This window comes from Sitophilus oryzae, unplaced genomic scaffold, assembly GCF_002938485.1.
Source record: "Sitophilus oryzae breed Bouriz unplaced genomic scaffold, Soryzae_2.0 scaffold_1394_pilon_pilon, whole genome shotgun sequence".
NCBI lineage: Eukaryota > Metazoa > Arthropoda > Insecta > Coleoptera > Curculionidae > Sitophilus > Sitophilus oryzae.
Genome location: NW_022146053.1, coordinates 68,984 through 141,072, shown reverse-complemented (window position 1 = coordinate 141,072; position 72,089 = coordinate 68,984). Strand labels below are relative to the sequence as shown.

Genomic DNA, 72,089 nt, shown 5'->3' with positions numbered 1-72,089 from the left:
AAAGTCCTCCGCCTGTCATTTCGAGACAAGCATCCTTTGATCCGCCACTTAAAGTTTACAAGTGGAATGTCACTTTTGATGGACGGCGTGATCCCGTGACATTTCTAGAAAGAATAGAAGAGATCTGCACGGCACAGGGAATAGCCATGGACAGATTAGTACCACATTTACCGGAACTATTGCGAGGAAACGCCGCTTTGTGGTTTCGCAATATCAGAACTCACTGTTTTAATTGGGAAGATTTTTCTACGCATTTCCGATCATTCTATTTTCCAGTCCGTTATGAAGAGGACCTAAAAGTGCAAATTGCCAGAAGACGACAACGACCGAACGAATCAGTAACTGAGTACATTACTGACCTTCAAACTTTGATCCGAAGACATGGCAATATTAGACCCACTCAAGAACTACAGTGGTTGTACAGAAATTTATTACCGGAATACAGACAGTACATACGCCACAACGATTTTTGGGACGTACTTTCATTTTCAAAAATGGCTAAAGAATATGAACTACTTGAAAAGGAGTTACGAGGATCATTGACTAGTACAGAGAGTCGATATCAGGAAGTACCGAGATATAGACAAGAACCGAGATATCAACAAAAACAGAGATATCGTCAAGAACCGATACAACATCAAGAACCGAGATATCAACAAGAACAAAGATATCATCAAGAACCGATACAATATCAAGAGCAAAGATATCGACGACCGACAGAAGTAACCTTTCCCACAACCGAAGAACTTAACCGAAGCCGACGGGAACCGATAAATCAATTTAACCGAAGCCAACCGGAACTGATAAACAAAAATCGAGAAATGGCAGATGCCAACAGAAATCGCCAAGATTTATCTGATAAATATCAAAAGAAATCGACCACTCAGAGCCGAGGAATTCAAAACAATCAAGCATCAACTTATCAAAACCGAAATAACACCCGCACAACGACCTCTCCACCGCCGATCAAACGAAATAACGACCGTCGAGACTTATCACCAGGCCAAGAACCGAGTCTTAACCGCCAACCTATAGCAAACACATCTAACCAAGAGAAAATTCAGAGGGATAGATCGGAGACCCAGTGCTGGCGGTGTGGCAAATTCGGCCACACGCGCAGCCAATGCCCCGGGCCGGCTAAATTATTCTGTTCACGATGCAGACGGCCAGGAGCGATGTCACGTGAATGCAATTGTACGAATTCGGAAAACTCCAACCGCGCTGGCCTGAACCGAGGCGCACCCAGCGCGTAATTGAAGCCTCGCACCTAGACACGAACAATAAAAATCAAGGACCGACAATAGCTGTTAGATTTCAGAACACAGATTTTATTGCCTTAAATTGATACTGAGCAAGAATTTATTTTGGAAAGAAAGTATTTTCAGTTTGTGATCAATCCAAAGGAATCCTTGTTCAACCGACCGTTAAGAGTGCTAAGTTAGCAAACGGTACTCTGGAAACGATACAGAGGGCATACCGTATCAGTCTGAGAATCGGACAGTCAAGATTAGTAGATATTTCACTACCTACCGCAGTTAGCCTATGACATGATAATAGGAATGGATATTTTGAGTCGTCATCCATTCAGACTAGATCTCCAGAGAAACGAAGTATATTTAAACGAAGAGCTTTTGGATAAGCCATCTCAAACTAAGCTGGTTAACAATCTGGATACAGTTGACCGTGAGGAGACTTTGACACTGACCGCAGAACAAGAAAATCGTCTTCAGAGATTTTTGAAAGAAGAATTATCACAGTTTGAATTAATACAGGGTACTACACCGTTAATTCAACACGAAATCAAACTGATTGATTGTGAACCGATCAAACAGAGATACCGCCCGCAGAATCCGAAAATGCAAGAAATTATCAACACCGAGCTAGAAAGAATGCTGACCGAAGACATAATAGAACCATCTGATAGTCCTTGGAGTTCACCGATAGTTATGGTAAGGAAGAAGGATGGAAAGTATCGATTCTGTGTAGACTTCCAAAAGGTCAATGCTGTGACCAAGAAGGATGCTTATCCTCTTCCTTACATCAATGCTATTTTAGGCAAACTTCGCAGAGCACGTTACATTTCTAGTATAGATCTTAGACAAGGATATTGGCAAGTACCTTTAACTCCGGAAAGCAGAGCTATCACAGCTTTCACCGTTCCATCCAAAGGATTGTTTCAGTTCAAAGTTATGCCTTTTGGACTTCATTCTGCCGCAGCTACTTTTCAACGACTTATGGATCGCATTATAGGACCAGAACTAGAACCATTTTGTTTTGCATACCTAGACGATATTATAGTCTTAGGAGATACCTTCGAACAACACTTAGATAATTTACAAGAAGTGTTCCGCCGCCTGAGACGAGCCAATCTCAAAGTTAATCCAGAAAAATGTCAATTTGGAAGAAGATCGTTACAATATCTGGGACATTTAGTAACCGCCAATGGGATACAGACCGATCCGGACAAGATATCAGCTATACAAGATCTACCCGCCCCGAATAACGTCCGGAGTTTACGACGATTTTTGGGAATATGTTCTTGGTATAGGCGTTTTGTGCCAGGATTTTCTCAGATAGCGTTACCACTGAACCGGCTTCTAAAGAAAGGCATCCGCTGGCATTGGAATGAAGAGCAACAGAAAGCTTTCAGTTGTCTTAAAGAACATCTCATTAAAGCTCCTGTTCTGACTTGCCCAAACTTTGAGAAACCGTTTACCTTACAAACAGACGCAAGTGATGCTGGACTAGGTGCCGCCCTCATTCAACACCACACCGACGGAGATCATATTATTTCGTACGCTAGCAGGACACTCTCGCCTCCAGAGAAGAATTATTCAGTCACAGAAAAGGAATGCCTTGCAATTGTCTGGGAAATCGAGAAAATGCGACCCTATCTTGAAGGTAGCCGATTCACCGTAGTCACCGATCATCAATCTCTACGATGGTTACATTCTTTGAAGAATCCAAGTGGAAGACTAGCACGGTGGAGTGTGTTTCTTCAACAATATGACGTCGAGATAAGATACCGTAAAGGAGTTTTGAATAAAGTAGCAGACGCTTTATCCAGAGATCCGATTCCGACCGAATCCACAGAATTTTCAGCCGAAACACTGTTCGCCGTAGATGAAGACAAACAATGTCCGTGGTACGCAAGATAAAATGTCCGAGTCATCAAGCACCGGCTACCAAGAGACAGTTATTTTGGAACCCTCAACGACAACCCTGGCGAGGGAATTACAAGAGGTTTTGCGGAATACGTCCCCGCTTAAAAAGAGGGTAACGTTTGAGGAGTGCCCTAACCTGCTAGAGGAGAGGTATGACTCCCCGTATGCTGCTGGACCGACGGATCCACTATATCTACCGGTAAAACTAGGCCTGTGTTGGCGCTGCGGCTATCCAGGGCACACACGATCCACGTGTATTAGAAAGTCGGTGATTTTTTGTTCCGCTTGCGGGCTAGTAGGCACCATGTCAAAAGACTGTCAGTGCGGACAGCCGACAATAACACCGCCCATCCGTCGGTCTTTCCGCCCGGCCAGAGGAGGGAGTACCTGTACAATGGATCGAAGGCCGCGAACATCTCGCTCGGCATCCAGAGTACTGGACCGGACCCAATGTTCAAGGACCTGTCCGACATGCAACCGCCCTTATTAATTTTTTTTATCAGTAAAACACTCCTAGTTTTTTGGGAATTTTTTTTTTTTTTTTTTTTTTTTTTTTAAAATAATTGATTTTGATTTTGCAAAAAATAATTAATAAAAACTTTTTTTAATTTTAGTTTACCGGTTAAGGAGAATTTTTTTTGGCATGTGTGTAACGAAGTTACTATTTTTTATATATTTAATTAACTTTTTCAATTTTCCGCCGATTACGAATTTTATTTAGTTAATTTTATCTTTCTACTCTTCCATACATTAGAAAAATTTGATTCTTTTTCGAGAAGATAGTACTTTTTATATAAAATTTTATCGGCTGAATTAACGTACGAACTGAACTCATTAATTAGCTTAAAAACGCTAATTAATAATTGAACGCATTCCATGCGCTCGATACAGCCCGCTTGGTACCGCTAGTACTAGATTGGCGTATCGACACGCGCACCCGGCTCGGCGCACGCCGCCACCACGATTTGCTTTCAACTGGAGGGAAGGACTGGGAAAAATAAGAAGCGACGCGCTAGCCAGAGAAGAGGAGTTCCTACACCACCACCACCGACAGTACTAGCACCAGCTCCAGCACCAGCAGTCACAGTCGCCGCAGTCCGCCACGCAGAAGCCAGCACCGAGAACCAGCCGCCGCCTAGCAGTGGGAAAACCTGCCGTCCTCCGTTTTTATTGAATTCACCGTCGCTCCGAAACCGCCCGCAAGGTAACCTTCAGGATTAGTTTGATTTGCTCCAACCCGGTGACGAGACTCTCCGCATCGGAGCCAATTTAAGCGCTAGGTGTCGCAACTAGCCACCTACACATCGCCTTGCCTTCCGCCCTGATTAAGAAGAAAGACATTTTTCTTTGAATCTAAAATAAACTTTTGACTTGTAAATAGTTTTGGGAAAACACGACCTGCTCTTTATTTTATAACTACAGACTATTGTTTAATTCTGCTCTTCCCCACCTCTGAGCTAAAAGAACTGCAACACTGCCATACATCTCCACTGTTTAAAAGCTACCCGAACCGGCACTAGTGGGCCTCTAACCACTTATTAACTAGAGGTGGCGCCCGAGATCTTCTAAAAGCAACAATACAAGAAACTTAAGCGTCAGCAACGCAACTCAGAAAGAGCTTCGTTGCAGTTGAGACGGGTCAACTTCATCTTCGTTTTGTGTATCCTGTGAAGAAATATTAGTACTATTAAGAGGTCTCTTAATTTGGGACTTATGAATAACTTTATTTTTGTCAGTAATTATTTTGTTGTCTAAGTTTTGTCGGACGGTATGTTTCGTATGTTTGGCTTTTGTTTTACTTCTTGCTGCCATTTTATTTTTAACATAACATTTTTTTTTTTTTTTTTTTTTTTTTTTTTTTTTTTTTTTTTTTTTTTTTTTTTTTTTTCTTTGAATTATTATTACTTTGTTCGGTAATTTTATTATAAAGAAGTTTTAATTTTTCTTTTCTATCGGAAATATATTGGTTAACAATAATATCGTCTGTAAGGTCGAAAGGGTCGATAGATTTTAATCGTCCGTATATAATATCAAACGGTTTTTGTTTAGTGACACTGTGCACAGACGAATTGTAACCTAAAATTGCATATTGCATGGTTTGTTTTTCGTCTTGAAGTTTTAATACTCTACAATTTTCTAAGAGCGATGAATGAACTGTTTGAATTTCCAGGTGTTGTAAAATGAATAGAAATCTTGTGTAATTTGCAAAAGTGTATTAATAAAGAAGTTTTGAATTCTGTTCCGTTGTCACATGTAATCAATTTTGGGATACCAAAATGTGTTATAAAATTTAAATATCCCTCGTATACTGTCGCGGCTGTACATACAGGTTCTAAAGGATATGCCTGCGTGTATCGAGAAAATACGTCTATTATTGTTAAAAATTTGGTGTTCTGAATTTGTAAAGTGTCCATGTGGATTGATTCAAGTGGTTCAGAGGGGGTGGCTGTTAAAGAGAATTTTATTTTTGGCGGATGTCTATCGTATTTTGCCTGTTGACAAATTTCACAATTATTTATGTAATTAACAATATCTTGTTTCATGTTTGGCCAAAAATATAATTCCTTTCTTTAAATCTAATTAGTACTCGTTAATCCCTGCGACGGCACGTTTCTCTCGTGGTGGTACTCACTAGTTCATTGGTCGTTCGTCTCTTTTGGTTACATCATTTAACATGCAATGTCACATAAGAGTGGTTCTTAAATGTTCGTTCTCTAATATTAATTTTGGATTTAGTAATTAAAAAAAAAAAAAAAAAATAAAAATGCAATAAGTCTTTTTAGGGTCAACGTTGTAATGAAGTTCATAAAAAATTCTATTATTACATTATATTATTATAAACAAAAAAAAATTTTTTCTTATTTTTTATTTCCCTTTTCAAAAAGGATTTGATCGAATTACGTAGTAGCGTTCTAAATCGTTTTGTATTATAATTATTTGATTATTGTAGAAATTTACCGGGTTCTCCGTTATTGGTACATTAAGAATCGGGTCTTCCGCTGAGGAATGAACAGTCTCGTTGTCACTTACTGGTCTTGCTTCGGGTAATTCTATACCTTTATCTAGTTCAAGGGTGTGTCCTAGCTCTTCTAGTGCGTCCATAGATATTTCTGCTGAACAGTCGTCTAGATATTTTAAAATATCCTCGTCGCTATCTCCCGGGTTTCCAATAATGGACTCATTTTCTACCATATTTATCTCCACTCTTAGTATTAGATTTGCCCTTCTTATATACAATTTCATATGTATATTCTTCTAATTTCAGACGCCACCTTACTAACCTCGAACTCGGTTCCTTTAAATTAAACAACCATTGGAGTGGTTTGTGGTCAGTAACTATCAGGAATTTTCTGCCGAAAAGATATGGCCTAAAATACTTCGTGGCCCAAACAATTGCCAGCAACTCCTTTTCAATCGTGCTGTAGTTTGTTTCAGCTGGATTTAGAGTGCGGGAGGCGTAAGCAATAGGAAGATCGTTGCCTACCTTTCCTTGGCTTAACACTGCTCCTATTGCTACGTTGGAGGCGTCAGTGGTCAGCACAAATGGTTTTTCAAAATCTGGGTATTTCAGTATAGGATCGTTGCATAAAATCTTTTTACATAGTTCGAAGGTGTCGATGAATTCTGACGTGTGTTCGATTTTTTCTCCTTTTTTCAAAACATTTGCAGTTGTTTCGTCAGTTTTGCGAAATTTTTGATGAATATTCTGTAATACCCTAATAACCCAAGGAAGGACTTGATTTCTTTGGCTGTTTTAGGTATCGGGAATCTCGTGATTGCCTCGATTTTCCGGGGATTCGGTTTAACGCCTTCTGGTGTTATGACATGTCCTAGGAATTCTACTTCCTTGCATAAAAATTCAGACTTGTCCAACTGCACCTTGAATTTGGCTTCTCGAAGTTTTTGGAATATTGCGTGATGGAGGTTTTTATATGTTCTTCAGTGGGTCAAAATACCGATGCTTCGTCCATGTATACTAGACAAACTTTATGTTGCAGGTCACGTAGTACATGGTCCATAACTCGCTGAAAAGTTGCGAGGGCGTTTTTGAGCCCGAACGGCATTCTCAAGTACTCATAATGCCCGTTCTCTACATTAAACGCAGTTTTTTCAATGGAGTTAGGGTGCATCTCAATTTGATGGAACCCTGATGTCAGGTCTAGTGTTGAGAAATATTGGCAACGTCCAAGTTTGTCTAAGATATCGTTGATATTCGGCAACGGATATCGATCGTCTATAGTCTTCTCATTGACTTTCCGAAGGTCAACGACTATTCTCCACTTTTGTCTTCCGCTCGCGTCGAGTTTCTTTGGAACAATCCAAATAGGGCTGCTCCATGGACTTGGTCTTATGATGCCATCTTCTACCTTTTATATTTATTTGCTTCTGCAATTTTGCTTATGAACAAAAGGATAACGATATGTTTTTGAGTGAGCCGGAATTTCATCGGAGGTTTACTTAAGCGTTTGGATTTATTGGTGAAAGTTTTGATTTTCTTCATGGAATATATCGGAAAAATCCAACAAAGTGATGCTAACAATTGCTTTTCTTCGGTATTTAAATGTTCAGTTCGAATTAAATTTGTACATTTAAATTTTATTTAATCCTGTGATTTTGGCAAAATGTTTCTATTACGGCACCAAAAGTTCTCTTTCCGCGAATCGGGGAATGGTATCACTTTCACAGGTTCTGAAAATGATATCATCAGGTGTTCGTCAGATCTATTGAAAACTTCAGTTTTCGCATAGCCTCGAACAGCTGTTGTCAATGTTTCAGGGAAATGCAGGTGGTTGATATATGACTCCGGAATTATTATGTCACCTTCGTAGACGTTCACGGGAATTTTCACAGAGGCGATCTCATAGCTATTGACCGATACATCGTGAGAAATATTTTCCGTTTTATTAAAATGTAATGGAATTTTAAGAATGTCATTTACTAGGAAATTATTTTTAAATCAATAAAAAGTTTTAATTTTTTCAATTGATCTAAACCCAAAATTCCATCAAAAAAATGAATGAAAATGAAAAGTGTAAAATGTAATTGTCTCGTTATTTTAATTTGAAAAGACAGGTATATTCTACTTTAAATCGAACCACTTTTCTCCAATACCTGTCTTAATCAGGGTTTCCTGTTGGAAAATTTCATCAGGAAAATATTTTTCAGCAATTATGGGTCTTAATATTGATTGAGAGCAACCGAAAATAACAAATTTATTGGTGGATTATTGATTTTAATATATGGTAAATTACTATTGATTTCGGTATGCATTTCAGTTAAAGTTCTGTTTGGTTCTGGCTTGGGCCAGGATCCTGAAAATTTCCGGTGTTTTCGTCATAAGAATTATCAAAGGTTTCAAAATTTTGATTATTTTGTGAGCCATCATCGGTATAAAATTGTTCGTAATTGTCGGTTTCATATTGTTCTATGTTGTCGGTCTCATTAAAGGATAAATCAGTTGGGTTATCGATGTTCGATTGATTATCGATTTGGAACAACTCCTGCGAAATAAAATTTCGCGGACCTGTAGGTTTAAAGAAATTAGAAATTGGGCGTCTAAGGCTTGGGATTCGAGACGTGGTCGACAGAGGTTCCACTTTATCTAAAGGTTTCTGACCCGTGGGTTTGAATACATCTTTTGGAGGGCCAAATACTTGTCTGTTGGTCGGGTAATTTCTAGGCACATATTTAAAAATAAAAAAAAAAAAAAAAAAAAAAAAAACCTTTGATTTAAAAAATTGACTGGGGATTTGATTACGGGTCTGGTTTTGAGGTGGGGGGAATCTTGGAGACTGGTTTTGGAAATTTGTCGGATAATTATATTGTGGATTAGATTGATTAGACTGATGAGCTCTTTGTGTGAAATATGGATGAGGTGTGGTTGGTATGGGTGTGTGTGGTTTTATGTTATTAAAAGTGGAATGGGGTTGTTTAAATAAATTTTGGGTGTATTGAAAATTTTCTTCTTCGGTTATGATTGTGAGAGCACTTTCGAGATTTTCGAGACTTCTTAGTGTTATGCTTTGTAAAGGTCCAGGGAGGTTACGAATAAAAGTTCTTAGGGCTATTTGCTCGTATTGTTTTTTGATAAATTATTTTGGTCGAAATCGGCATTTCAGTCAGAGGAAGACTGTTTAATTTTTGAGCTAATTGACTACGTAATATTTGCAATCTCTTAGCAAAATCCAAAGATGTTTCTCCTTTATTTGGCTTAGCCATAAAAAGATCTTGTTCTAAAAATTTAAGCTTCTATTGTCGCCAAAACAGGCTTGCAATGCATCTTTGATTTTTTGCCAAGTATCTAATTCTGATCGGCAACCTACTAATAGTTGAGCTCTACCGACTAACTTAGTTTGTATTACTCTGATTAAATAATTTATCATAATCGCCTCTCTAGAATTACCAAAAGTTGTAAAGAGAAAGTCGCATGCAGAAATAAAACTGTGTAAGGTAATAGAATTTCCGTCAAAATTAGGAATAATGTCTACATATATGTTAAGCATTTGCAGATTATTTTGTGTTTGAGCTTGGCTTTGATTTTCCATCTTATTTGATTTTAAAACTAGTTTATTAGAAAATTCGTTTGTCAAATCGTCAATATTCATAAAAGAATAAAAGTTAAAATAAAATAAAGTAGAGAAATTACGATAGCAAAATATAATATAGGTAAAATACTAATTGTTATAATTTTTTCATTTTAAAATAACTAAAAATAAAAAATCGTTTTTGTTTTCCTAATAGCTAAATTAACCTTTAACTTAAAAAATAAAAAGAGATTTCTAAACAGGAAGTAAAAGAAATTGGACAAAAAGGACTCTTAAGTAATTCTACCGACTCAACGGGGTGACAAAACCAATTTGGACTCTGCTCTGGTATTCGGCTTTCGATGTCTCACTCCTTACACTACCGAAAATCGGACTCGATGCCGTGGCTTTCCAGAAGTGTTCGATCGGATCGGCACTAAGGGATTAAATCCGCGTTTTTCGCGATAATTAATTCAATGATTTTTGTTGCGACAAACTGGTAACTTTCCAATCCTACCAACTGCGCCAATTATGGATTTCCTGATAACGAAAATACTTTTTTAAAAAATTTTATTTTTCACAAAGTACGTTTAACAGATACAATGAATACAATGGTTAAGAACAGAATGACAATTTTAATGCGCTTGGTTATATTTATAAGTTCGGTTTCGCTCGCGTCTTCGTTGGAAAACCATGCTATTTCCTCTCACATAACTTATGTATAATCAAGTTGTACAAAAAACTGACGAACAAAAAGAAAAAGTTATCTCAAAAACTAATATTAAAGGTAACGAAAATTTAGAATTTAAAGTTAATCAGAATATACATATTAAGGAATTAAAAAAGCCCCTTATTACAGATTCCTCGGAATAGGGTTATTACTACACTGTAACACAGCATCACACTACGATTTGAACACAAATCCAGCGATCCTTCCTTATAATTTGGGAAAAGCCTTTAAAACAAGTAATCAGTGGACATTTATTCAAATTTTGGAATTAAATATTGTAATCACGAATTTAATGAATTAAAAATAAATTTAATTTGTTAAAAAATGCTTTTAATACAACGAATGATTATATGAATGAATTTCGTAATTCATATATTATTATTAATAATTTGGAAACAAAAATTGATGAACAAATAAGTCAAATTTACCTAAAAAATCCTATAAGACATAAAAGAGGACTAATAAATGGTTTAGGCTCTATTATTAAAAGCATTACTGGAAATCTTGATCAATCTGACGATGAAAGAATTGATTCAAATATTAATATTTTAAAGAAAATCAAAATGATTTAAAATAGTTTTTAAAAAAAAAAAAAAAAAAAAAAAATCAATCAATACTTTCTGAGACACAATTAAAATATATCACTTAATCAAGATATATTAAAAACAAAAATATATCAAAACTATAAAAATAATTGAAAATGTCGAACTTAAACAAACTACAATTTCTGAAGTTTTACAAGTTCATATGAACTTTATCTCACATTAGCTTTATTTATCAAAATATATATAATATTTGTGAACGTATAGAAACTGCAATAACTTTTGCTAAATTAAGAACTTTTCATAATGCTATTATGAATCCCGAATATTTATTGTCTGAAATGCAATTAATTAGTAAACATTTAATTAATGAAAAACTACCCTTTAAACCTACAAAAGAAAATATGTTAAATATTTAAAATTGTTTAGAAATTAAGAGCTATATTAAAGACCAACAAGTTATATTTATTATTGAGATACACCTCGTAAGTAAGACTCCATATGAACTGTATCAATTGTACTCTTTACCTGTATTAAGAGAAAATAAATTTCAACTGATTGTACCTAGTTTTAATTATTTATTGATTAATGACTATAATTTTGGTATTTTTAATGAAAAATGTAAAGAAATTGTAAGTAATCAATATTTGTGTAAAACATACATATTCAGAAATTTATTCACGAAGAAAAAGAGAAAGAAAAAAAAAAATTGTTTTAAAATCGTACACAAATTCTGTGACGTCATTCCAAATGATACCTTTACCTAATATTGTCTTAAATGTTAACGAAAGTAAACATAAACCTATTTATGACAATGTAAATTGTTCAATTTAAATAATATTCACTTAAATAAAATCGATGATTTGCAAAAACAAATCAATATTCAAAAAGAAAATAATGATTTATTTCTTAAACTAACAATACATTTTATATCTTCATAAGTATTTGGACAATTTCACTATATATAATCCTACATATTTTATATATTTGTAAAAGGTATTTATGGCCAAAAATAAGTAATTATTTTATTAAAATTATTATATTAATAAAATTAAAAAAATATTCATTTAAATAATGAAATTACTATATAAGGCCATAAAAACTTTAAAAAGTTTATATGTCCATCTTAGGGTGGAGGAGTTACATCCTGTACATTAGGTTTAGTACACATAAAAATGTACTTGCTTTGTAATCAATGTAATATTATAAATACGATTCAAACTGTACAATTCGTTTGAGTCCAATGTAGATCTTAGAGCTGTTAACTTCGGTTTTTATTAAATAAAACATTTTTTAAAAACAACTTGTCTCGAGTTTCTCATTTAACTTGCGTGTAGTGTTACATATTGTTACAATATTGTTAGTTACTGTTCTTTTTTTATTTATTTTTTTTTAATTCCACAGGTTTTTCATATGCGCTAGCCGGGGTTTAACCAAGGCTATCACATTTCCACATCAACTGGGCCCCAATTCTTGTCCCGTCTTTAACGTTAATAGAAGGACGGCTCCCTCATGCATCTACTGTGTAAATTAAAGGGATTAGCCGCCAGGGAGGTCTTTTTTGACGTTTTGGAGCATTATAACCTTACTTTATTCTCTTTGTTTACAAATTTTGTGTTGTGCTGTGGAATTTTACTATTTAATAATGAATAATAATAATCTTCAAAGATTTTTGTTGTGGGAAGAAATTATGGAAGATGTTAGAGATGCTGAAGAGTTTTATGCTATAAGAAGAGAAGTACTTCGAAGGCCGAATCCCTTCGATTTGTCTGATGAGAAATTCATAAAGTTATTTAGGCTTACAAAACTTCTATGTGAAAACTTAATAAATATTGTAAGACCATTCGTTCACGCGAACCCCCTAGAAGATCAGCATTAACGGTACTAACAAAGGTAACGAAAGAAGTAGTTAAATTAGTAAAAGTAATTAATTAATGCCTTAGAAAAATAAACATACATACTAAATTATTTTTTTAACATGATAGGTATACTACCTATGTAACTTTGGCATGTTATCATATTTAGGACTTGGCAGCTTTGAGGTTCTTTGGCACTGGAAGTTATCAAGAAATTACAGGAGCAAGCAATTATGTTGGCATTAACCAACCATCAGTGAGTAGATGTATCAAAGAAGTTTGTAATGCAATGAATCAGCCTCAAATATTGAATAACTGGATACATTTTACCAGAAACATAGAGGAAATGCAAGCTCTTCGAACTAGGTATGCAAGCTGTTGGTTTCGCAATAATAACTATAATGTATGTAATGTATATACCTAGGCAACTTTACTATAATAAAAAGGCTGTCTTGACAATGTTTACATTTGTTACATATTTGGTTCATCCGTAAATCCATCTGCTTTTTAATAGTAGTATGTAAAAAATAGTTGATTTTTTTAGCTTTTTCCAGAAGCACCAGTTTCCAGGGGTTATTGGTTGTGTGGACTGCACACATGTCAGCATTATAGCTTCACGTACAAATGATCCTGAGTTTCCAGAATATATTTATGTTAATCGGAAGAATTATCATTCGATAAATTTTCAGTTGGTATGTGAACAAATCAAATAAAAAAATGATCCATTATTTTGTAAAATTTACATCTAATAAGATTTTAAGTATACGTTATATACTTACTGTTTGTTAGATATGTGATAGCAATCTGAAAATTATGAATGTAAATGCACAATTTCCCGGAAGTACTCATGATGCCAATATATGGCGACATTCACAGATCTCAACATTAATGGAGAACATTTATAGACGAGATCCACAGAATGGGTTTTTTCTTATTGGACACTCTGGTATATGCATAACAAAACAATATGTCTAGCGACAGGGTTTAAGCAGAGCAAAGGGTCTAAATGTTGAATGATAGTGAATCCTAATAAAAGTTTATGTTTCAAATTAAACCCTAAGCTGCACACTACAATATCTGATTTAGGCTTTTAAATTGCATGCCAAATGTAATAAATATAACAATACTTATATTTTTTTTAGGATATCCAACAAGACCATGGCTTTTGAACCCAATTCAAAATCCCACTGCTGCTGGTCCAGAAGAAAAGTTTAATGATAGACTCTGTAGCATTAGAGCGACTATTGAAAGATGTAATGGTGTGCTAAAAAACAGATTTAGATGTCTCTTAAAACATAGAGTCCTACATTATTCCCCTACAGTGGCAGGACAAATAATCAATAGTTGTTGTGTCTTACACAACATGTGCATTGCAAATAATGTTCTAGAACCACCAGCAGAACAACAAAAAAATGAAGATATTGACTACGGCATTTATGCAGTAGAAAATGTACTAGCTGAAAACATTGGAAGAGTAAACCCCGATTTGGCAGCAGCTAGAGTTCTTCAACAAAATATTATTGATAATCATTTCCGCCAATAAAATATTTTTTAAAACCAAATAAAATCTTTTAGAAAAAAAAACATTTATTAACATAACAAATATTTACCCTGGATTAAGTATGCCTATCTATGCATATAATGAAGTTTTATGAAAAATAAAAATCACAAAAAATGAAATCAAGGATATCTAAACATGAAAAAGTTAAGACTAAAAACTAAATAATAAACTTTAGGACCCGGCACTGGGTAATTGGGTAATGGTAAAATATGTCTAATTGTAATGGTAAACAGTGCTGGATCCTTGTGAATAAACCAAACAAAAAAACAAAACAATTCTACAACAGTCTTAATAACAAACTATTTTTATTGCTTTTGATTTTGTGTTATCGCATTTTTAATAACTTGAATGTCTATTGCAATTTGATTGTGAGCATTCGCAATGGTTTCAAGTGCCAGAGCTTTTCGATCATAGTACCTACTTTTCTGTAATGAATAATTTTCCAACAGCAACTGTTTTCTTTGTTTGTATTCTTTTTCAGAATTATTGTTTTCTTCAGTTAATTTCAATAATCTATCAATATTTCTTAATGTATACTACAGCCTGCCAATTTTAGTCCTTTTTTGGCAGCTAAAACTCACCTTTGAAGTTTTTGTCTTTTCCGCGTCAACTCCAAACTTCATTGAAGGTGATTGTGGCTTGGGATTTTCTGTAAGGCTATAATCATGACCATTGTTGCTTTTAACCTAAAAAACAGTTTATAATTTAATATAGAAATTACAAAATATGCTATAACAAGTAATATGCCATTACTTACAGAAGTAGACGTGTTAGAATATTCACTCGCATAACTCCTGGTAATAGACTTGAACTCTGGGATATTTTCTTCCAAGATACAATCTGTAGTGTTTGATTGATGGTTTATATCGAGGTTTACATCATCAGTATTTTCAAAGATGTCATCACTCTCAAAATTAAATACGGCCTCTGTCTCCAAAATATTTTTAATGCCACTAATTAGTGGCAATAAACCACTAATACCACTAATGCCACTAATTAGTGGCAATAACCAAACCAAACTGCAACTGGTGTGCAACAATTGCAACTGGTGTGATAATATTCAAAACCTTTTCTTCGATCCGGGAAGATCATCAAGTAGAAGATAAGATGATGGACTACCTCCAGTGCCAGTCATATATTTCTTTTGGTCAGAATGTCTTGATTGTCTTAATTTCGTGTTTTTTTTATATCCACCCAGCTCTACAAGAACAAAATAAAAATAAGTACTTGAAAATGAAACTAATATTTAAGAGCATAACAAGAGAATAAACATTATAAAAATACTGTGTTTTAACCACATAATATCTTTAACAATGGGGAACAAAAACTCAGAAAACAGTGTTTGTTTATGAAAATAAACGAGTGCAGTTTGGTAAGGTAACCCTATTAATATTCTTTTTATATTATACTTACCCAGGGAAGTTTTCTAATTAATTATATTTTATATTATATTATGTTCTCGATTATGTTTTTAATGTTGCTATTGACTTACCTTTCTCCATTGTCTCCAATCTTTGGCAGGGCCTTCAGGAACACTATTTAAGATATTCGTTTTCTCCTACCAGTTTTTTATCATTTTTCCTCTGGTATACATAGGAGTTAATTTTCCCGTATACATTTCTTTTAGTGCAGAAATAAATTCCACCAACATTTCTTTTTGTCTTGGTGTTATTGGATTAGACTTAATTTTCTTCCTCTCCTGCTCCATAACTCATACTTTGGGAAATAAACTAAATAGCACAAATCACGAGAAATTCTAAACAATATTAAAAAACCAAATAAGTAACCTTCAAAAATCATGTGAAATAACATGGAAATAACCCTGAGCAGATGGCAATTAACATGACAGATTCCTACTATCAAAAAATTCGGCTATATGATTCGTCAAGAAATTTGGCATCGCTGTGGCTACGTTCCCCTGTTCGATGCTCCCTCCTTTATACTCCAGAATACGGAAATGTGATCTTAAGAGAACGACAATAGAGTAGAATCCTAGAACGATCCCTGACGATTGTTGTATTCTATTGCCGTCAAGAATTGGGGCCCTGGACAAAAACCGTCTCACAATTTCTGTAATGCCCAGAATTGTAGCTTTTTGCAATATTAACCCAGGACTGATCTCCATAATCCCAAACGCCTCAGGATATCAGGACACCTATTCACTAAATCCAAGAGAAAGCATTCTCTCACTCCCCACTCACAACGGCGCATAAAACCGTATTCACGACGTCGCGTCGATGCTACTCTCTTATAATTTGCCCAATGTTGCCAAACTAAATGACAATTTTTTAACTACTTTTAGTTCAAAGTACTTTGAAGCTAACTTCATGTTATTAAGTTTTAAATAATACTTCAACAGTTTCTGGCCGTAACCAACAAGTTTTGCTTTTCGAAATTTTTATTTGAGTGCAATAATAGTTTTAAGCATAAACTAGCTTTTTCCCGCGACTACGTTCGCGTTACATCTCGAATCGTTCATGCATTGATTTAAATGATGGTTTACTTCTTCATACATCGAGCTAGTGAGCCTTACAAATGCTCTATTTAAACTATGTTTTTAAGAGAGAGACTACTCGAGCTTAGAACTACTCGTATTTCATATGAAAGTTAGCAATTGTCGATTTTCTGGGTATTATACAGGGCGAATCTTGAATAAGTGCATATATTTGCAGGGCTAGTAGATCTCGATAAAAGAAACATATTTTCTCTTTACCGTTTTTCAAGTAACTCCAAAATAACCGTGTTATTTTACTTTAAAAGTTAAAAAAATATTCTTTGCTCAAATTTTGAGAACCACTGGAGTTTTGTGGGTTAATTGCAGTTATTTAAGACTCGCCCTGTATATCCTTTCAAAAATCCATTTTGATATTTTTGACTTATTACACATTTTTTACTAATTTATACAAAGCCGCCAATTTGCCAATTTCAAGAGCATTTTAGGGCATTTTTATCCTCTTTAAATATTACTATGTATTTAAAAAAAATCCGAAAATTTGAAAACCGTTTTTTATTTTTTCATCCCCTGTATATGACTTTATGACACACTGTATACCAAAAATAAGACTTTTAATTAGACCCGTCTGAAATAAATAATCTTAATTATTCCAGAAGTTATCGAAATCAAAGTATTTCAAAAAAGTTCAATTTTGGCCCTAAAATGATTATGAAATCTTGCTTTTTAACACTTTTTTCAAATTTTTGAAATACTCCCCTGATTTTTTTTATTTTTCCAGAGCACTAATACTCTCTTTATACACGTTATTTTTTATTCCTAGAAGGATGACTTGTAGAAAAAATATTTAGTTCATATTAATGATGTCACTATATAAACCCTCTAGATGTTATAGTAATGCATTTTCGTACAGCAAACTTTCATTCCCTATTCTATTCCTAAGGGTATGAATTCCATAAATTGGCTATGTCCAAATAATTAACTAAATGTCATTTAAACGATCCTTTGTGCAAATTTTTATGTGTATAATCCAGAGGTCACGAAGGTTTACATAAATTTTTACTAACTTTACCCATTTGGTTGATGAATTTCAAAAATCTCTTATATTTCTCTCTTTAGAATTTCATTCTTCTAGACCAGATAATAAGGAATTTTCATACAACAAATTTTACACTCTAAGAGGATGAATTTCCTAAAATTGCTTTGCGTAGCTATTTCACTAATCACTAATGTCGTTTAAACGAACCTTTGTGCTAATATTTATGTATCTAAAGCTGGGGGTATAAACTGACCCCTAAAATATCTAAAAACTTAACTTAATATATAATCTAACTGACACACCACTGACAATGACACATAATTTATATCTGGAGGTATTCTCTGTAGGTGTTTTTCAGGTATGTTTTAATATTTATTCGTTTTGCATAAAGAAATAGCGATTAAACGATATGAAAATACTTCATAACAAATCTAGACATATATACTTTTCATATAAAAAAAGAATCATCAAGATTGGTGAAGCGGTTTGGGCAGGATGGATGTAACAAAAAACCCTTTGAGCTTTTATATATGTATGGATATATATTTTCAAGAAAAACCAAGCAAATATGTTCTGTGAAGCTCAAAAGAAAATGCTTGTTATAATGCCTGGAAGTTAGTGATGAAGCCAGCACAATTTAGGTTTGTTAAGTTAATAACTGCCAAATATTACCTGCAATGTTTGTTTTCCTTTTCTTTTTTAGGCTATTTTGCGCGTGGCACATCAATAGAATGGAGAAACAATCTACCAAAAATCAATGACAAAGAAAAACAGGAAACCGTCATAATGAGGCCTTAATTTTTGAACTTTAGTTTTATCTACAAAACAAAACAATGTTTATGTAAACAGAATAACCGCATTTAAAGGCTGTTTATATAATCATTGGAGAGTCTTCAACTTCAGTTACATAATATGATTTTTTAGGGGTTCATGGGCTTTCTATTATTATTTCTGAGTCTTACCCATATTAAGCGTTATTAATTAATAGATACAATGCAAAATTTGATAGCTGTACATTGGTTGCGAATAAAAAAAAATTTTAAATAAAAACAGAGGGAAAGTTCCTGTAGTTCCATTCATATCCTATTTTAATTATTATGATGAGTCTAGTGGTGGCACTAGTTCTCTTCTAACACAAATTAATTAATAGGTTACTATTTTTTTCATTTTTATTGTTATTTTAGATGATAGCTATATATTTTTGTTTATAGTTTGACGGGAGCGGTTTTGTGACACGGAATGCGGATTATTAATTATAATTATTTGCAACAGGTAAACGAATTTAATTTTATTGCTTGTTATTCAATTGTTATTTTTCATAATTGACTAGGTATACCTACCTATATAATTCAAACAGCGCAATATCAATTACAATACTCTTTCGTTTTACAGGCGAAGGCCTAGAATAATACTTCTTCCGTTTAACCATTCAAATTCTAACCCAACCCAACTTTCCCAGGTTAAAAGGTGGTCAATTAATTTGTCTTATTATTTTGTCCAAAAAGAGAGCAATAATGTTTAAAATTGTGGAGACTATCGAGAAAGGCAGAAAAGAGTTGACGATTGTCCCGGAAAGCTGGAAAATGGCCAAGGAATATTATTTTGACCCAAAAAATTTGCTACCAAATTACAAAGGGACTACATCTTCTCCGGACCCAAGTTGGTACACATTCTACTGCAAATTGAAATGGGGTAATTTGGTTTCCTACGAAGACGCTGAGAAAGAAATGGTAAGCATGCATACTACTGAGCAAGAGGATAATGATGAAATTCGACCAGTTCCTCGAAGAGCAAAACTACTGCAGCCTAAGAAAAGTAGAATTACTAGTATTACTACCAATGTATTAAGGACTGATGACTTTAAATAGCCAATTCTTGCACTGTAAGTATCTAAGTATATTTCTAAAAATAGTCTTCATATTTTATACGATGCAACCTTTTTAATCCAGACATGTATCTACTGCTGGGTCCTATAAGTAATTTTAATAAACAAGTACATATATATTGTATTGTACTACATATCAAGAGCTGGAAGGTAGGACCTCGAAGCCGTCATAATTATTTATGTATTTGCTTATTTACACGAAGTTTAACAACGTCAAGTGTTAAAAAGATTCCGTTATTATCTATTGAAGTAAATGCAAACTAAACAGAAAATCCGTTTGGTAGAAAATAAAATATAGAAATAAGACATGTAGGTAAATCATTAAATAGATTACCATATAACTATCAACACATAACCTTAGTAAACGCTCTGTCTGCCATGAGATATCATCTACTTAGCCAAGAGAATACGAGCAGATTTCCCACAAACATATCTTCTGGTTAAGTTTTTGTGTTCTGCTCTAAAATTCATACCTACTCCACAAATTTAGTTACGAGTTACACGGTTAAAAATCAATTGGTGTAAACTGAAAAAAAAGTCGATGTTAAAAAATATGGGTGTGAAATTTTGAGTATATCATAATTGCTCAATTTTGTGTTGATTTTAATCATACAATGTTTTCATTAACTAAATTTTGATAACAAATTACTAAAAAATGAGCAGAACTTTTTACTTCACACAAATAAGTGCAAAGTATTAAAATATTACACAATATTGTGTAAATTCAACTCAAAGAATTAAAAATTTTTAGAATCAACCCGCTCGTGCCGCTTCGATTTGCCGTTGTTTTCACGGGTCGTTCGTGATCTATCTATCGTGAGGTGGGGTGGTTGGTCAGTGTTTTCCAGTGTCTCATTCGGTCAAGGACAGTTAAGCAGAGCTTGAGATTTTTGTTTTCCACGGCATCCACGTTTTTTCGGTCTATTTTTATTTTACTTATACCGGACGGTGTCATTTCGATCATCAATAAAATAGTAGGTAATAAAGTTTGTGACAATAAACAATAGACCTAAGAAGTATTCAACATGGCAAAACCTTTCAAACTAGAATATATCGGTCAAAAAGTGTGGGTGAAAATCGCAGATACGACCACAACTCACGATTGTATTATTAATATAGGTATAAGTACCTAAAATTTTATACCCTATTATTTTTTGTGTGAACCCTAATTTCCACTTGGCAAGCAAAGTGCAAGGTTGAACTTTTCAGCAACACAAAGCTTTCCGTTGAAAATGGCGGCACCGGTATTACCGGCAAGTACTTTCCACCACTACTAAAGTAATTTCTCAAGAATTAGGAGTAGGAGCATTATATTTTAGTCATTATTGAGGTAAAATGATAACGTAATAATGTAGATAAAGTTATCCACATTTATTACGCAATTTACTCTACCTTCATGAGCTTTGTAAAGTGTGTTGGCGTCATTATTGGCCTAATTTGCACGCACGTTGAAGGTATAGGATTAATAGTTGATTCTAATGGCATTAACAAAAAAAAGTGATAAAGTTACTCTGTGTTGATTAAATTTGACGAATTTTTGACTAGCTATGCTTTATTTACACAACATATTTCGTTAAAATTACGTATTGTTATTATTTTACAGGTACCTACATACACAATATGGAGCTACCTGATGAGGCAGTATTACTCTCGTATAGATGGTACCATTAGTACCAAAATTGGTACGGCAATTTGGTACCACCGTTAGGACCATTAGATAGCTCTTGAAAAGTGAAGATAGAAAAGTGAAATTCGTTTTGATCTATTTTTATCCGTTTTACCGCTGTAATGGCCTAAAATAGGCAAAGTGCTGATTTTCAATTGTTTCTAGCTGGAAAACAGTTGAACTTAGGTATAGCACATTATGAAATATGCTTTGAATTTTGCACAGAATTCAGAAAATAAACGGGGTGTTCCATTTAAAAAAAACATAACTTTGATTCGCCCTAGCTTTTGAGGCGACCCTGTATATTCCAATGTATCACTGATTTGTAGATGCTTAAAAGCCCTACAACTTTTGTATAAAACATTTTTGGCTAGCTCCTGTATATTTTGAGATAATCGACCGTTCCGGTATTTTATCCTAACCCTGTATACTATTCTATACTCGTCGTAAAAATACAGGGTTAAAAGTTTTCGTTTTATAAAATCTGTAGAACGCCAAATAAGTATGTATGTTATATATTATTACTTCATGCATAATTTAAATGTTTCAGTTCCTTTTCTAGTTTTTTGCATTAAATAATAAGAATGAAGTGATAATGGTAATCTCGACCGTACTTCTAAATTTAATGTGGAAAAATATCGGGTAGCGGTCTATTTTAGACCTACACTTAGGATCTACAGTCCCCCTCCCCCCACCCGTTTGGTGTAATGAAACTTGGGACGATAGTATATGAGCAACTCCTGTCTTTTTATCATATCAATGACGACTCTAAATGCCACGATGACAGCATAGTACGTTTTAAAAATATTCATTTAAATGGAAATACGGATCTAGTGATACCTTCTTTGAACGGTCTTTTCGTTCTATTTTCATCTCCAAAGTCTATTAACAGACTTACGTCTAGTCAAACTTTCGGAAATTCTTAAAAAATATATTTTCTAATTTTTATTTCAGGTTTACATTACAACTACCAATTTTTTGAGTTTTTGGTTAGGCAGTAATAATGTTTGTTATATCCTTATTATCCTTATTATGTTATATCTACCCTATTAGTATGGTTATGCCCTCTTAATAGGGTATCCTCTTAATCTCGACATTTCCAGAATGCAATGTGAAGTGTCAGCAATTAGGGCTTATAAATTTCCCATTGCTTGGGCGTACATTTAAGTCTTTGTAAGTACGTTTCAAGAGTATATTTTTAACATATTAATAAAGCTTCACCGTCGTAAAACCGAGTTTTTTTTTTAAAAAAACAGAAGAACCAAAGAAAGAACTTTAACTGGCGCAGTCGGCGGAGGATTTTTGCTGGGCGGTTTAGAGAATATAAGTCCGGTTCGGTAAACGATCTCCCAGCAAAAATTCGCGAGTGTTTTTGTGACAAGAAAAAAAACCAGTTAGCGACAAAGAATACCCTAGAGAATCATCAAGAGAATATTAGTTCTAGGGACAAACTCGTCCTGTTTCTCGACGGCACCTAGGTTAAGCTAGCAGTAAGAGGAAAAAGAAAAAAACAAAGAAGAAACACAGAACAATGAAAAAACTGATTATCCTGTAAGTACACCAATCCTATATAAATCATATTTTTCATAAATTAAAAAAAAAATCGCGTATATTGATTTTCCTAGATTTAAGAAACTTTATTTTAAGATAGTTATTTTTTTAAGAATTCTTTTACTTTAAGATTAATAAAGAAAATAAATAATTTATTTTATCTCTATCTCTAACTAATGAACTCTGACAGCGATACAGATACTGATATAAGCAATCTTTCATACCGCCTTAAAAAAGCAAAATTTTCAAATCAATTCAAAACTAATCTAAATTCTGAGAATAGTAATAGTTCTAATTCAAATATGGCGCAGCCAAATGTTAATTTTCAGTTACTTAGACTTTCTGTAGACACGATTCCCACTTATGATGGTAGCCCATATACACTTTCAATATTTTTGGAAATTGTACAAATTTTGTTAACACCTTTTATAAAGAAAACGATCATGTAATAAATAACAAGAGCGATTATTGGTAAATTAGTTAGTAGAGCTTTAAGTTTAGTAGGCACGCGAAGTCAAGAACTAAAATTCTGGCTAGATTTAAAAAATGCACTCCAATCGAATTTTGGTGATCAAAGAAATTTAGACTGTTTAGAACAGGATCTAATAATTACCGTATAATTTTTGTATGAGATGTCAAGATGCACGATCATTAATTATATCTAAATTAAATTCAATTAATCTAAGTCACGATGAAAGAGTATTGAGAATTCATAATATAGAACAATTTTCATTAAAACTTACATACGCGGATTAATAGGACAATTACAAAAAAATATTAGATTAAGAAACCCTACTACATTAGAAAATGCGATGGCATTAGTAATCGAAGAGGAAAATTTCTTGTATTGTCAAGGTAGAAATAATTCTTTAAACATATAAACCAACCCCTTTAAGATTTATTCCGGATAATCAATCTAATAGACCAATAAATTATCAAAATCAATCACCAAATAATCCGGGAAACGTTTTTTCTTCGACATTTAATCAAAGACGAAATTTTTGTAATCCACAAAATAACATTTTTAGACAACATGAACCAACAAGAAATAATTTCAACCAACTAAATCAATTTATGAGACCAAATTATCCCAATAATAATTTCCAAAATAGACAAATGTTCCAAAATCAAAATAATTTTTCTAGAAATCCTAATTCTTTCTCAAGTAGACCTCAATTCCAAATCAAACGACCAGCACCGAATACTAGCAATAGTTTTCATAATCAAAATAATAATACTTTCCAACGATCTAATAATTTTAACCAAAATAATAATCCACCTGAACCGATGGACACCTCATCCGGTAACACATTTATTCAACAAAATAAAAAAAAAACAAAATATACACAAAATCAATTATATCTACAAGACATTGATCCAATGAACCAGACAGACGAATCTTTCAACGAGTATAATGACACTTATTAACTGATTCTTCAAACTGTAATTATTCGGGTTATTCGAATCCAGACGATTATTATGACCAAAGTCTCGAACCAAACGAAATTGATCTTATCAGTATACACAGTCTGAACATAATGAAAATTACACTACCGAAAACGATATCCAACATGTTAACACTAACGACAATGTAAATTTTTGTATGACAGACACGAAAGAAACACCGACGTAATTAATATTAATTGTTTAGAAGACCAATTACCTTTTATTTTTATATTTATAACGAAAACTTTTGTATAAAAACGGCACACATGTCAACTTTCCATATGAAGGAGCTTAAATACCTCTTTTTGAAAATTTTAAAGTCAAGCAAATACACCAATTTTATATTTTTCAATTCAGCAAAAATATTGATGGTTTAATCGGTATTAATTTATTAGAACAATTAGAAACAATTATTGACGTCGAAAATTACTAATCACACCAAAAACATCGATTCCGTTAACTTATAGAGTAATTAATAAAAAATCTGAACAAATAATACAACAAAAAATTAAACCACTAATATACCATTAACTATCCCACCTAGAACACAACAAGTCGTAAAAGTACCGGTAAAATATAAACAAGGAACAGCGATAATGAACTATATCAAAATATGTAAAAATTTAGAAATTCCACAAGCCGTAGTAAACGTAAAAAAAAATTCGCTACTACAATAATAACTAATTCCTCAACTGAACAAACATCAATAAATATTAAGGAACCATTTGACATAGAAATTATAAATACAGTTATGACAGTCGAAATACACAGCTACACTTCTCATGGACGATACCAAGAAAATTCAATCGAAAAAACGGCATTCTCAGTAGATCGAGGACACTACGAGTTTTTACGAATGCCATTTGGGCTCAAGAATGCACCCTCCACGTTCCAACGTGTGATGGATGAAGTTCTAAAAGACATCCAGAACAAGGCGTGCATGGTCTACATGGACGACATAATAATATTTAGTACGGGATTGATAGAGCATATTCAAAATATGAAACTGGTTTTTAAGAAATTAAGAGAAGCGCATCTGAAGATCCAGTTAGATAAATCGGAAATTCTCCACACTGAAGTCGAATTTTTAGGGCACGCCATTACACCAGATGGTCAAGCTCAACAAGAAGAAGATTGAGGCAGTCCAGAAATTCCCGATACCAAGAACTCAACGTGAAATCAAGTCGTTCCTAGGACTATTAGGATATTATAGGAAATTTATAAAGAATTTCGCGAATATCACTAAACCGATGACACAATGTCTGAAAAAGAACGAAAAAGTACAACATGCCAAAGAATTTGTAGATTGTTTTCAATTGTATAAAAATATATTAACATCTGAACGTGTACTAGTTTACCCAGACTTTACAAAACAATTCGAACTTACAACCGACGCTTCGAACTATGCAATAGGAGGTATTTTATCGCAGGATAATCACCCTATCTGCTATGCGTTTAGAACTTTAAACCCTGCAGAGATCAACTACTCCACTATTGAGAAAGAACTTTTGGCAATAGTTTGGTGTTGTAAATATTTTAGACCATATTTATTTGGGTATAAGTTTGTCATAAGAACCGATCATAAACCGCTATAGTGGTTGTTCTCACTAAAAGAGCTAAATTCACACCTGGTGCGATGGAGATTGACGCTTGAAGAATTCGATTATACTATCGAATATAAAAAAGGGAAAAACAATCAAGCGGCCGACACCCTTTCACGGAAAAAACTATGTCTGTAACAAACAACTCAGGAGACATTGAAAATGACATTAATGATTTTTTACAAGACCTAGACTTTTTGATTCAGACCAACCAAAAATCAAAATTATTTAAGACATCCAAATTAGGCCCCAGATCGTCAAATTAACGTAGAGAAAACATCAACAGATGTGAAAACTGTACATACTTCAGCCGTAAATCCAGTGATGGGCATACCGATATCAGAAAAATCAGTAAACACATTTAAAAACCAATTGATAATAACAACCGGAGATATCGAAAACATTAAATGTAATTTCACTAAACCTTTCGACTACACTCGTATATACGTCACAATATCAAACAGAAACGCTATTCTAAATATAGTCAAATTATTAAAAGAATTTGTAGATCCAAAACAACATTACGCGATATTTTTCCGTGACCCAGAATTTGCAAAACGTTTTGCAGTAACGATTCAAAATTTATTTAAAAATTCGTCTTATCGATTAACTCAGTGTTCTAAATTTTTGGAAGATATTGAGACAAAAGAGGAACAAGTAGAAAAATTAAAATTATACCATACAACAAAAACATGTCATCGCGGTATAACCGAAATGAAACAATCTTAATCTTTAAAATTTTATTGGCCGAAAATGGGAGATGATATTGAAAATTATATTAATAACTGTGAGATCTGTCTGAAAAACAGATACGATAGACACCCTCCAGTAATTAAATTTAATTTAACACCAACTAGTTCAAAACCATTCAAACATATTCATATATTTAAGATCTCAAATGAAATTTATCTAACGATTATCAACACTTTTTCGAGATCGGCACAAGCCTAGTTTTGCCACATCTCTCCGGAACCGCTGTAATAGAAAATCTCTTTAATTTTATTAGTCATCACGGGTTACCTCTAAAAATTACTACCGATAACGGCACTGAATTTAAGAATAAAGATATTGAAGACTTTTGCAAACTACAAAATCGAATTACATTATACCACCGCAAAGAATTCGAACAATAATAATACAGTTATGACAGTCGACATACACAGATACACTTCTCATGGACGATACCGGCAGGATGCACCTGCACTTTTGCCTGGGAACCTGCAATGCAGCAGTTTGCCATAAGAAGAGGTTTCTTCATAAATCAATGTAGATTTTAGTTTTAGTTCTTGTCTAGCTATTGTACTTGTAACATTCGATTGCTGTTCCGTAAAATAAATTAAGTTTATTCCAAAATTTTGTGTTTTTTAAAAATACTTTTTTCTGGGACTGAAACGTAACTCTAGCATATGCCTAACATGATGCATTACTTATGGCGTACTTTGTAGTAGTGGTGAGAGGGCTAGAATTCCAGGAAGTAATCTCTAACTATGTATTATAAATTTATAAATCTAATTTTTTCTTTGACCTTTTGTATATTTAGTTGGGATTTATTATTCGTGTTAGGTCAGTAATTAACTATGTATTATTTTATGTTTACATTATTTTCATTTCGTTCATCTAATTTATATTACATTAACTCTAATTTATGCTAATACGTACCATAAAACTAAAGGCCCCAGTACACGTTTGGCCAATGCATTGGCCCAATGTGTACCAGTTGGCGTAACTCACTGGTTTGCGACTAGCGTTGGCATGCAAACCAAAAGTTGTCGGTTTTTCGTTTATCTTGGGTTTGATTTGTCAACTTTTTTTGCGAACTTGCGACACAAATAGTTTGCCAAATGTCTATTAGGGCTTTAAAACATATAGGAAAAAGTTTTTGCCTTGTTAGAACATAGGTTGTTATGTGAAAATTACACTTTATTATATTATTAGTTTAATATTTGTGTCAATCTCCAGGGAATATGTAATTGTGGATTTTTCGGAGGAATCAAGAGGGAGTAATATCAATGGCCCTTATATCCAGCACTTGGATATTTGAGAAAGAAGGAACGGTGTTCTGTTACTGGCCATCATATCTCAAGTCGACATTAAGCAGAGAAAAGGCAGTCAGAAATCATTCCTCTAAGGCAAAAGAAAAATGTGTGGAATGTTCCGTGGTCATAAAATATCATCATGGTAAGCTTCAATTAAAATGAACCAATAATGCGTGCATTGTCTTATATGTACTTTACTTTTTAGTTGATTATGAAGAGGCAGTCCTTAAACTAAAGAAATTGGAGAAAGAGTCTGAGCTAGAACCTGAGTTGGAAAATAACATCAATAATAAAAAGCAACGGCAGCAAATGAAGAAACAAGATTATGTATACTACAATAATTGTGATGAAAGTGACCCTGAGGAACTACCTACACCACCTAGCTTTCCAAAAAAAAATTGAGAAACAATTAACCATTTTGAAACCCATTCAAGCATCTTATTACAAATCATTCCCAGCTCAAACCAGTTCCTATTCCCAAGCTGGTTCTCAACATGAACCACGTTTGTCACTTTTTTTGATTTCCCAAAAACACAGGAATAAATCAACTTGCGCAAGAAGCCTCACTTCAGACTAATTCCCACTTAGATATTGATTCTCAAAGCAGCTCTAAAGGTTCATTAGCAAAATGCAGCTGCGAGAAAAATACAAGTAAGTAATTTTAGATTAAAGCCGGAGTCTGCTTGCATCCGATTTCTAAAGGTACCAACAATATCCGAAAAATCAGTTTCGACATATTTTACATGCCAAATCTGTCGAATGACTATTTCGGACATAGTATCTTCGGAAATCGGAATAGCTTATAACATCTGTATCACATGTCACATTTAAATATTTTTCAAATTTCTTATAGGGTAAACCACCCAGTTAATGGACATGTGGCAGTTATTAGAAACTTTAGAGCACTCTCTCACGGGTCGGTAAGCGTCGAGCAAAAACCGCACTCGGGATGCGTGCAGCATGCCGATTCAGTGTTGCCATTGGCAGGGAAATTTCCCTAGATCTAGGGAAAAAATGAACTCTGTAGGGAGTTATGGGCATCCCATGAATGGAAGCTGCCAACGAAGCCACCCATATTCTAGAATAGTTTTATGCTTATGTTAACATTAAATTATATATAAAAGCTTGTAATCCCTATATAGGATCAATCTTGTTCACGATCATGTGTTAACTTTTAGTACTGTATTCTACTACTACCTTCTCAATAAACTAACTACTACCTTCTCAATAAAGTTTTATTTTTAAAACACGCTCTTCGTTCGGAGAAATATAATTGGCGCAGTCGGGAACGGATCAGTTGCGGATCAGTGTATTGACCACACCTTCAACCAACCAAGTTTGAAGCCGTTTGCTGATCAGAAGAAGGTCTGGGTAACGCAGAAAACGAAGGCAAGATTCAACAGCAGAGGAAGAAAAATCACTCAGGTGAGTCCAGTACTCCTTTTGCAAGATCCTTTTAATTTCCCTGATTAGGAGATTGGAAGTAATATTAAGTTAGATTTTAAGAAGAAACAAAAGAAAATCAAAGAATTTTCAAAGAAAGAAACAAAAGAAAATCAAAGAATTTTCAAAGAATTTAAAGAAACTAGCATTTAAGAAAGAAAAAAAGAGTAGATTTAGAAATATTTTTGTTTTAAATCTTTTGAATTAATTAAAAGATATTTAGATTTAGAAAAGAAACTTAGATTTAAAATATTTTTGTTTTAATTAAATAAATAATTTTAAAAGCGCAAAATTTTAAAATTAAATTTATTTAAACGTAATTAATTAAAATCTCATTTTTTCAGTATTATGAGAACAATTAGATTAAATATAATCATAATAATTGTTACTGAGACTGGAAGAATAATAATTATTGAAGGTGAATACGAGCAAACATTTTAGATTAATTAATTAATTATTTAATTAATTATACAATTTGTTAATTAACTCTACTAAAATACTATTCTTAAAGTAACAGTATTGGAATTAAAAATAGTTAGAGTATTGAAATTGAAAATTAATTATTTTCATTTGAAAGAACTTTTGACTTAACCTAAATCAAAATGACGACTAATAATCCAAATTTTATGTTATTACGAATGTACGTTGATACAATTCCACCATACGACGGAAATCCACATTGCTTAACAAGTTTTATATCGACAATTGATTTTCTATTCGAAACGTACGGCGTAACAAACGACGAAGCGTTAAAAAGCTATTTGATTCGAATAGTACGAATTAAACTAACCCAAAGAGCACAAATTCTAGTAGGAAACCGCTTAGAACTCAAAACATGGGAACAAATTAAAAAAGCACTAATAGATTGCTTTGGCGACAAAAGAAATCTCGAATGTTTAGAACAAGACTTATTATTAGCCATGCCCAATAAAAACGAAAATCCTTTAGATTTTGGAAAACGATTACAAATATTAAGAAGTAATCTAGTTCAAAAAATTAACTCTTTCACTATACAACAAATGGACGAACAGACAAAATTAATATATTTAAGACAATACGAACAAGCAACATTAAGAACTTTTATAAGAGGATTATCATTCAATTTACAGAATATAATAAGAATAAAAGCACCAACTTGTCTTGAAGAAGCTTTATCTTTAGTTACAGAAGAACAAAACTTCCATTATTTCCAAAATTCATATAAAACTTTGCATCAAAATACTTCATTTAATAATTTCGCAACTAATAATTCTTATAATTATAATGACAATAACACAAACGTTCAAAATGCTCAAACGAAACCAGCATTTCCTACAGGACCTATAAATATACAGACAAGACCTGTACCCCCAAGACGTTTCCCAACAAACGCAGAAGTTTTTGGAAAACCAAAAAATATAGACGTTTTTAAACCAACTGGTAAAACACCAACGAACAAACCAGAACCGATGTCAACAACATCAAGAAATTCAAGTCTACAATATAAAAAACCAAATTTCTTTAAACCAAGTGGTCCGAGAAATTTTATATCGGAAGAATTACACCAGATAGACGAGAATCTAAATGATTCATCTCAACTTAATTATAGCTTAGGTCGTGATAATGAAGGTCATGATAATGAAAATTCTCAGATGACTAATGAATACAAAGAGAGTACTTATTCTGAGTCATTTGCCGAGTTAACAGAAAGTAATGAATACGATTACTATTCCAACGATAATGAGAATGAAAATTTTCAAGATGTCAGCCTACATCAGCCTATAACGTAAATATAGAAATGCATACGGAAATAAATAATAGCTTACCGTATATAAAAATAAGTAAACCCCCGTTAAAACTTTTAATTGATACAGGATGTTATAATTCAATTTTAAATTCTCAAAAAACACAAGAATATTTTGCAAATAAAATTTACCATTCACCATCAAATTTAAAAACTGGAACAGGAGAAAAAACTGTTTTATTTAAAGCTGATATACCATGCTTTCCTGAATTTAATTCGCCAGGAAATATAAATTACATACTTTTTGATTTTCACGAATATTTCGATGGAATTATAGGATTAAAAGAACTATTAAAATTTAAAGCTCACATAGATTTTGTTAATAAAAAATTAATAAGTAATAATTTTGAACTTCCTATATACTTTAGAGAACCTCAAAAAGAAAATTATAAAATTTCTATTAATGCCCATGAAGTAGCTAAAATAAAAATCCCAGTTGATCAAAAAAATTCTGAAGTAATAATTCCAAAACAGAATATTAATAAACTTTATATTCCAGAAACATTATCTAAAGCAGAAAATGGTTATGCTTATACTGAAATTTATAACTATACTAATGAAAACTTAACATTAGAACTAAATGAGCCTATACCAGTAATTCCATTTTGTAATAATTTAAAAGAAAAATTTAATTTATTTCATTTTGATACTAAACATTTTAAACAATGTAAAGATAAACAAAAATGTGACATTACAAAATACCTACGAATGGATCATATGAATAATGAAGAGAAAAAAGAAATAACTAAATTATGCAATGACTTTTCGGATATATTTCATAAAGATACACAGAAATTAACATTTACTAATAAAATTAAACATGAGATAAAGACATCAGATGAAATTCCTATTTATACCAAGTCGTATAGATACCCAATGGTACATAAGGAAGAAATAAAGAGACAAATTAACAAAATGCTTGATGACGAAATAATTAGGCACAGTTATAGTCCATGGAGTAGTCCTATATGGATAGTTCCTAAAAAATTAGACGCTAGTGGTAAACAAAAATGGAGACTAGTTGTCGATTATCGCACATTAAATGACAAAACTATAGACGACAGATATCCTTTACCTAATATTACGGATATTTTAGACAAATTAGGAAGATGTACTTATTTCACAACTCTTGATTTATCCTCCGGATTTCATCAGATAGAAATGAATCCAAATTCAATTGAGAAAACCGCATTCAATGTCGAACATGGACATTATGAATTTGTACGGATGCCTTTTGGTCTTAAAAATGCACCTGCAACATTCCAAAGAGTTATGGATAATATTCTAAAAGATATAATTGGAAAATTTTGTCTAGTATATATGGATGACATAATAATATTTTCCAAAGGACTTGAGGAACATATTAAACATATTAGAAAAGTATTCTTAAAATTACAAGAAGCTAAATTAAAAATACAATTAGATAAATCAGAATTTCTAAGAACTGAGGTTGAATTTCTTGGTCACATTATAACACCAAATGGAATAAAACCAAATCCTAAGAAAATTGATACAATATTAAAATATCCAATTCCTAAAACAACTAAGGAAATCAAATCATTTTTGGGATTATTAGGATATTATAGAAAATTCATTAAGGACTTTGCTAAATTATCAAAACCTTTAACGCAATGTTTAAAGAAAGGAATGAAAATTATACACACAAAAGAATTTGTCGAAACATTTAATACATGTAAAAATATTTTATGCAACAACCCAATTTTACAATATCCTGATTTTAGTAAATCTTTCATACTAACTACAGATGCTTCAAATATAGCATTAGGCGCTGTCCTTAGTCAAGGAAAATTAGGAAATGATTTACCGATTGCTTATGCATCAAGAACCTTAAATCCAGCAGAGCAAAATTATTCGACAATAGAAAAAGAATTGTTAGCCATAGTATGGTCCACTCAACATTTTAGACCATATTTATTCGGTAAAAAGTTTACAATTGTGACTGATCACAAACCATTACAATATTTGTTTAATATAAAAGAACCAAATTCACGATTAGTGAGATGGCGGTTAAAACTAAGTGAATATGATTACAATATCATATATAAGAAAGGAAAAGAAAATATGAATGCCGATGCTCTATCAAGAATAGAATTAAATGCAGTAGAAAATGAGTCTCTAATTGGTAACCCTGGAGATATTGATACTGAAATAGAGCAATATATACAAAGAGAACAAGAAAATCCAATTACACAAGAGGAAAAGGAACAATTGGATGAATTACTTAAACCATCCAAAATACAAATTTTATCAGATATTCAAGTTAAACAACCTGATGTTAAAATACCATCAGATAATGAAACCGTTCATTCTGCACAAGAAGATCCAATATTAGATATACCTATAACAGAAAATTGTATAAATAATTATTCAAATCAGATAATATTTACACTAAAACCGAATGGACACTATCATGTAATAACTACCAAACCATTTGGAATAAAAACAAGACATACTGTAATTTTAACAATTAATTATGTACAAGAAATAATTAAATTCTTTAAGGATTATGTAGATCCAAAGAAATTATATGCTATTTATACTAAAGATGCAAAAGAAAATCTATATCTTGAAGTAAGTACTATACTACCAAGTGTATTTAGACACAATGCATACAAACTTGTAATTTCAAAATCATATCTCTATGATGTCTGTGATGAAACAAGACAAAAAGATATAATTAAATATCATCATAACAAGACATGTCATCGAGGAATCAATGAAGCCTTATTAGGAATTAAACAACAATACTATTGGCCTAAAATGAAGGAAGATTTAACTGAATTTATAAATAATTGTGACACTTGTCAACAAACAAAATATGATAGAAATCCACCTAAAATAAAATTTAATTTAAGCCCAACGCCAACTGAGCCTTTAGAATTAATTCATTTAGACACATTCCAAATTCATAATGTGAAATTTCTAACACTAATTGATGTATTCTCAAGGTATGGACAAGCTTATGTATTAGAACCAATTTGTACAGCAACAACTGTAATGGATAATTTATTAACATTTATAAATCATCATGGTCTTCCTTACCAAATAACTTGCGATAATGGTACAGAATTCAAATCAACATTATTGTTAGAATTTTGTAAGCTACACAATATAGCTATACATTTTACGACTCCAGGAAATCCCAACAGTAATAGCCCTGTTGAAAGATTCCATTCAACAATTATAGAACATTACAGAGCCCTAAAAATTAAAGATCCAAATGCAAAACCTAAACAGTTAATGCAATATGCAATCCTAGGATATAACTTATCTGTACACAGCGTTACGAAACAAAAACCCTTTGATATAATAAATGGAAAGCTTAATGCTTTAGATCCTTTTGATTTAACAGATGAAATAATTGTCAACAAATATATTGATGATCGACGTGAAAGATTAAAAATTATTTATAAAAACATTTATAAAAGAAATCTAGAAACTAAAACGAAGATTATCGATAAAAACAATGAAAATCGTGAAGAACCCATTGAATATAATATAGAAAAATCTGCTTATACGAAAAATCCAAAAGCAGAAAGATCTAAAGATCAACCACGTTATGAGAAAATATCTATAAAAGACGATATAGGAAAGAAAATAATAACTTCAAAAGATAAAGTTATTCATAAATCACGATTAAAGAAACCTAAAAAGTTTTCTTATTCGCAGGGACAAAATGAAGACAATACTGCTGTTGCTTCTACTAGTCATGCTGCGAACACGAACCTGTCTGACAGTGACGAATGACAATGACATTACGATAACTCCAATTCAAACTCCTTTATTACCATTCCTATTAGGTAATACAAAGATTATTGAAACAAAACACACATTCATTCATTACATTGAAGTTTTACCAATAATAAATCAATTACAAAATATTGAAATATTTTATAATCAAATAAATCATAATTTAAATAAAATGAATATAAGTCGATATACACATCTGCCAAATTTAAAAGCTATGATGAATCATACCAAATATCTTATAATAGAAGCTAAAACAAAATTAAATAATGTTCAACCACATACAAGAACCAAAAGAGGTTTAATAAATTTAGGCGGAAAAGTATCGAAGTGGCTATTTGGAACACTAGACGCTGAAGATGGCGAAAAATATGATAAAGCAATAAATGAATTGCAGAATAGTCAAAATTCCTTTCAAAGTGAAGTGAATTTACATATGTCATTAACTAAACAACTTATTCAAAATTATAATGAGACGATTTCAGTACTCATAAATAATCAAAATATAATTAAAAAACATATTGAAACATTAAAATCAAATATAAAGAAATCAATTAATGACATAACTGCATTCTTGCAAGCTCAGAATACTATAAATCAAATTATATTAAATTGTCAAAATATAATAACATTCTTAGACAATTTAGAAGATGCAATAAGCTTTGCACAACTAAATGTTCTACATAGTACTGTTATTTCTGCAAAAGATATGTCAAAAATTATATCTAATTTGACAATACTATATGGGAAAAATAAAATAATAAATTTTGAAAATTTAAACAACTATTATCAAGTTGCAAATTTACAAATTAAATTTATAAACAATAAAATAATATTTATAATACATTTTCCAATCTTCAATCAAGATACCTATAAATTATACCATTTATTTCCCATTCCTATAAATAATACCATTATAATTCCTAAACAACCCTACCTTGTACTGGGCCATCATATGCAAGAATATTTACCTGAAGAATGTCCGATGGTTGAAAACATCTTTATTTGCCACAACGATCTTCAACCCATCACAAATGAATGTTCAATCAACTTAATCCAAGGAGTGGAGACCCAAAATTGTCAATTAACAATGGCTGTACCAGAACAACCAATAATTGAAATGATAAACAACAATTACATAATTGTGATACCAAGCCGAAAAGACTTACAAATATTAAAAACTTGTAAGAATCAAGAGTACCACTTAATTACTAAACCAAGTTTAGTTAGTGTACCTTTTAATTGTGGAGTTCAAATACTTCAAAATACATATTGGAATACTGAAAATATAATCAAAGGAAATCCCTTCATCTTACCAAAGATTACCTTTGATGAAATTACCAAAGAAAAATTTGAAGAAAAGATCAAGATCCAATCAATTGATCTACATCATATTAAAAACCTAGAAGAAAAGGCAAACCAATTAAAACCAATCGTGGTCAACCCAATCCATACCATAGCTTGGAGTTCCACCACAACTATACTATTAATTATTGTAACTTTGATTATAATAATTTTATGGAAACTAAGAAGACAAATTCGGTTGAAGTTATCACAAAAGAAGACAGAAGAAGTCAAGAAAGAAGATATCCCTTTCCAGGACTTCGAAAACAAGCGAGCCCCGTTGTTTTCGTCTTCGGTGAGAGGAGTTATGGGCATCCCATGAATGGAAGCTGCCAACGAAGCCACCCATATTCTAGAATAGTTTTATGCTTATGTTAACATTAAATTATATATAAAAGCTTGTAATCCCTATATAGGATCACTCTTGTTCACGATCCTGTGTTAACTTTTAGTACTGTATTACCTACCTTCTCAATAAAGTTTTATTTTTAAAACACGCTCTTCGTTCGGAGAAATATAATTAGGGAAAAAGGGAATTTTTTTAGTATCCCAGGGAATTTTTTAGTGTTCCAGGGAATTTTTTAGTATTCTAGGGAATTTTCAGAAAATTTTTATTAAATTGTGTTTCTTAAATCGAAATACATTTTTAAAGCGAATATATCTTGCACCTATTAATTAAAATTCCAGATGTACATAGATTCTGCATTCAGTGCCATCTATGAATTAGGTAACCTAACAAAGTATTGTATTGATTGGAAGAGTTCTGTAATTCTTGCTTTGGTTTCAAATAGATGCCGTTGCGTTGCGGAGTTTATTACAGAGATTTATTCAGTTTCTGGGTAGTATATGGTAGTATTCTGTGGTGGTAAGTATTTATACTTTACTTGTATATATACTACGGAAATACCGACGCCAACGTCCGTTCAGTGTGTATGTTAAGGATACGCATTGGTTAAAAATTATATTTTGTTTAGAGTACCTATCAAAAAACCGGAAAAACATACAATATATCTACCTAAATTATTATATTGAACATTGAACTCATTGGAGAGAGGCTGCAGTTTGGGGTGAGTGGTTTTTATTTTAATCTGGAATAGGAATAGGAAAATCCTAAGCTATACAGGGTGGCGCACCTCATTCGCCTCGGTTGATTATACGGAAATGGAAAGATCTAGAAACAAAATATTTTGTGGGTATATGTGGGGAGGCAATGTGGGCACAATTTAAAATTATTTTGAAATATACAGGGTGTTACAGAACTAAGATCCATCCATCCATCTTCAGAGTCGACATTAGTTTATGGACTTTATTATTTAAATTTATAGCCAGTTTACTTTTATTTAATTTACTTACAATATACAGATATACGGCAATAGTGCGTCGGGCATCTGTAGCTCCTAGAATAAAAAACTTGAGAATTTTGTTTAAGTGCAGACCTAAAGTATGTACCAGGATGTATTTCGGGAAAATATTTTAACTTTTATAGGGTGGCTCAAAAAAGTGTGAGTGGACCTGGATGATTTTTTTAAATGGAACACCCTGTATATTATTGCATTTTTGGCTTCCTTTCAGATCACTTTACATAACCCTAAGATATGAATAAATATATTTCGATAGTTCCAGAGATATTAAAAAATAAATCAAAAATATATATTTTTCAGCCCTTCTTAAAAAAATTATTAAAAATACAAGAACTATCCTGAAATCAAAACTATATTAGGTATTTACATTAGATAGTCTGTTCTCACTTTACTATAAATATGATAATCGTAAATCATACAGGATGTTCAATATTCTACGCCAAACTTTCTAAAATATAAAATATTTTTTCTTTGTTTTTGAAGAAGAGCCCTGTATATTATTTTTTTATTAGATGGAGAGTAAAAAAATGAACATTTTTTATATTTAGATTATTTCAAAATTTTTAACGATTTCGCAAATACAGGCAATTATTATTTCATATGGCGCTTTCAATGGTAAAATATGAGAGAAAAATCATTGGTTGGGTTTGATAAAAATTTACTATGGAAAATGCCATATGAAATATAAAACCGCAAATATCTGCGAAACCGTTCAAAATTTTGAAATACTCTAAATACAAAAAAATGTTCATTTTTTAATTCTCCGTCTCTTGAAAAAATAATCTGGTATAATACAGGGTGTTCCATTTAAAAAAAAATCATCCAGGTCTACTCACACTTTTTTGAGCCACCCTATAGAAGTTAAAATATTTTCCTGAAATACATCCTAGTACATACTTTAGGTTTGCACTTAAACAAAATTCTCAAGTTTTTTTTATTCTAGGAGCTACAGATGCCCAACGCACTATTGCCGGACCCTGTATAGTTTAATAAATAATATTTATTAAATATGTATTTATTATTCTACCAAGAAAAACGAAGAAGTAGTCTTTGATTTATTTTACAGTGACTTGTAGATATAAGGATTTTCTCTAAAAAAGCCAATTACGGCAAATTCATTTTCTTCACTTCCTATGACAGGTTTCTGGCCAGATACTGCTTTATTTTTCTTGACAAAATAGTGAATACTTACTTATATTAAACTATTGTAGGTAAATTTAAGTAAACTCTTATAAATTGTAAATAATAATGTCCATAAACTAATGTCGACTTTGAAAATAGTTACTAACTGTCACTAGAAAATTGCCATGGCGACACCAGCCACCTTGATTGCAATTTTATTTAAAAGTCGCTTCTTATTAAAAATCTGAGCTAGATAGGTATAGGAAACCCTAATATACTTTGAAAGAGCATTTGAATCTGCTTCGATTTATTTAAAAAAATACAAGATTTGAAATAACGAAGTTTTTATATAAAATAAATCCTTAAAATAGATCAGCAATTTGATAGGGGTATCGTGTATACGTGCCTTTTTTTGGGCCCAAGAATCCAAAAATGAAATAAAATACCGGGTGTTCCATAATAAAACATATAACTTTGGTATGGATCTTAGTTCTGAAACAACCTGTATATTTCAAAATAATTTTAAATTGTACACATTGCCTCCCCACATATACCCATAAAATATTTTGTTTCTACATCTTTCCGTTTTCGTATAATGAACCGAGGCGAATGAGGTTCGCCACCCTGTATTTTCCGAAATTTTATGAATCTCTTAGATTTAAATAATTCATTAGATATACATCTTTTTAGAAAAAAGCATGGCTTCGGCACAGGCTTCGAGTTCAAATTCTAGTTCTGAAGAATATGAAAGAGCTGAAGTTCCACAAGGTTTGAAGAAAAGAAAAAGGGCATATGAACAGAAATACCAATCCAGATGGGAGAAAGATGAGAGGTTCAAAGGCTGGTTAACTGCAAGTAAGAAAGGGGCAACCCTCAGTTTCTGCAAGGCATGCAATAAGGACTTTATATGTGGTAAATCCGAAATTGAGAAACATTCAAAGGGTAAAAAACATATCTCCAACGCGAAGGGAATAAGTCGACAGCAGACCTTAACAAATATGCCGATACTGCAGCAAAACACAGCCATCCAACGTAAAGTCAAGGAGGCAGAAATAAGGTTGGCTACTTTTGCAGTGGAACATAATATTTCATTCAATACATTAGACCATCTGTCAAAATTAAACAAAGAGATTTATAGCGATTCTGAAATTGCCAAATCTGTTACATGTGGTAGAACTAAAGCTACGGCAATTGTTAATAATGTTACTGGGAAATATAATTTTGAGAAAGTATTAAGCTTAGCATTACGGAAGTCAAAATTTTCTCTCATAGTTGACGAGTCGACAGATAAAGGGGATATTAAACATTTAGCATTAGTAGCAAGGCTATTCGAGGATAAAACTCACACAGTTATAGATTTGTTTTTAGGTTTATTCCAGGTACCTTCGGCCACAGCCGATGCTCTCTATATGGCAATAAAAACATTTTTTTCAGAAAATAATATTCCTTACAAGAATAATATGATTGGTTTTGCTGGCGACGGAGCCAGTGTAATGATGGGAGTGCGCCATTCTCTATCTGTTCTACTTAAAAATGATATTCCAAATTTATTTATTATGAGGTGTATATGTCACTCATTTGCCCTATGTGCAAGTTATGCTTGTGAAAAATTACTCTCCACCACTGAGGAAACTGCGAGGGATATCTATACATTTTTTAAATACAGCTTCAAACGACAGTCCGACTTTATTGAATTTCAAAATTATGTGGAAATAAAACCCCATAAAATTTTACACCCCAGCCAAACTAGGTGGTTATCATTACTCGCAGTAGTAAAAAGGCTGCTCGAACAACATAAGGCACTAGTTCTATATTTCACTAATGCTCACCTAGTTGATAAAATACCCACTGCTGAGAAAATTCTCACTAGACTTAGAGACCCATCTTTTCAATTATATTTAGAGTTTTTAGATTATTTTTTACCATTTTTTAACAGCTTAACTCTAGAGATGCAATCAGAAAAAGTAAAAATACATATTCTTCATCTACGAGTAGAAACTATTCTAAAAACTCTGTTACGTTGCTATATGAAACAAGAATATATTGACTCAACCGCTATCGAAAATATTGAGTTCCAAAATCCGCGTAACTTTTTGTTTAGAATAGAAAATATGTATCTGGGAGCAGTCCTACAGGGTAAAATTCAAAACAACTTAAACAATGAAAATTATTAAATTTTCGAAAACGCTGCTTAGAATTTTTGATCGGAGGTTGTGCTCAAATTATCAAACGATTCAATTTTAAAGATCTTTCACAGAAAGTCTTGAAACAAATGAATTTACTAGATCCCAAGTCAGTTATACTAAAAAAACACAATTCTATTGCACCTTTGGCCATACTGTTTCCTAATTTGGTACAACCAGAAAGTCTAAACGACGTCGATCGAGAGTGGCGTGACATGCAAAACATTCATTTAATAAGTGAATATCAAGACGATAATATTTTAGAATTTTGGGTAAAAATTAGTAAATTAAAAGGAGGTGACGATTCACTCTTATTTCCAAACGTTTGCGATTTTGTATTTAAGTTGTTATGTTTACCACATTCGAGTGCAACAGTAGAAAGAATCTTTTCACAGATAAATTTAAATAAAACAAAAGTAAGAAATCGATTATCTACAAAAACTCTAAGTGGGATCATGCATACAAAAAATATGTTGAAAGTAAGCAATTGCTTTGATTTTAAAATTGATGAAGGTTTAGTTTCGAAACTAAATGATAAAATCTATGAAGCTTCAGTATGATCAATCAGGTCTGATCTGCATCAGCATTCGTGTTCTATGTTATTTTTTTATATGTATTATATCAAAAAATGTTTCTATGTTTCAAGTTGGCTTAGTTTCCTAACAGTTTCTGTGAGATTTTTGTTAATAAATTATTAAGATGCTTTCTATCTTAGCTGTAGGTAGATACTATTTTATGTTATGTTTAATGTTTTTGTTACGTCTATTTTATTTTTTTTTTATTTTACGGTATTGTTTCAATATTACTGACTAGATGTATTCGTTATAATATTACTCGGAATATATTATTTTTTGTTCAATGTTTTTGTTTTGTTTATTTTGTGTTCTATATAGTAATATCATATAATGTATTCTGTAATGTTTACCAGAATGGTTTTTAATATAATATAATCTACATTATAATAGGTAATGTTTTTTATTCAAAATCTCAACTAAATAGTTTACTTTACTTATTTATTTATGAAGGAAACACGAAGGTAGATTACCAGATAAAATACCTGCACATTAAAAAAAAAAATATAAAAAACTTTTTAAATAGGAAACCGGGAAAAGTCTAGGGAAATAAAACGTTTTCTAGGGAAAATATAGGGAATTTTGGAACTGAGAATCTAGGGAATTTCTAGGGAATTTTTTGAGATTATGCTAGAGAAATAAAAATATTTGACCTGGCAACACTGTCTCAGGCAGTCAGATTCGAGCCTTCACACTGTATACAGTACGTCTGTCCGTTCTGTAGCTACGGAGTATACGTGAGAGGCGAAGCGATATTCTCTCGATGTTTTTCGTAAACGACGCGTCCCATCAATAAAAATTCGACAAATTTGCAAGTAGCCAATAAAATGAGTGGGCGGAGCGATTTGCGGTGACGTACTCGTCAAGTCGACGTATAAAATATATTGCTGTTTATTTAAATGTTCTTTGTCCACATTCCTTTCATAGACACAGATCCAGCAGACGTACTGTACTTGTTGTTCAGTAATAATATATATTTTTTAAAAAGTAATTTTAGTTTTAAGAAACCAAAACTGGCGCTGTCGGTAGGATACTTTCGGGTCATTTTCGTATCGAACGAGTGATTTTTGTTTCAACAATTAACTGAAAGTGTCGAGATATTTCGGAGTGAAATCGGAAAGTTTTCCTCGCGAATAAGAAGACTACGATTCCACAACGATTTATCGAGAATTGAGACCCACATTGCCCAATTTTGGAGGATGTTGGACTGCCGGAGACAAAATAGCGAAACCAGCCTGCAGCCTTATAGAAAAGATGAAGATATCAGTCGTCTTTTTAATGTAAGTGCAATTCAAATGAATATAGAAAATTTATCAAATATGTTTGAAAATTTATCGATTGAAAACGATAACCCTTTAACTGACTCAAGTCTTGACCTAAGTTTTGGAAGTAGTGAAGCAGAAATCGATCTGATCAATATAATATTAGTAATTTTAATAATAGTAATAATCAAAATAATTTAAAATGCTTTCTCAATTTAAAACCGAATATTTAAGCGTACCACAGTTTGATGGTAACGCAAACGATCTGAATAGATACATACAAGTTTGTAATTATTTGATACTAAACTCTTACAACAAAGAAAATCCACATGATTTTCATAATACTTATTTGTTGAATTCTTTGATTTCCAAACTAACAGGAAATGCCAAATTAGTTGTAAACATACAAAACTGATCGACTTGGGACGAGTTAAAGCAAACTTTATTAAATAACTTTGGTGAACAGAAAGACGAAAGCTGCTTGAATCGCGATCTCGTTATGATGAGGCAACAACAGCAAGAAAGACCACAACAATTTTTACGATCGAATTTTAAACATTCTTAACCCTTTATGTAGCTAAATAGTTAGTGTTCGTAATGGTAGGCTTCCGGTACCTTGGTGGAATGAAGAGTGCAAAGAAGCCATAAAACTGCGCAAAAGTGCTTTGTCTAAATTTCGAAGGAATCTTCAGCAAATTTCATCGCTTGCAAGCGTGCCAGGGCCAGAGCTAAGCTGATTATCGCAAAATCTAAAACCCAGTCATGGATTGAGTTCACTTCTTCATTGAAGTCAACCACTCCAACGTCAATTATTTGGAACAGATACCGCAGAATTAAAAGTCGTCCACCAAAAAGGGTTGTTGGACTCACGACAAATAATATTTGGGTTACAGACCCATATCAAATATCTACCATTTTTGCTGAACATTTCAGAAACCATTCGCGCACAACAAACTATCAACCAGAATTCATGAACTATAAATCTCGCGAGGAGAAATCTCCTCCAAATTTTTTAACTAAAAACAATTATCCCTATAATTCCCCCTTTATAATATTTGCACTAAAATCATTAAATCCCCCTAAAAATTCAGCTCCTGGTTCTGATGGAATCCTTTTTCTAATGATCAAATACCTTCCTCCCAACCTCCTCCATTTTCCCTTAAAGCCCTACAATAAAATTTGGCTAACGAGTTAAATTCCTCAAGAATGGAAAAACGCCATCCTCATTCCAATCCTTAAACCTGAGAAACCCTCCCAACTCACTAACAGTTACAGACCAATATCTCTTACTAGTCACATATATAAAATTTTTGAAAAAATGGTTGATAACAGGCTTTCTTGGTTCTTAACTGAAAACAGTATTCTCACCCGATGCAATATGGTTTTCGTAAAAATCGAGGTTCACTGGACCACCAGTATGTATGGAGATGGATATTCACGAAAATGTTTTACACAAAAAGCATTTAATAGCTGTGTTCTTAGACATTACTAAAGCATATGATATGTGTTGGAGATTTAATGTCATTAAAAATCTTTATAAAATAGGACTAAGAGGATCATTACCACTTTTTATATCAAATTTTCTTTGCCAGCGTGAATTTCAAGTTAGAGTCAACAATGTTCTGTCTCCGTCCCAACCTCTAGAGAACGGCATGCCTCAAGGGTCTGTTTTGAGTTGTTCTTTATTTCTTCTATCCCTTCTTGACCTCCCTACATATATCTCCCCTGACATATCTATCCGCATGTTTGCTGATAATTTGGTTATTTACTATTCTTCTAGATCACCCAGAGTTTGTCAGAGAAAAATCCAACAAAATCTTAATTCCCTTAGAAAATGGTCTAATTGCACTGGATATTCCTTTTCTGCTTCCAAGTCCTCTGTAATGCACTTCTGCAAAATAAGAAGTTGCACTCAAATTGATGATATTAAATACCAGAATTATCCTATTCCTAGTGAAGGTCAACATAGGTTTCTTGGATTGATCTTGGATAGTTCACTATTATAGAAACCTCATATATCTTATATTAAATCAAAGAACAAAAACATCATTAAGGTTTTTGGTAATTCCAAATGAGGTTTCCATCCAACTTGTCTTCTTCAACTACTTAATAGTTCTATACTATCTAAACTTGACTATGGTGATGTTGTCTATAACTCTGCCAGAAAGTCTTACCTAAAATCCTTGAATTCGAGATTTAATATATAAACTTACTGAAAGAAACTACAATGTTAACTTTATGTGGATTCCTGGACACTCTGACATTGCTGGTAACGACCAGCAATGTCAGAGTGTCCAGGAATCTAAGAAGGTAAGTAGAGTATAAGTGGTTAGAGCAGACAAACTGGCTAACGAGGCAACACTCTTACATAATGAAGGAACTCAATCCGTTGTCGATTTAAAAAAAAATCGAATTCAGATCATACAAAAAAGTGTACTTCAGTATACTTCAAAGTGAATGGGACATCCTCGAGGGAACTAATAAACTTAGATCACATATGCCACTTCTTCATCTGTATCAAAATATATATTCTCTTGAACGCGGATCTTTTTGTAAAGTTGTTAGAACCCTCACAGGACACTCATATCTTACCAAATCATATATTATCAGAAATGAACCCCCTCCGAAATGCACCTTATGCAATAACTTAATGTCAATGAGACACATTCTTTTTGAATGCTTACCTGTTGCCTCCCATAGGTCTAGATTCTTTAATGCTGTTACCTAGTTCGCGCCTTTTAACATTTCGAAGATTAATAAAGTTATGGAATTCTTAGACAGCATCAACATAACGAAAAAACTTTAATTTCTAACTTAAAGTAATTTAAAATAACCTCATATTGAGTAAAGCTTGTTATTGAGCGCTAAAAAACCCTCGCTGTTAACGCGCTCTATAAACCAATCAGTGTTGCCAATTGCCGGATAATTGTCCGATTGTCGGACTATTTGATAGGTTGGTGGACTTTTTTCGGACCAAGAAATAAATCGGACAATTTCGGAATATTAAGATAATGTTTGCAGGCAACCTTGTTGTTGCGTGCTAATATTTTAGTAACATTAACATTCTATCTATTGGCAATATTGACGGAATGTCATCAGTCATCATGTCATGTTACGCGTCATTCCGTTATCTGTCATCAGTGTCAAATTCAACAAGTGTCATCAGTGTTATCGTCATCTCATCTGTCATTTATTTTTTATTAAATTATTAATCCTATTAAATTCGTGTTGGTGTTCATATAATATAGTCCTTGTTCCGTGTTGGTGTTTTCATTTTCACTACAATTATGGATAAATGGATAATTAGTTATTAGGTAGGTTTGTTTATTGGAATTAAGTGGGTTTGGGTTTGGATGTAAATAAGTATTGTTTTTTTCTTTAGAAAAGTGCACCCTTTGAAGAAGATATACCTATCGCAGAACCAGTACCAGTAGATCCTGAAGATTCTGAATGTCTGATTCAGTCTGAAGATGAAGTCTCGAACTCAGAAATAAATGAAGTAGGTACCTCATTATTTATTTTTACACTGTCAAAGTGCCTCTAAATAAACTGAACTTTATTTTTTGCTTACTTTTAAAATAATCCCATCATTAAAATAATACCATTTTTTCATTGTTTTTTGTTTTTTTTTTATTATTTTTATTATGAATATTTTCTCCTCTTCAAACTGATATTATACATTTTTGAATCCGACGTTTCGGATTCGACAAACCCATCATTAACTTTTTTAAATACGGACCTGGTTTTTTATTTTTTCATTAAAATTAAACTCCTTTTTTAAGAACAAAATAAATTATGATATCAAAAGAATATTAACCTATTCTGATTTTTCTAGTTATATTAGATTAGATCTAGTTAGTAGTTTCAAAACTAATTTTGGGACATTGTATAGATCCACGTATAGAGCAAAAAAAGCCGCCATTCATTATCTAAAGATTGTGAATCTATATGCACAATCTTTTCTTATCAATAAAACAGGAAATATTTTAAGAATATTTCGTAGAGATTTTACATTAAAAGATTGTGCCACCTTAGGATCCATAATATCAAGAAAATCAAACACGTCATCCGTAAAGGAAAATCTATCTTTAATGCCACTAACTAGCTCAATGTAAAATGATAAAATGTTTGTTAGAAACTTCTCAATTTCCCTTTTTTCGATGTTAGGATTTTGTTTTAATTCTTCCAGGCCATGAGATGCCGCGATACCGGACGACACAAAAATGAACACGTCGCTTCTTTTAGGCATGCGCATTGAAATGACATTTCGGTGTTTATTTTTGAAGATTTGAATTTCTGATTTCTGGCGAACACTGCGAACAGTTTATTGTCCATTGATTATTCGCTAAAAGTATTATTATTGTTTATATAGATTTATATTTTTCGTATTTAGAGACTTTTGTTAGTTCTGTGTGTGTTAAATAGAGTTAAACTAAAACCTGTTTATGACAACAATAAGTAAGTATATTTTGTTCAATGATAAATTGAATGAATAATAATAGTGGATGATAAATTAGATTCTTAAGAAAATCATGCACCAGCCACAGCCAGATTCTTTATCTTTATTACTTACTTTTATTCTTTATCCTTTACCTTCTACATCCACAGAAGTGCCATGTACTTTGTGTGGAGATAAAACTTTTTTAAGTCTGTCAAATTACTAAATCAACATAAAATACGATTTCACAAAATAAGTAGAGTAGTGGAGTCAAAACAATACATTATATGCCCATTGTGTGAGGAGAGGGCTGAACTGACGACCCATGAGGCCCTCATACAACATATACAAGACACTCGTGACATCAGTATTGAAGTAACGACTTGGGATTTTTTGAGCACTGAAGAATTTGAGACATGGACAAAATCAGAAAAAATTGAAATGAGTTATGCCAAGCAACCGAAGTAATCAAAGGAAAGCCCATAAAGCAGTGTATTATCATTGCAATAGGAGTGATATTAAAGGTTAGTATACCTACATAACTGATTATTTTGCAAGCACAAATAATAACAAACGAGACGAATAATTATTTGGAATTATTGTATGTTTTTAGGATAAACACACAAGTACCAGCAATACACAGAGAAAGTTGGTGGGACAATTAGGATAAAAGGAGTATGCCCTTCAAGAATTGTCTGCAAATTTTTTAATGATGGAAAAGTTACCGTAACCTTTTGGAAGAAACATGTTGGACATAATGAGAAGGAGTTACGTAGTAAACATTTGTCATCAATAGAGAAGGAAATGATCATTAAAAAATTGGAGTCAGGTGTACCAAGCGGTAGAATTCTGGAAGATGCAAGAAAGATGGAGAAGACGGATTTGGAACGAATAAACTTATTAAATAGCAAAGATGTGGCATACTTATATCGAAAGAAGAATATAGAAAAGAAAAGGGACAAAAATGAAATGGTAGCAGCAGCATTGAAAGTTCAAGAATGGAATGCAGGAGGAAAGAATTTTGCTTTTTTTTTCAAGCAAGAAGGTAAGTACCAATTTCTGAAATTCAGTGCAAGGGAATCAAGGGATTTAGTTTAAGACAGTAGATAGTTAGATATTTGGGTACTATCCAGGGTATTGGTATTATAGGTTTTTATCTGGTTAAATCTAGCAATTAAATTTTAATTTGTGTAGGTAATTACCTACCTACCTAAGTTTTTATAGCTGGTTACCCTTTACAAAAGGTAGAGTTAATTTAGGTATTGTAAATACAAACTTAGATATTAATGTAAGGTGGTGGTGTATTTGTATATACATTGTGGTGATTGGTTTTTAACAGGAAAGAGCATGAAATTCTCAAAAAAGAAGATTTTGCCCTAGGATTTATGAACACCACCATGGAAGATAAACTCAGGAAATTCTCAAACATCATATGTATGGACGGGACCCATGGCACAAACAGAAGGAGGAATGGACTTGACGGTAATGCTTATAAAGGATGATAGAAACGCCGGATTCCCCGTAGCTTTCTTTCTTACTAATCGGCTTGATCAAGTAGTTCAGGAAGTTTTTTAGGTGTGATACAATCTTTTTAAATATTTATTTATTTGTAATACCTACATTTTACAGGTGCTCTTCGAGAGAAATTGCAACAGGATGTAAGACCAGCCTATTTCATGAGTGATGATGATCCTAAATATTTTAATGCTTGGGTAAAAACAATGAATAATCACCCAAAAACACTTCTATGTACATGGCATGTGGTAAAAAAATTGGAACCTTCAAGGTAAAAAGAAAATTAAGGACTTAGAAATTCGAAAAGAAATGAAGAATGAGAAATGAGGAAGATAATTACGGAAACTGACGAAGATAGGATATTAGAGATTACTAATATATATCTATTAAAATTGCAAGAAGCAAACGAACCTGAATTTGTCAATTACTTAACTAGGTAAGGTTTACATAATTTCATCAGATTTACTTAATTCAAATGACATTGTTTTTTTTATTACTAGGTAGGTCGATATTTCATTTTGCTAATTAACTAACATTATTTTAGATATTATCTTCAGGATGAAGAGAGGATACAAATGTGGGCTCATTGTTATAGGACGAACTCAGGTGTGTACCATAACCTTCCTAAATATGTATTTTACAAAAAATAACAAATCACTCTTTAGGTATAAATACAAATATGGCAATAGAGAGCTTAAATAACATGCTGAAGACAAACCAACTTAGAAGAAAGACCCATATAACTATTGAAAAGCTGTTGCATACCATTGAAGATTTAGTGGATATAAAAATGTGGAAGAGGGTTTTAACACTGAGAGGCCAAATGCTAATAATTACCAAGACAGGGTCATCATTAAGGCCCTTAAAAAAGCAATAAAAAATGCAAAATAAAGTAGAGGTAACAAAAGGAATCGGTGGTCGGTTCAAGGTACAATCGTTTAATGATTTTAAAATATACACGGTGTGTTTGAGGCAAGTATGCGAGAGGGATTGTAGGACATTATACTGTCGAGTTTGTAAAATTTGTATTCACCGATATGAGTGTCACTGTCCTGAGTATATGGTGAAAAATACCTTGTGTAAGCATGTACACTTGGTACGCATTTATGAGGAGCCCATGGGCGCTAATTCTGTTGCAGACGATTTCTCAGAGACTTTAGGTGAAATCTCTACTATCAAGGCTCAAAATGAGGAAGAAATATGTCAGTTTATTGAACAAAGAAGAATCCGGGAAATCATATCAAATAAAGAGCCTCTTCAGGACCGCGACAAGAGAAATATTCAGTTCAAGTATTATTTAAATTGGGCAGAAGATCTTGATGATGAAAAGTTCAATATTGTTATCAACTAATTACAATTAACAAAGAAACAAATAGATGAAAAAAGATGTACAGCCTCAAAAAAGAGGAAAATGGATAAACAGGAATATTTTCCTTCCAATAAGCGTTCAAAAGTAAGAGAATTTTAACAACCATTTCTCTTTTTTAGAACTGATAGAGTGAAACGAACCATTTATAATAGCTATGTAGGTATAATAGATAATATGTAACCTGTAACTAGTATTATAGCTAATAATGTTGTAAAAAAGTATTAGTGTAATAAGATGTCAGCGTTAAAATTTAAATTACTATACCTAATTTATTATTTTTGTTGTTATTTGTTGTTATTTTAAAGTTGTTCTAGCCTCTTTAGATTAGCATGTTTATTTGATTTGTGAATACTAAAATATTTTCTAAACAGTCTTAAAATATTGTTATTTTTTATAATCTAATTATAAATAAAATTATAACAAATTTAGTTGTCGTTTTTCTTTAGAAATAATTTTTAAATTTACACACTTGCACCCTACTTTGAACTAAAAGTCAAAATTATATATATTTTAATTTAATTTTAAAAAAAATCAATACCTAGGTATCAGTGGCATAATACCGATCTCCTTTTACTCAAGAACATTTAAATTAGGACATTACATACACAAATTATGCATCTCATAATTGTTCGCGCTCAAATTCAAATTTTTAAAATGGCACACTTCGCGACCTTCACGTGACGTCATCAGAAAGCGGCGTGTTCATTTTTGTGTCGTCTGCGATACCTACATAAATTTGTTCCAGAGGTAAAAAATTATTTGGATCTATGTGGTTTAAGTTAAAAATATCTACTGAATTGTTTCTGACTACATTCATTTTAATAAAATTGCTGCATAAAGTTCTTAAAAGAGTTTTTGTTTCGGGTTTTACCTTATACAGAAGGGACTTTTCAGATTGGAACAAAAGATTAAATTCAGTCATGAGACCCAAACAGTAAGACATAAATTCCAGATATAGTTTGGTAAACGTACTGCCCATTGTCTCCAACATTGTTTCTGTTGTAAATATGCTGACAGTGGCTCGTACTGTTCCAGTACCCTGTCAACGCATGCCTTAATAGATAACCATCTTGTTTGGGAAGGAGACAGTATTTTATTTTGGATATCGACTTTAAAAAAAATTTGAAACTTCAAACTTTTTTCGTCGCATGGCACTTCGGCTAAAATGGCTGCCAATATTTCTTAACAGATCCTCTACATGTCTTGGCAATTTTAAACAGGCTTTCGAGGTAGCAAGATGTGCCATGTGACATGAGCCCTTTACATACACAATGTCATTTCATTTGTATTCAATACCTATATTAAACGAAGGTCAGTTCAAGGCTTTAATACCTAGAAAAAAGTATTTACTAAGCAATGAATTGCACCACGCATTTATGAACGACCCTTGTGTCGAAATATCTTCGAACGAGTCCTGCCAGAAGAACGATCTCTAATATTCCCAGAAATCCAGTCCTTGTGAGCTCCAAATATTAAGCTCCAGTACTACTACAAACTATCAAAAAGTCACATTCCAAATCACCGTCAAGAACATTGCCGAACCCGACCAATGGATCAGCCTAGTTTAGGCTGAAGAAACACTGAAGCTAAGCTGCAGACAACAAGAAGATATCCAAGTGCTACAAGCCGGTACTTATATCATAGTACTTACATCCCGCGAAACTGTCAAATATCAACTTCGCGAGAGACTATCAGTAATATCGAATCAATAAACAATCAATATCGTATGCTTTTGTTTCCCGATATCGAGTATAATAAAGACAATACTAATAGTGCCGAATCTCCCATAAAACTTGGCGAATTCGAATTAGATGAACTCAGTTCAATTAAAACACAAATTTACGAGATTGAACCGAAACTTAACTTTGGTCAAGTGTCCAACCATCCTAGTTTTTGGACATTTACAGACTCTTAATTATTTTTATTGTCTACATTTTGTGGAGAAAAATAATTTCAAAACGATACTTCGTAAGACGTAGGCCACCTCCAGAGGAGTTACTCCAACTTCCTCTTTAACCCTCATCTTTGGATCTTCACGGGGAGGAATTATGTGATGGTCCAGTGCAGATCTTGGGAGCAGCCAACCTAGCGGACCCCGCCAACCCAAGCGTCAGCGTCAGGCAGTCAGATTCGAGCCTACACACTGTATACTTGTTGTTCAGTAATAATAAATACCTTTTAAAAAGGTGTTCAGTGTTGTTTATTTTAATCGCGTGAACACAACGATCGATTAATACGTGCCTCAACTGAAAATCATACAGTAGGCAGAAAAGATACATACACTATATAAACAATACAAAATAATTATTAATAAATAATATCAACATCTAGATAAACCTTAATTTGTTAAACAGCAACAGGTCAACACTTTTTTAAAGTATTGTGACGATAGACGAATATATTTTAGATTTTGAGTTTGGTATGCAAAAAAAGCGGACTTTTTCAATGCGTAAGAGAAAAGAGGACAGTGAGATCAAAAAGAGGGCTGTCCTCAGGGATAGAGGACGGTTGGCAACCCTAGTTTAATAATATATTTTCGTACTTCTGTGCTTAGGCGTAAAAATGCTTTACTTTTATGGCGAGGCGTTAAAATTACTTTTTTATGTTGTCAATCACGTCGCAAAAATCAATAGGTACTTTTGTGACGTTTGAAAAAAATACATTTTTTATGACTTTCAAAACTTAAAACTTACGCAGTAAAAGAATAAATTTACACTGCTGAATTTATCGACAATATTTAAACTAAGAAAATTTTTAAATTAACTAAATTTATTAAAAGTAATATATTTTTTGCATTATTTCTAAAAAGGGAACATTAAAATCCGGACGCTTATGAAAAACAAACCTAACGGGATGTAGTGAAAATTTGTAAAAATATAAACGAGATTAAGAATTTTAGACGAAACAAAACTTTTATGGAGAATGAATTTTTCTCAAAAATTTAATAACACGAAAGTTTTTTCTCTTGTAAATATAATCCGGGACATACAGAGTAGTGTACTTGTGCCAGACAGACAACCGATATAGATCTTAATTATGACGTAAAACAGTTAAGAACGTTTAAAATACGCTAATAAACAAGAATAAACAGGTTTAAACAAGAAACAAACACTGAAAAACAGAAAACAACCACCAAAATGCTTAAAATAACAGGTCCGGTTTTTTTTTATTTTTTAGAGTGGTTTGCCTGTTTTTTAGTTTTTTTGTCTGTTTTTTTTTCATATAAAATATCATAACGCAGTAAAAAAGTGTACTGTTTCAATCAAATTATAACTTATAACGTTAACTGAAAAGTAATTTTGACTATAATAAGTGGGATAAATAGTAATAATTTACAGAGATAATAAAACTGTTGTCTCAAAAATTATAAAATAAAAGAGTACCTTGTGTATCAAACTTAGGACTTATCTGTATAGTTTCTTATGATGTTGTTAGTCTTGCATTTGATAGTAAGCTAAACTTACTCAAGTTCAGTTAAAACTATTTTGTTAATGCAGTAACAGCCATAACTATTTAATTCCTTAAAATCACATATAAATAAATTTGATTTCTGAAAAATCAACTTTTTTGACTTATACTCTTTTTCCCTGGCACCCTAGAGTTTAGAGTTTATACAGGCCCCTAGTCTTGCATTTGATAGTATGCTAAACTTACTCAAGTTGAGTTAGAACTTTTTACTGATGTAAAAACTGATATAATTTTATTTATTATAAAAGGAATAAGAAGTGGCATTTCACAACGTTCGAATGGTTACGGTAAGGCCAATAATAACCCATGGGAACAGAGTATAATTCAAACGAAGCTTCATCTTATCTCATATATCTTGATGTAAACAATCTCTATCGAGCTGAAATGAGTTGTTCCCTACCTAATATTTTGTTATCAGCAGAAACCAACAACTTTTCATTGTTTATACGGTTGGTTTTATTATATATATGGATTAAGATAATTATATATTTATATATGGATTAAGTATAGATGGAGGCCCACCTATACTTGGCAGAGATTTTTTAAATTTATTTGAAGAAAAATTGGATATTGCAATAAATAATTATATAAACTCTATTGAAAATTTAGTTAGCCAATATAGTGAAGTTTTTTTCAGAGGGTTTAGGTTTATTTAACAAAGGTGTTGAAAAAATATATATATAAAAAATAATGTAGTGCCAAAATGTGTAAGGCCAGAACAATTCCTTTTGCTATTAAAGACAAGGTTGAAGCCGAAATTAATAGACTTAAATTTTTAGGTGTTATTTCGCCAGTAGAGTACAGTCGCTGGGCTACTCCCATAGTCCCGGTATTCAAGAAGAATGGAATTATTATTATATATTATTATATTATTAGAATATGTGGATATTTCAAAGTTACTCTCAATCCTGTTATTGAAGTAGTTCAACACCCAATGCCCACTATCGAACAACTTTTCACGGAGGGGCAAGTTAGATTTATCGCAAGCTTTTCAGCAAACAGAAGTCGACGATGATAACAAAGACCTTTTAACAATATCAACACATTTGGGATTATTTAGGTATAATCGCTTAACTTTCGGTGTAGCTTGTGCACCAGCAAAATTTCAAAAAATAATGTAGTCCCTATTTTTTTCAATTAAGGGGGTGGCAGTATTTCAGGATGATATTTTAATAACGGGCAAAAATAAATCAGAACATTTTAAAAATCTACAAACCGTGTTAAGCATTTTACAAAAGGTAGGTTTAAAGGTAAATTATAAGAAATGTAATTTTTTTAAAGAGAGTATTGAGTATTTAGGCTTTATTATTGATAAAAATGGATTACATCCTTCCAATAAAAAAAATGTAAAACAGTTGCAATCATTTTTAGGTAGCATAAAATACTACGGTCGATTTGTTAAGAATATGTCTACAATGTTAAATCCGCTTTATAATTTGCTAATGATCTTTGCAACCAACATTTGAAAATATTAAAAAAAACTTTAAAGTCTGATAATGTATTAGTTCATTATAATCCTGATTTAGAACTTCGACTAACTACAGATGCTTCTTCAGTAGGAATCGGGGCAATTTTAAGTCATAAGTTTCCCACTGGAGAAGAGCTTTTGCTTCGCGTACTCTCTCAACGGCTGAACAAAAATATTCACAAATAGAGAAGCCTTGTCTATAATTTAGATGTTTTGAAATTTTATCAATATCTTTATGATAATAAATTTAAATTGATTACAGATCATAAGCCTCTAGTATCTATTTTCGGACATAATAAAGCTATACCACAGTTGGCAGCAAATAGATTGAGAAGATGGGCTTTAATTCTATCTAATTTAAATTATGAAATAGAATTTATTAATAGTAAAAATAATAGGGCGGATTGGTTGTCCAGAATGCCTTCTAAAAGTGAGAACGATTTTTTAAACGCAGATAAATTAGACGTAGATTACTGTTACTTTTTTTCAAGTTGTTCAGATTTTAAAATAAATTTTGACAATATACAAAAGGCTTCAATTAGTGATATTTTTATTAAAATTAAAAATTTTATTAAGAAAGGTTGGCCCGTAAAAAATAAAGATCTTGAACTTCAGCCCTACTATGCTAAAGTTTGATTTTTATATTCGTGATGATTGTTTATATTGGAATCATAGATTAGTTATTCCAACAGTTTTACGTAACGAAGTTTTAAAAGAATTACATAGCAGTCATACGGGAGTTGTTCGAATGAAAAATTTTACGCGTGGTTATATATGGTTTCCAAATTTAGATAAAGAGATTGAAAATATAGTTCAAAATTGCCAAAATTGCATATTTCACTCAAACGCACCAGCTCGTGCCGAAATTTCCCCGTGGCCTGTTCCGTCAGGTCCCTGGGAAAGACTGCATATAGATTTCTGTGAATTAGATCGCAGATTTTATTTGGTAGTAGTACGAGTAGATGCCTATTCAAAATGTATAGATTTTTGAAATGTCAAATATTAATGCAGTGTCAACAATAAATGCTTTAAGAAAGCTATTTGCTACTTTTGGTTTGCATGTTCTTATGTCAGATAATGGGAGAACTTTTGTTTCAGATGATTTTCAAATTTTTTTAAAAAATAATAATATTAAACACATAACAAGCTCTCCGTATTCTCCTGCTTCAAATGGAGCTACTGAAAATGCTGTAAAAACGTTTAAAAATGCATTAAAAAAGGCCTTTTCAAATAATGCCAGTAGAGATTTAAATTTAGCTATTTGTCGATTTTTGTTTGACTATAGAAATACTCCACATACAACTACGGGGGTTAGTCCAGCAACTTTGATTTTTGGAAGAAGCCTAAGAACGCGTTTTTCAACTTTTGTATCGCCAAGGTCAAGGATTGTAAATGATAATAAGAGTAATAAGTCTTTGTCCCACAAAAATAATGTCAGGACAAGGATCGAAAGTCAACAAAATAAGCAAATACAGTGTTCTAAAGGTAGAAAAAATATAAATTTTGATGTAGGTGAACCAGTTTTAATACAAAATTATAAGTATCCGGGTAAACCTAGTTTTATTAAAGGTCAAATTTTAAAAAAAGTTGGAAAATGTACTTATTTTGTAACCATCCCGGATTTAGATAAAACGTGGAAGAGACACACAAATCAAATTAAAAAAATTAATATGAACCGTCATTTGACGTTGCCTTTTATTCCAAGTAGTATACCTAGCAAGTCGTGTGAATCTGAAAATTCTAAAGAAAATATCAATGTTGCAGGGACGTCAAATGATGTTTCTAATGATAGTATAGAGTCAGATAATATCGAAAATGTTTCTAGTAATAATGTTAATAACTCTAATACAATTTTAAATAGGCCTAAAAGAGCTGTAAAGCCTGTTGATAGATTAAATTACAAATAATTATTTAGTTAAGTTAGTATATGTATTTAGTATTTACTTGTTTTTTTTTAAGATAGTATGTCATTATTAATGCAATTTATATACTAACTTTGTTTTGAAATTTATTACTTTATTTTAAAATATGTATTATGTTTATATTGGTATAAGGTATATTATAAGTTTAGAACGTTTATGTTTATTTAGATTTAGATAGAGGTACCTTATATAACTTTTATTTATAAGAATATTTTTTAATTTTTAGGGGGAAGATAATCTAGTGTATTTTATTATTTATTGTGGTTGTAGTTTGCGCGTGTGCAGTGTGCCACACCTATAGACATCGGTGCTGAGCACGGCTCACTTCTACACTATCCTTCAATAAAGCTACATAAAAATTATTAGTGTATTAATTATAATATCTATAATTAAAGTGGTTAAAGTACACATAACGTACATTACAGTTTGTTTATATAAACTATGTATGTTTACTACTTGATAGTGTTAAGAGTTTATACAGGCCCCTAGTCTTGCATTTGATAGTATGCTAAACTTACTCAAGTTGAGTTAGAACTATTTTGTTAATGCAGTAACAGCCATAACTATTTAATTCCTTAAAATCACATATAAATAAATTTGATTTCTGAAAAATCAACTTTTTTGACTTATACTCTTTTTCCCTGGCACCCTAGAGTTTAGAGTTTATACAGGCCCCTAGTCTTGCATTTGATAATATGCTAAACTTACTCAAGTTGAGTTAGAAACTTTTTACTGATGTAAAAACTGATATAATTTTATTTATTAAAAAAAGAATAAGAAGTGGCATTTCACAACGTTCGAATGGTTACGGTAAGGCCAATAATAACCCATGGGAACAGAGTATAATTCAAACGAAGCTTCATCTTATCTCATATGTCTTGATGTAAACAATCTCTATCGAGCTGAAATGAGTTGTTCCCTACCTAATATTTTGTTATCAGCAGAAACCAACAACTTTTCATTGTTTATACGGTTGGTTTTAGTGGATAGATGAAAAAACCGTCCTTTTTTAAGGACATTAGGCATAAAGGTAGACATTTTAACTATGTCTTCTTTTTCCTTTCAGTGTTAGACGAGCTCTCTTCAGCTTAGAAGAAGATGATGTTTTCCCAGATTCGAACGAATTCAACATAGCCCTTAAGCCCCCTACAAATGCATGTGAAGAATTAACTGACGAGGATTCAAAGTAATGAATGTCGATAATTTACCAGGCACCCAACTTAGAGCAAATGCTGAAATTATGACTCAGACTGAAGATCAATCTTTGGATGAAGACGATATTCCCCTAAGTTTATTGAAAACGTCCTTACAAAAAAACTACAAATGGGTTTCCAAAGATCTAGAACCAAATCCTGTAGTTTGGCCAACATTTCATCATGTCAAACCCAATTTTCAGCTCACTGAATTATTTTTGCAAATGTTTGATAGCGAAATTATTGACATGTTTGTCGTGTACAGTAATCAGTACGCTTTGAAAAAAAAATAGATCGGTAATATCACTTATGCAGAAATGACCTCATTTTTTGGAATTCTACTTCTCAGCGGATACGTGGCTTTGCCTCGAAAACGGCTGTTTTGGGAAAATTCAAACGATACCCAAAACGAAGTTGTAGCTAGCAGTTTGTCTCGAGACAGATTTGAATTTATATTATCAAATTTACATTGCTGCGATAATGAAAGTTCGACCACAAAATTAAAAAAAAATCCAAAAATTTGCACCAGTCAATTTGGAAACAATGAAATTCATCTGCCAAATGGAGTTAATCGTCCGTTCCTTGAAGGCTATTCTATAGATTGCACGAATTTTAGCACGAACAATTTGAAATCAAGAAATGAAATGTAAAGTTAATTGTTTTTTTGGAATGCTAGGCAAAAAAATTATTTGGGATCTAGCGGTTAGAAAATGTTGCAATCATTTCTATAGAGTCTGACTTTTTAAACCAACTTGATACGGAAGATCTTGTTAATGAATTTGCAAAAAGTAAAGCTAGAAAAGTCCAATTTTTGTCATACCTTCAACATGTATTATGATTATGACTATAAATATATTATATGTATTCGCCATTTTGTTCTTTTATTTTTTTAAATATTTTATATTAATGTTTTATAACTTTGATACTGTTTTTGTTTTGTTTTGTTATGTTATGTTTTGTTATAATAGAATACTTTCGTATTCTACTAATAATTTAAATGTTTTGTTTACTTCTTGTTTGTCACAAGCTAAATAATATAATTTAATACTAAAAAGTATAGTTTTCTTCAAAAATTTCAACGATCAACTATGAGAGAAGAGTGCAAATTTTTGCTTAATATTATAATATTGGAGAAAGGCGCATACCCTTATTTCGCACGACGGAACCGAAAATACTTGGCGCGTCCCTGTACTAGAAAATGATTTAAGACAAAAATACCTTGTTTGTGAATGTGGTTTTTTGTTTTTTACCACATTTTTTTTCTAACATGATTTGAATTATATATGGTGGTATATGAAAATAATAGCGTTAGTCGTTTCATTATCGACGTTGGACGCTTTCTTTTTGTTTTAGACGAAAAAAATGAGTGATAGTGGTGACAGTGACTACCACAGTAATTATAGTGAGGAGGTTCAAGATGAACCCATATTACTCCAAAGACGCTCCATATACGAGTTTGAAAATATATGTATAGTGGAAAGCTACATTGGAGTAGTAGATTCACAGGCAGTATTCTGCGAATACTGCTGGTTCAGTCATGAACTAAAAGAAGCGGATCCGAACGAGGACATTTTTTATTTGTTTATTTCCACGCATTATTATATGGATCCCCAAACCTATGCCCGAGATTTGGGGAAAACGTGTTCACGGTGTGGAAAAGAACTTTTTTTAGTTTTCCTCCCGTATACGTGTTTTCATTGCGCGGCATAGTGAATAAACAAGATAAGGGAAGTGCGGGGCGCAGTTGACTGTGTGTTCTTCCTCTGTTCATTTTCTTTTTTTTTGACAATTTAATAAAAAAATGGAAAACTTAAATTCGGCGGTCCGATGTGACATAAAAAAATGAATCCTACCGAATTAGAAATTGAGATACATCATCGGGTCTTGAGCATTAAGAAGTTCAAATCCCCCTTTGGAGAATCGGCGATTGTTGAGTTGGAGGAGAATGTACTCTTTCTCCCCAAAAGAATTGTTCAGCAATTGAACAAGAATGTTATTGAAGAGCTCATGAACGGCGAGGGTTGCTCCATAAAGTTTATGGGGCAGAAGAGAATAGAAAATATCCCAAACTCCGCCAACACCTTCGAATTTATAAAAAACAAGTAAAGGGGGGAAGAAGAGTAAGAAGCGGGTAAGCGTGCCGCATATACATATACAGGGAGGCGCACCTCATTCGCCTTGGTTGATTCTACGAAAACGGAAAGATGTAGAAACGGAAAACGGAAAGATGTAGAAATAAAATATTATTGGAGTATATGTGAGGAGGCAATGTGCACAATTTAAAATTATTCTGAAATGTACAAGGTGTTTCAGAACTAAGATCCATACCAAAGTTATATTCTTTCTTATGGAATACATACACCCAGCATTTTATTTCATTTTTGGATTCTTGGGCCCAAAAAAGGTATTTATTATAAGGACTAAATATGTTTAAAATCTTTGGTTTTTGAGAATTTTAAAGATATTTAAAAATGCTAGTCTGTCTAGGTCCCTAGTCTGTCACTAGAGAGGTCATTCTCTAAATTAAAATTGATAAAAAATTATTTGGGATCTAGAGTAAGCGAAGAGCGGTTAGAAAATTTTGCAATCATTTCTATAGAGTCTGACTTTTTAAACCAACTTGATACGGAAGATCTTGTTAATGAATTTGCAAAAAGTAAAGCTAGAAAAGTCCAATTTTTGTCAGACCTTCAACATGTATTATGATTATGACTATAAATATATTATATGTATTCGCCAAATAACACAACTTACCCATATTCAAAATGATTCAAGCTAAATAAACACTCATGTAAATTATACATTATACAAGAGAGAGAGAGAGAGGAAGGGGGGTATTGATTTATAGGGCGCGCCAACAGCGGGGGTTTTTAGTGCTCAATAACAAGCTTTACTCAATATGAGGTTATTTTAAATTACTTTAAGTTAGAAATTAAAGTTTTTTCGTTATGTTGATGCTGTCTAAGAATTCCATAACTTTATTAATCCTCGAAATGTTAAAAGGCGCGAAAATATTCTCATAGGTAACAGCATTAAAGAATCTAGGCCTATGGGAGGCAACAGGTAAGCATTCAAAAAGAATGTGTCTCATTGACATTAAGTTATTGCATAAGGTGCATTTCGGAGGGGGTTCATTTCTGATAATATATGATTTGGTAAGATATGAGTGTCCTGTGAGGGTCTAACAACTTTACAAAAAGATCCGCGTTCAAGAGAATATATATTTTGATACAGATGAAGAAGTGGCATATGTGATCTAAGTTTATTAGTTCCCTCGAGGATGTCCCATTCATTTTGAAGTATATTGAAGAACTTTGGAGGAAGTTCATGAATTCTGGGTAATAGTTTGTTGTGCGCGAGGTGTTTCTGAAGTGTTCAGCAGTGTAACCCAAATATCATTTGTCGTGAGTCCAACAACCCTTTTCTGTTGAAGACTTTTAATTCTGCGATAACTGTTCCAAATAACTGACGTTGTAGTGGTTGACTTCAATGAAGAAGTGACAAGAGGTTTTTTGGAAGAAGTGACTGGGTTTTAGATTTTGTGATAATCAGCTTAGCTCTGGCCCTGGCACGCTTGAAAGCGATGAAATTTGCTGAAGATGGGTTGCTTCGAAATTTAGACAAAGCACTTTTGCGCAGTTTTATGTCTTCTTTGCACTCTACATTCTTCCAAGGTACCGGAAGCCTACCATTACGGACACTAACTATTGGGATAGTCTCAGAGGCAGCTAGGTTAATGGCATTCTTCAGACGAGAAAGAAGTAGTTCAGGAGGGCCGTCTACATCTATAAATGAGATGAAAGCTAACTGATATGAAGACCATTCAGCCTTTTTAATATTCCATCTGGTAATACTTGGGGAAGAGTTTTGAGAATTACTATTGGGGGGATGAATAACTATAGGGAAATGGTCACTTCCATACGTGTCGTTGGAGACTTGCCAGGTTAGGTCAGGAAAAAGGATAGGAGAGGAAATCGTGATATCAATGTTGGAAAAAGTTCCATATGCTGAACTTAAGAAAGTTGGATCGTTATTATTTAGGAGACAAAGGGACAGGTCATCTAGAAGTTTTTCAATCAAATTGCCTCTTGCACGTTGTGCTAGTCCTTGTTCTATAATTGAGGCTCTTTTCTAAGACAACCAATATTATTTAGGGTTTTTTATGTTCACCTTTTGAAGTCCTACACCTGCCTGTACATTTGCTGACGGGCTCCAGTGACATTGCATCGAGCTGCTGTACACCGTCGTAGCCACCCTGTAGCTATGCACTATAGCTAAGCCGGAGGAAGTTTTAGTAGTTTGCAAGTACTTGGTCAAGACATTACGTTAGAGTAAGATCGTTTAGATATTAGTTAGATTTAGTTTGATATTTGTATTCCGCCCTTAGAGCATACTTAGCTTTAGTTAAGGGGGATGACGTCTTAGTTTTAGTATAGCTTAAAACATTTTTCATTTTGCATTTGTAATTAGTAATTCTTAACGATTTAAAATTTCTTAACATATTTCAATCTACCTTTCATTCATTTTTTTATATAAATATTAACTTTTAATATTTCAATAAATTACTTAAACATTTTTAGTAGTATTATTTGCAGTCTAGTCTCATGGTTAAGTTAGAGTCACTTAAGTTTAACAAATTACAGTAATATTTGAAGTTCATGGTAGTTGCACTCAACAGTTCGAGGTTAGTGTTGAAGTCTACTTAATAGTAACATCTTTTTATGCCGAGTTCATAGAGTATAATCTCGTGGCGCCCTTTTATTAATATCTTTGAACCCCGACCACCCGGCTGTTAAAATTAAAAAGCTAGTGGCCTCTATGCAACTCATCCTAATTAAGTAAACTTGTGTTTTATTGAACTTCAAATTAGAAAGGGCGTGGCAATATGAAAGGGATTTGCGAATTAAAATTGCTGAACTGCTAGAGGCTCTGGTAGCATTTATTCTATCCGCTCGATGGATATTAAAATGTTTGACGGAAAATTTATCATTTATAGATAGATTTGTTTCTTGGCAGCAGACAATAGAAGGGTTGTGAATACCGATTAGAATCTTAAGATCATCATAACGAGTCATAATACCGTCAACATTCCATTGAATTATTTTTGGATCGAATCTGAAGATATTGTTTGGTTACACTACCAATTTTTAGTATTGTCTTCATTAAATTAAAAGTTTCAATTAGATGAAGGAGGTAGAAGTTCCCTTGCAGAATAAGATTCAAGGAGAATTCGCATAATGAAATGTTGTTTTACTTAGTTTATTTGGCTTATGAAGAGGAGGATCTAGATCCATGCTTTCTGCAGAGGAAGAGTGACAAGAAAGACGAGATTTGGGACGAGAGCGAGTTGATGAAGATGATGCATTTGATATTTTTCTTTCTGACTGAGGAGATGGAAGGGGTAGTTTGGATGATTTATGAGATGTCTGTGGGGATATGGACGGAGGAACCGTTGCGGGGAGACTAGAAGGATTGAGTGAAGTAATTTTTGGGGAAGGTCTGTAAAGCTTGGGGGAGGAAGTGGGAAGGGATGGAGAGGAAGGGTGCGGGAGGGAAATAGAAAAGGGTGTGGAAGGTTTGATAGATTCCCTGTGATAGGATCGTGAAGATATAGAAGGAGAGGCTCAATATTACATTGTATTCCACAGGATATTTTGGATTTTGATGCAACTGAAGCGAATGAAGAAGTTAGCGTAGGAGGACTAGACTTAACACGTTTTTTAGCTTCAAAGTATGGACGTTTTTCCACTGTTCTTATTTTCTAAATTTCGTATTCTTGCTTGTAAATCGGACCTTCTCTGCTGCGAGGAGAATGTTGACCGGAGCAGTTAGGACAAATTGGAGGAGGGGAACATGGTAAATCCTCATGAGAAGATTTACCACATAAAGGACATACAGGAGAAGCTGAACATTTTGAAGACACATGACCAAATTTTTTGACACTTAAAACACCTTAGAGGCTGGGGGATATACGGTCGAACTCTTATAGAAAGATATCCAGCTATTATACGGTCAGGAAGAGAGTGAAGCTTGAAAGTGATGATTAAGCTTGGGGTTGGGGTAATTATACCATCTTTTTTGGTTGATATTCTTTTGACTTCAGTTACGCCCAGATCTATGAGGTTTTCCAGAATTTCTTCTTCGCTACACAACATTAATTCTTGTGCAATTTACCATTATAGATTTTTATTTTTATTTTTTTATATTGTTGAATAAGCGCCAGGCGTATAATTATAATAAGGAATACTCCTACATCTCCCTATTCATCATATTTTTAATGTGTTTACCGTTTTTTGTACCTACCTAAGATAATAGGTACGTTTACACTTAACTCTTTCGCATGGGTTCTGAACGTGGCATTCCAATCGTGCGCGCAAGAACGGTAATGTAGATGTAAATCAGACATGTGCGAAAACAGTTCGTACTTGAGTGAAGACTTGATTGCGGGAAAAGAACGTTAAATTCTTCTTGTGCATAATTTGAGTGGCGTGTGCGATTTGGCGCGCGGGATAACAAAAGAGAGAGAAAGAGAGAGAGAGAGTTTTAAGATGTAGGCATTTTGATGAGATAGTTTCCGAATCAGTTGTAATTAGGAGGGTACCATCATTTAGTTTTTTCACGTTATTAACCAGTCCTAGAGAAAATATAAGCATTTTATGAATAAGAAAAGGAGATACATTAGTAAAAGTTAAGTTATCTGTTCGTTTAAAAATAAAAAATCTATCATACGAGAGTACCGGACTATCCGGCGGAGTTGCTATCCGGGGTCTTTTAGACCCTCAAGGGGGAAAATTATTTTTAGAAATAAGAGAGATGCTGGTCCCACGAGTAAGGAAGAAAAGAGGTCCATCCTGGCAGTGCTCCTTTACCAAGGTAATCCCACTTAAATTCCTTGAAGGGAGGGAAGGTACTTCAAAGGCTCCGTTAGTGACACTTGATGCCCTCAAGTGCCATGCAGTCCTCGCCACGGTTCGCTTAACAACTTGACTTAAGGGTTTATATATAACACAAAGGACTTGAACATATTAGACGGGACAAACATGACTGAGGTATCTCGGGAGCGTCAATCCTGTACTTGAAAGGACTAGAAGGTCCTTCCAAGTCCCCTGAGGGGTAACAAAATAAATTATAATAAGTAGTAAGTAAAGTTTATTGTAAAATTTTATATAACTATTTAATAATTTATTTTTACAGATATCAGTAAATTACTTATTTTGTGTGCCATGGTAGATAGTAGGTACTGGTCGAAAGACTTTATAAGGCATTTTATTGAAATTTACAAATCATATCCGTGTCTATGGAAGGTGAGGTCCAAAGACTATACAAATAAAAATCTAAAAAATAAAGCCTACGAGAAATTGGTAGAGGTCTGCAAAACCATTTATCCTGAGGCAAATAAAGACTATGTCATAAAAAAGATTCAAAGCTTCAGAGGTTCCTTTCGCAAGGAAGTCAAAAGGGTTGCAGAATCAATGCGAAGTGGAACAGGGGTAGATGATGTCTACGTACCCACTTTATGGTATTACGACCTATTGCTATTTACCAGTGATCAGGAAATACCAACCGCTAGTATAAGCAATATGGACACGGACGAATTAGAGGCAGGGTGTGACAAGGCGGCAGGAGTACAGGCAGAGAATAATGAAAGCCAAATATTAGAAGAGCATAATAATGAAAGTGAATCTCAAGATACTGCAGTGCAAGAAAACAAAAATGAAACAGACGTGAAAAATAGTTTATTAAAACAGGTGAGTTATAATAAATTAAGCTTTTCCTTTCTTTATCATGTCAAGTTGCCACGGAACTTATCGGTCACACGAAACTTATCGGTCAAGTTGCCACGGAATGTTTGTACTTCTCGCGATTACTTTTAGCGTTTGTTACATTTTTTTGCGTACTTGTTCGTAAACTGGCAGGTTCGGTACTGCTATTTCGCCATTCACCCATTTGTAATTCGTGAGTCACCAAATCTTCCTGATCAAACGATCTGGGAGTTGCATACGAAGTCGTGCGCCTTATAAGAAAATTGTGCAAAGTACAAATAGCCAAAACTACGTAGGTTATATTTCGTGGATCGGTAATGTGTATGGCTGTGTGTAAAACTCGGAAATGTGCAGCTAGTAAACCGAAAGTATTCTCAACAACATCGCGTGCACGGGATAACCGGTAGTTAAAAATTCTATTTTCCAAATATATATCTCTTTGAGGATGCGGTTTCAAAAAATTATCGTCCAGTAAGAATGCCTAAGAAAACATAATTAAGATGTTTCTCCGTTTCATCATTATTCGGCAAATGTAATTGACCTAAAAAAAGCTCGTTTTAATAAAAAAAACCTTTAGCATGAAGAAACACAACTCACCTGTTGACAGTTTATCATAAAATTCTGCGTATTCGAAAATTCCTCCATCGGAATGTCTACCATTTTTCCCAACATCGATGAAAATAAATTCATAATTTGCGTTTACAAGAGCTAATAGAACGATGCTATAAAAGTTTTTGTAGTTGTAATATTGAGCCCCAGAATGAGGAGGCGGAACAATGCGTATATGCTTCCCGTCAAGGGCTCCCCACAATTTATAAACTGCCATTTACTTTTAAATTCCGACGCTATTTTACACCAATTGTCTTTTGTTTGTGGAAACTGCAATAAAATAATACTCTAATATATTTTTTAGAATTCAAATGCTTCACAATCAAAACCACCCCTTGCTACACCAAAATGTACAAACGTGACCGCACGGCAAAAAGTCAAGAGCAACTTTAATTAAAAAAATGCTGATTTCATGGAATTTTGGAAAAACCAGTTGCAAACGGCGAACAATATTATTAGTCAATATGATGCAGTGGGAATTTCATGGAGTGAAAAAGTGTTCCCGCCCTTGGCTTATAACAGGAAAAGGAAAACTTCAAATACAAATTTCGAAGACAGGATTTGAATGGCAGTGTGTAAGGTATATTTTTTCGTATTTAAACATTTTTCAACTTTTTTCAAAATGGTGGAAATGACGTTAAAAAAAAATATTATAAGTCATTTTTTTTGAAAAACATTTTTAATGAAAGTTGTTTAAAAAAAATATGTTCTTTCAGAATATGAAAAAAAAATTATGACTTTGTGAAAAAAATATTTCTTTGACGTCATTTCTACCATTTTGAAAAAAGTTGAAAAATGCTTAAATACGAATTTGTAATTGCAGTTTTCCTTTTCCTGTTATAAGCCAAGGAGGCAAAGATACCCTCGCATAACCTCTAAGTACTTCTAATTCTTGTCCAGATTATAGGGGCAATTTAAAAATAAGAGCCTTTATTCTTCCGCAAAGATAAAAATCCATAGGCACTAAGTCCGACGACCTCGGCGGCCTCGATGGCCAACGGCTGGGATCTTGGTTGGCTATTCAATTATTCTCGAAATTGGCTGCAAAGATTTGCTCATAACTTAAGCGTCCTGAGGTGGTGCCTCGTCTTGCTGTAAAAATATGTTTTCGAGTTCTATTAGGGGCAAATCATCAATAAGGGGTCCAAAGCCTACTAGTTAAAAATGGTAAACTTTTAAAAATTCTATCGGTCGAAGGGTACTATAACAAAATATCAAGTGTGCTATATTTTTGGAAAGGTAATTTTAAGTTATTTTCATTTAATTAAAAATATACAGGGTGTCCCAAATAAAAAATCAATTTTTCTGTTGATAACTCTTAAATTATTAATTTAAAAAAATATATACTTAAACCATTAAATTCTACGTAAAAAAGTGCTTTGAAAATGTTTATATAAAAATACCAAATTTTCCATAGAAAAAAAGTTACAGCGAGTTGTTAAAAATGTACATTTTTGAACAACACCCCGTAACTAATAAACGGTCACAGATATCGATGTGCGGTTTTCACAATCATGTTTTTGATAAAAATTGAGCTCCAGACACCGATATTAGTTTTCGTCTATCTCCTATAGAAAAGGGTGTTTTAAAAGCGTCGAATTTGACCCACCCTGTACAAGATGGAAGTGATCCCATGCCTTCTACATCGTCTGCAGCCAATGCTTCACTAGGCATAAACTTGTGCTTGCAGTTAGGGGAGGAACCATCTATCTTCAACGGAGTCGGAGCTGCGCTCAGACATCCAACATCAATTTCCTGTTAATGACATTAGCAATATTTTATCAAGTAAATTATAACTATTACAAAATGTAGTAGTTTAGGCTTTCGCGGCCATCGTTTGAAGAAATTTGGTTTTTCGGGTTTTTAGGCCGTGTCGGTTAGAATTGCTTCCTAACGTTTCGCTAGCACGAGTGGCTAGCATCCTCGGAGGTGTGTTTGCTCCGATTGCTCACACTAGACTGATGCCTCCGCGTCGGGCTAGCGCGTATTTATGCGTCGGCCGGAAGGGGCGTGGCTTGTTCCGGTGGTGGTTCTTCCGGAACTGGTCTACTTCTCTGTACCACTACATTGGTCCTAGATATAGCTGGATGCCAAATTCTGTTTAAGTAGAGAGTTTCTTCCTTCCTGTTGAAATTATTTGGATGTTTGTGAATTTCAACAGCTTCCCTGACCAGACGAGGATGATATCCAAGATGTTGTGGCACAAAGGCCAAAAACAGGCGCAAGAAAATAGGTTAAAATTATCACCTATTATAAAAACTGTTATATTTTGCGGTAGAAATGGTCTTCCATCACGAGGGCATGGAGATTCTGGACTGTTAGACTTAGGCACATTATCTTCTTGCACGCATGGTGAAGGTAAATTTCGGGCATTGTTAAAATTTCGAATCGAGGCCGGGGATGAGGTATTAAAAAATCACTTGTTAAACTGTGCGGAAAATCTAACGTACTTGAGCAGCCTCATAAAAAACGAAAAATAAATGCATGTAATTCTATTTTTCTACAAAAAATATTAGCTGAAGTTAAATCTGCAAATTTTTTTTTCGATTTTGGCTGATGAGACTACTGATGTGGCCAAAATTGAACAATTTTCTCTTTGCGTTCGTTACGTTAATAATAATAGGGCCATTAAAGAGTCATTTCTACAATTTATTCCAGAAACTTCAATTACCGGGAACAATTTAGCGAACACAATTATCGAAAATTTGACAAAGTGGGGCTTAGATTTGAATAATCTTAAAGGCCAAGGCTATGATGGGGCAGCAGCAATGAGTGGTCAATTTTCCGGAGTACAAGCTATTATTCGAAACCAATATCCCACAGCTTTGTATGTACATTGTGTGTCCCACTCACTTAACCTTGCTATATCTGATGCAAGTTCAGTTCCAGCCGTACGAAACTGCATGGATGTTATTGAAAACGCGTACAATTTTTTTAATACTCCCAAACGTCAAAATGTTTAAACTATTAAGGTAAATGAGCTGCAGGATAATGAAAGGTCAAGACTGAAACAACTTTGTCCTACTAGACCGGTTCAAAGACAAGACTCCGTGACCATAATGAAAGAGCTTTTGAATCCCAGTATTGGCGCTAGAGGAAATAGCGGAGTGGCCAGAAAAAGAAACTTCTAGTGGGGCAAAGTTATTGTTAAATACTTTAAGTACATCAGAATTTCTCATTGCGCTTTTTGTAACTGAATTTATTTTCGCGTTTACTACTCCTTTATCAAAAATGCTGCAGTCAGTTAACATTGATTATTATGTAAGGCAATATTACTGACCGAAAATTGTTTAAAGGAACTTAAAAATATACGAAAGAATAATTTAAATACCAGCTTCGCAGATATTTTTACAGAAGCAATCAGAAACATAAACGAATTGTTTGGATAGGAAATAAAAAATACCCCGAATAACTAGTAGGTAGACAAAAAAACAGGCCGAACTTTAAAACTGAAACTGCTCAAGATTATTACAGATTATCAATCTTTATTCTATTTTTAGATCACGTAGTATTACACTTGGAAGAACGATTTGTTAAACACAAAGACATACTACGGTCATATAGCTCTATTATTCCCTCCTTAAATAAAAAAAACCGATAATGAAGTATCGAATCTAAAATATATGGTAGATTTTTATAAAAACGACTTATAGACGGAGAGCTGGCTACATAAAAATCATCGTCACTTAAAGCGGGGGTGGCCAATCGAAAGGGTGAAATTTTGACACTAAAAATATTATAAGGTACACAAGTTACAATTGTCAAATAACTTTTATTTATGATTAAGAAACGTGTAAAATTGTTGACAGACATTTTTCTCGTGACTAAAATGCCGGCAGACAACGCGAAAGAGGCATGGAATTTTAACAAAAAAAATCATCGCATACATGCATGTCGATTGGTGGAATGTCATGTTTATTGTTTATTTATTTGAAAAGCCGTATGCAAAAGGGAAGACAAAAAATCGTGGCTCAATCAGCGGTAGACAATTATCAAAAGCGAGATATTACTCTACAGGGTGAATCTTGACTAAGAACAAATATTTTCAGAGCTGGTAGATCTCAATAAAAGAAACATATTTTCTTTATCCCGTTTTCCAAATAAGTCTAGAATGTTAATTACCAACTTATTCAAGTTTGAAAATTTAAAAAGAAATTGATTGATATTTTGAAGTAATATTGGTAAAATGAATATTTTTAAATAATTTTGTGAGCCACCTGTTTTTTTCTGTATTTGCATCCATTTTTTTAGTGTGTAGCCATAGAATAAAGCCGTAAGCATGGTTGATAAAGCACATAACAATGCACGATTTTCTACATCTTTTTTGCGAAAAAAACCATAGACGTGTTCCTGGGGTCGAAATATATCACCCTTAAAATTATTTCACTTATTTAAGACTCACACTGTGTAAGCGTTTTCAGGAAACGCTCGCCGCTTTATTAATTGAAACCTAATACATGTAAGTCTACAAAAAATTTACGGTGCAGATATCGACTCAGAGGAAGACTCGTTTGCGAGAGCGGGGATCTGCAGTACGATGAGTCAGATACAAATAGTGAGACAGAATAGTAAATATATGTATGATATCTGTTATTGAAATAATAAAAAAATAGATAGATAATATAATCGTATACATGATTTTTCTATACTTAAATGGATGAGGCGGCGAGCGTTCCCTAAAAGCGCTAGAGTAATATCGCGCTTTGGATAACTGTCTGCAGTTGATTTAGCCACGATCTTTTTGTCTGCCCTTTTGCATACGGCTTTTACAATAAATTGACAATTCCACCAATCGGCATGCATGTATGCCATAATTTTTTTCATTCTTCAAATTTAATTTTTTAATAATTTTTAAAATTTCATGCCTCTTTCGCGTTGTCTTTCGGCATTTTAGCGACTAGAAAAGTGTCTGCCAACAAGTTTCCACGTTTCTTAATAATAAATAAAAGCTATTTTCGCAATTATAACTCGTGTACCTTATACTATTTTTAGTGTCAAATTTTCACCCTTTCGATTGGCCGCCCCCGCTTTAAGCCCCGGGATCGCACTGGCAGACTTGGCTATTTCATAATGGCTACACAAAAGGATACTTCACACAAAAAGTTAGCCATGTAACGATGATAAGGTTTTTTATGTAGCCAGCTCTTAGACTATTAGAAAACTCTTAATTTTCTGTAGTTTCGGCTGAATTTAAACTCTAGCATAGAATATTTGAAGACTACCCAAGTTCCGCACTCGATGTACTATGTGACCAAGAACTATTTCCTAACATATTTATTTTGTGATGTAATGTTACTTATTAAACCATTTTCCTAAGAAAAATATTTTTTTTTTATTAATACCTACTATTTACCATAGTACCTAGCTGTAATTATGTTAATTAGGTACTTACTTGTTAATATAAAAATATATATTTAGCTATAATATTGAGTTATTTACCCACAGGCATGAAT

At 32.9% G+C, this 72,089-nt stretch overlaps 4 protein-coding genes across 4 annotated transcripts; 3 read left to right on the top strand and 1 right to left on the bottom strand.

Annotated features, from left to right (window-relative positions):
* The first annotated feature begins 12,605 nt into the window (after positions 1-12,605).
* On the top strand, positions 12,606-14,359 carry LOC115875713 (putative nuclease HARBI1). The gene is made up of 5 exons (XM_030891227.1): positions 12,606-12,794; positions 12,986-13,182; positions 13,361-13,508; positions 13,606-13,762; positions 13,959-14,359. Exons 1-5 carry the CDS (start codon positions 12,606-12,608, stop codon positions 14,357-14,359), a joined length of 1,092 nt encoding a protein of 363 aa, XP_030747087.1.
* A 146-nt stretch (positions 14,360-14,505) lies between these two features.
* LOC115875712 lies at positions 14,506-15,879 on the bottom strand. Its single transcript, XM_030891226.1, has 4 exons — positions 15,870-15,879; positions 15,445-15,577; positions 15,135-15,369; positions 14,506-15,063 (listed from the first exon to the last, which is right to left on the bottom strand). Exons 1-4 carry the CDS (start codon positions 15,877-15,879, stop codon positions 14,914-14,916), a joined length of 528 nt encoding a protein of 175 aa, XP_030747086.1. The 3' UTR covers positions 14,506-14,913.
* Positions 15,880-48,764: 32,885 nt separating this feature from the next.
* Positions 48,765-49,721, top strand: LOC115875711. Its single transcript, XM_030891225.1, has 3 exons — positions 48,765-49,280; positions 49,389-49,450; positions 49,510-49,721. Exons 1-3 carry the CDS (start codon positions 49,168-49,170, stop codon positions 49,719-49,721), a joined length of 387 nt encoding a protein of 128 aa, XP_030747085.1. The 5' UTR covers positions 48,765-49,167.
* Positions 49,722-63,834: 14,113 nt separating this feature from the next.
* Positions 63,835-67,259, top strand: LOC115875704. The gene is made up of 3 exons (XM_030891220.1): positions 63,835-65,402; positions 65,459-66,012; positions 66,941-67,259. Exons 2-3 carry the CDS (start codon positions 65,488-65,490, stop codon positions 67,031-67,033), a joined length of 618 nt encoding a protein of 205 aa, XP_030747080.1. The 5' UTR covers positions 63,835-65,402; positions 65,459-65,487; the 3' UTR covers positions 67,034-67,259.
* The last annotated feature ends 4,830 nt before the right edge of the window (positions 67,260-72,089 follow it).

Excerpts from the sequence above, each read along its gene's own strand:
- LOC115875713 (XM_030891227.1), top strand. The coding sequence starts at position 12,606 with ATGAATAATAATAATCTTCAAAGATTTTTGTTGTGGGAAGAAATTATG. Across the intron at positions 13,183-13,360 it reads ATGCAAGCTCTTCGAACTAG|CTTTTTCCAGAAGCACCAGT; the intron begins GTATGCAAGCTG and ends TGATTTTTTTAG. Across the intron at positions 13,763-13,958 it reads TTTTCTTATTGGACACTCTG|GATATCCAACAAGACCATGG; the intron begins GTATATGCATAA and ends TATTTTTTTTAG.
- LOC115875712 (XM_030891226.1), bottom strand. Across the intron at positions 15,370-15,444 it reads CTTCCCGGATCGAAGAAAAG|TGGCATTAGTGGTATTAGTG; the intron begins GTTTTGAATATT and ends GCCACTAATTAG. Across the intron at positions 15,064-15,134 it reads ATTCTAACACGTCTACTTCT|GTTAAAAGCAACAATGGTCA; the intron begins GTAAGTAATGGC and ends ACTGTTTTTTAG.
- LOC115875711 (XM_030891225.1), top strand. The coding sequence starts at position 49,168 with ATGAGGAAGATAATTACGGAAACTGACGAAGATAGGATATTAGAGATT. Across the intron at positions 49,281-49,388 it reads TTTGTCAATTACTTAACTAG|ATATTATCTTCAGGATGAAG; the intron begins GTAAGGTTTACA and ends ACATTATTTTAG. Across the intron at positions 49,451-49,509 it reads TTGTTATAGGACGAACTCAG|GTATAAATACAAATATGGCA; the intron begins GTGTGTACCATA and ends ATCACTCTTTAG.
- LOC115875704 (XM_030891220.1), top strand. The coding sequence starts at position 65,488 with ATGGTAGATAGTAGGTACTGGTCGAAAGACTTTATAAGGCATTTTATT. Across the intron at positions 66,013-66,940 it reads AAAATAGTTTATTAAAACAG|AATTCAAATGCTTCACAATC; the intron begins GTGAGTTATAAT and ends TATATTTTTTAG.